Source organism: Pan paniscus, chromosome 23 (genome assembly GCF_029289425.2).
Source record: "Pan paniscus chromosome 23, NHGRI_mPanPan1-v2.0_pri, whole genome shotgun sequence".
Taxonomy (NCBI): Eukaryota; Metazoa; Chordata; class Mammalia; order Primates; family Hominidae; genus Pan; species Pan paniscus.
The window spans coordinates 40,297,657-40,361,847 of NC_085927.1; the positions used below are offsets into that span (position 1 = coordinate 40,297,657).

At 52.5% G+C, this 64,191-nt stretch overlaps 3 protein-coding genes across 14 annotated transcripts; 1 reads left to right on the forward strand and 2 right to left on the reverse strand.

The window, feature by feature from the left end:
• Positions 1 to 3,593: 3,593 nt before the first annotated feature.
• SF3A1 (splicing factor 3a subunit 1) lies at positions 3,594 to 26,361 on the reverse strand. Its single transcript, XM_003812016.7, has 16 exons — positions 26,165 to 26,361; positions 22,383 to 22,504; positions 15,741 to 15,948; positions 14,368 to 14,625; positions 12,238 to 12,312; positions 11,633 to 11,783; positions 11,125 to 11,318; positions 10,128 to 10,245; positions 9,628 to 9,813; positions 8,562 to 8,683; positions 8,221 to 8,466; positions 7,119 to 7,326; positions 6,455 to 6,609; positions 5,077 to 5,178; positions 4,892 to 4,963; positions 3,594 to 4,120 (listed from the first exon to the last, which is right to left on the reverse strand). Exons 1-16 carry the CDS (start codon positions 26,225 to 26,227, stop codon positions 4,019 to 4,021), a joined length of 2,382 nt encoding a protein of 793 aa, XP_003812064.2. The 5' UTR covers positions 26,228 to 26,361; the 3' UTR covers positions 3,594 to 4,018.
• A 32-nt stretch (positions 26,362 to 26,393) lies between these two features.
• Positions 26,394 to 48,077, forward strand: CCDC157 (coiled-coil domain containing 157). Of its 11 annotated transcripts, XM_034949087.2 has the most exons (13): positions 26,418 to 26,567; positions 31,416 to 31,569; positions 35,441 to 35,699; positions 38,889 to 39,060; positions 39,783 to 40,407; positions 41,104 to 41,181; positions 41,529 to 41,740; positions 43,050 to 43,217; positions 43,376 to 43,544; positions 44,931 to 45,115; positions 45,712 to 45,800; positions 45,886 to 46,066; positions 47,700 to 48,077. In XM_034949087.2, exons 3-13 carry the CDS (start codon positions 35,452 to 35,454, stop codon positions 47,712 to 47,714), a joined length of 2,142 nt encoding a protein of 713 aa, XP_034804978.2. In that variant the 5' UTR covers positions 26,418 to 26,567; positions 31,416 to 31,569; positions 35,441 to 35,451; the 3' UTR covers positions 47,715 to 48,077. The 11 variants fall into 11 exon arrangements, with proteins under 11 accessions (XP_003812065.3, XP_034804978.2, XP_054961919.1 ...); XM_003812017.5 differs by lacking the exon at positions 47,700 to 48,077 and having other exon boundaries at positions 26,394 to 26,567; positions 45,886 to 46,234; XM_055105944.1 differs by lacking the exon at positions 47,700 to 48,077 and having other exon boundaries at positions 44,910 to 45,115; positions 45,886 to 46,234.
• A 148-nt stretch (positions 48,078 to 48,225) lies between these two features.
• Positions 48,226 to 56,821, reverse strand: RNF215 (ring finger protein 215). Of its 2 annotated transcripts, XM_003812020.5 has the most exons (9): positions 56,430 to 56,820; positions 56,017 to 56,160; positions 55,470 to 55,541; positions 55,304 to 55,389; positions 53,738 to 53,894; positions 49,683 to 49,802; positions 49,463 to 49,606; positions 49,112 to 49,214; positions 48,226 to 49,023 (listed from the first exon to the last, which is right to left on the reverse strand). In XM_003812020.5, the coding sequence occupies exons 1-9, from the start codon at positions 56,712 to 56,714 to the stop codon at positions 49,001 to 49,003; spliced, it is 1,134 nt and encodes a 377-aa protein (XP_003812068.2). In that variant the 5' UTR covers positions 56,715 to 56,820; the 3' UTR covers positions 48,226 to 49,000. The 2 variants fall into 2 exon arrangements, with proteins under 2 accessions (XP_003812068.2, XP_034804466.1); XM_034948575.3 differs by lacking the exon at positions 49,112 to 49,214 and having other exon boundaries at positions 56,430 to 56,821.
• Positions 56,822 to 64,191: the final 7,370 nt, after the last annotated feature.

A 64,191-nucleotide genomic window follows, 5' to 3' on the forward strand; every position in this document is an offset into this window, starting at 1 on the left:
GAGATGAATTCCTGGCCCAGTAGAGTTTATAGTCCAGTGGAGGAGGGACAACATGAACAAGCACAGAACATCTATCAGGTAGTGAGAATAAGAAAATAAAGCCAGGTAAGGTATGGAGAATGCTGGAGTAGGTGTTGGGGAGGTGGTATGGGCTGAAAATGAGGGACCCCTTCTGCAGGACTGAGAATAGTGTACAAGCATGGCAGCAGATGCTGTTTCCCCTTGAAGGAGAAGGAGGCTGTGTTGTTAGATTGGAGTGAGAAAGCAAGGGGAACAGTGAACCAATGAATAAATGATCAGAAAGGAGCCCGGCAGAATCACGTGGTTCACTGGAATAAAGAATTTAAGAGGCCTTAGGCAATGCTGTGGAACATCCTGGTGAACTGGCTGTTGGAGACATTCTTTTGAAGATAGAATGTGTTGATATCCCAGAGTCTCATCCTGCTGGGGTCATTCCCAACAGCTGGGCTTGAGGATCTCACATAGGCCCCTCTCCTGGATCCTGGAATGTGCAGTTGGCATGTGCTCAGGAAACCTGTGAGCACTGGCCATGAGCAAAAGTCCAGATGCCCTTTTTTTTTTTTTTTTTTTTTGAGACGGAGTCTTGCTCTGTTGCCCAGGCTGGAGTGCAGTGGTGTGATCCTGGCTCACTGCAACCTCCACCTCCCGGGTTCAAGAGATTCTCCTGCCTCAGCCTCCCAAGTAGCTGGGATTACAGGCACCTGCCACCTGTTATAACAGTATTCTCTGTAATGATCTATTTTAATTTAAATTTAAAAAAACTTTTTTAGAGATGAGTTCTCACTATGTTGTCTAAGCTGACTTTGAACTTCCTGGCTCAAGCAATCCTCTTACCTCAACCTCCCAAGCAGCTGGAACTACAGGTGTGTCACTGTGCCTGGCAGGAGTTTATCTTGTCCTGCTTCATGGACTGTAGTGTCCAGGGGTACCTAGAATTGTTCACTTACATGCTGGGAGCAGTGTCAGGGCATGGTGTCAGGGCACTCACCAGGCAGTGTTCTTTTATATAACAATGCAGCCTTTTTTTTTTTTTTTTAGACAGAGTTTCAATCTTGTTGCCCAGGCTGGAGTGCAATGGTGCTATCTCAGCTCACCACAACCTCCACCTCCTGGGTTCAAGCGATCCTCCTGCCTCAGCCTCCCAAGTAGCTGGGATTACAGGCATGTGCCACCATGCCCGGCTAATTTTGTATTTTTAGTAGAGACAGGGTTTCTCCATGTTGGTCAGGCTGGTCTTGAACTCCCGACCTCAGGTGATCCGCCCGCCTCGGCCTCCCAAAGTGCTGGGATTACAGGTGTGAGCCACTACACCTGGCAACAATGCAGAATTAAAAAAATGTAACAATACAGAATAGTTAACAGCAAATCTCCATATCTGGTAGAGTTAATGATCATAACTCTAAGATCTCACATTTTGCTTTTATTTTTAAAAAGTAAACTTCTAAAAATCTTATACACTGGTATGTGTACCCATGAGTAGAGCTATATTATGCTTTCTTGTCTAATTACAGGGATAAATGAAATATGATTGCTAATAGTACATGTATTTCCATTCAAGTATATATCCTAACATAACCCAATATAACCATTTAATATATTCTCTAATACAATATTATTAATTTTAAAGTGAAATGGTTCTGATCATTACTGGCCTCCTCTAAGAGTACATGACAAGTACTTAAGTAGTGGGTAGAACTGAAAGTGAAATTCCTTAATGTCTACAATTCCTGGAGCCCTCTGCGTGCAAGTCTTCAAAATTATGGTGACTTAAGTCCCACCCCACCTGTTTTCCCAGCAGTCCTGCAACAGGAGCATTTATTCCTATTTCATAGTGTGGTCTGGTGGAGCAGAGCAGTGTGGTCCCCAGGAAGGGATGAGCTGCTTTGGCTTTCCAGAGCACTCACTGGCTACATGACCTTGGGCATTCCACCTCGTTTTAAAAATGGGGCAGATAATCCTCAGGAGATTGCAAGAAGAATCAGAAAAGCTGTGCAGAGCAGCTTTGTATTATAAACACTAGGACGCTACCTACATGCTGCAGGTCCTAAACTAGTGCAGTGCCAAGCAGCACACTGGGCCTGTGGCCACTGATGTTCACAAGGCCTCATGGTCAATGGAGCTTCTGCATCTGAGCGAGCCAGTACAGATATTCATTCAGGAGCTCCAGGAAACTGGATTTGCTCTCTAGAGGGCAGCTCAAAGGGCCCATTCACTCACATTCCACCCAACGGCATTCCTGGCCTCCGGTCACAGCCTCAGCCACAGAAGTTCTGCAGGGTTTGCCAGTCTGTGGGGGTGAGTGCCCTGACACCATGAACTGCCCACTGCTCCCAGAAAGAAAGAAGAGCTTGGAATATGAGACTCCCCAGGTCTCCTGACCCTCTTCCTTCTTGGAATGAGACCCAGGTAGTGCTCAGGGGATTTCTGGTGTTGGCCATGGACAAGCAACCAGTAGTGGGCTCACTTTAGGGACGCAAACCACAAAGCCCACCTCAGGAAGCCAAATTTCAACTCTTGCCCCTGGGGCAAACTTCTAGCAACCAGGCCAGAGGCAAATGTCAGACAGGATAAGGGATGACATCCCATCAATCAAGTTGAAAATGGGAGGGACCCAGCAGTTTGTAATAAAGCCATAAAACTGGTACTGACTCTGGGTGAGAGGGAGAGGCAGGGTGGTGACTAGAGAGCTGGTTCTGTGACCTTGGGAAATGGTCTCACCCCTCTGAGCCCTGGAGATGACCTGATGGGGCAGCTAGGAGGTCCAAATGGAAGGACTGCAAATAAAAGGCACTGGGAACTCTCAGGGGCTACACACATGTGAGATCTTCCCAATGAAATCAGCCTTAGCTTTAAAACCAGGAAATTGTTAGCAACAGGCTCTCACCTTCCTCCAACACCCACAGCATTGCCTATCTCCCTGTGATAGCTTGATTCTAAAGATAACAGCCTGCCTTTACTCAGAAACCAGGACTGTGACGTGTTTTGCACACATTCTCTTTTCACTTTCACAGTGTGTGACTATGGGCATGCAACTTATGTTCTCTGTGCCTCAGTTTACTCAAGTGTTAAATAGGAATACTCACATGAGGATTACATGAGTTAAAATGGATAAAAGTAGAGAGTAAATTATTTAAACTTTATCAAATCCTTGGTACATGACCTTAGTACAATTAAGTATTTGTTAAATACATACATTTTAAAGAAACGTCATCATATCCACACACCTATGAGGCACCTGCCCAGGACCACAGAGCCAATCAATCAGGTGATGAGTGATTCCAGGCCAGCAGGAAACCACCGCCCACTGACACAGGGACTGCACCATCCATCCTTGGTTTGCATGGTGCCTGCCATGCTTCCTGTATTACTGTTAAATACATGGGGCAGGCCTTTGGAGGATCCCAATGTTTTAAAAGGGCAATACGAATATGATTCTAATACATAAAAAGTATGAGGGCAGCAAGAATTTAGTTACAAAACCCAAAAATCCTCAAAGAGAAGCCACATAGCACTGTGCAGTGTTACCACTGCCTCGAGTCTGGACAGGGCACAGGTGACCAAGACAAGTCTTATTTAACTGATTTCACAAGAAGGGTCCGAATTTTATTAGACAACCCATGTCAAGGTACAAAATGATTAATGACAATATCAGCCATATTCTATTAGCCAAGTGCCACTTGTCACTATGAAACTATCCTGTAGGACATCCCTGGGCTCTCAGTTGCTAATGGACTGCTGAAGAAATGAATGTCCTCAAATCGAGACCCTAACACGAAGAGATTCCAGAGAGTGGCTTAGAAAACCCAGCTACTCTTACCAATGTGGGGAAAGGGTGAGGGGAATGAACCTCTGCAGGACAATTTGAATTCCCAAACTGAGTAAGAGCGAAACAAATATGCAGGCAAGGCAAAGCCTCAGGGGGGCTCCTGGGTCTGGGGCAGGGGGTGGGAGACAGGAGAGGCAAAATGGCAGGGACTTGACAGCAGGTTCCTCTTGTCTACTTCTTCCTCCCGCCTCTCTCCTTGAGGGCCAGGTGGATGACTGCGCCATTGGCCATGTTGTAGTAAGCCAGTGAGTTGGAATCTTTGATGAAGATACCCTGGAAAACAGACAGCGTGCCTTAGCGTGGGGCAACCCAGCCTTGGGCATACCGCTGCAACCTTACAACTGTGCACTTGGTCTGTTTGCACTCTGGACTTAGCAAATACAGGAGCTTGTGAGAAGGTAGGGTGTTGGGGACTGGAGGCCTCTCATTCCTCCCACTGTTTCCTTTCTTCCCACCAATTACGCTCCTCCCCTTTGTCAACATTTGACTCAAAAGCTCAACTCCCCAAAAAGTTGGCCCCTCGCCAACTCCATGGAGCTCTGACTCTGAAATCACAAGACCTTTAGGGATCACTTAGCCCAACAGCCTCAATGGATAGAGATAACTGAGGCCCAGAGCAGGCATTTGTTCAAGTTCAGAGAAGAAGAACGTTAACGCCTCTGTGTGACCTGGCATCAGGCGGGGCTAGACTATCACCTCCAAGTCAGGCTGCCTGAGGTCATACTGGCAGGGATGGCCCAACCACTGGATCAGGAACCCACCAGAGCATGCCTAAGTCTTATCACTAAATCTCTATGCCCAGTCATTGAGACAAAGAATCTTACAGATCCCATACAAGACTCTACTGTGACCCCACCAGAGCCTTGCATTGTTGGGCACACCTGCCCCAACACTCCCAGCCAGCATCATGACTTCTAGGATGGATTCAGATGGCCACACCCAGATATCACTCCACTCCCCTTTTAGCTTCCATGAGAGATTTAGCTTCTGTGAAAGCAGGGATGTCAGGACCCAAGGGGCAGGTCTGTGGACAAACTGACTCACCTCATACTGTAGCTTCTGTTTCCCTGCAGGCATGCCTGTGGCTTCATGAATCTTCACCTTAATGACAGAGACCTGTGGGATCAAGCAGCGGTCATTCAACTCCTTGGTAAGGCCAGCTAGAGGAAGCTTTCCCCTGAATGCTTGGTTCCCATGCACCTGATGCCAGTTTCTGGCAGTACCCATACCTGGTCCGTGAGTGGGAGGGTGAAGACCAGCACCTGCCCATTCAGTTTCCATTCCGTCTTATCCTGCATGTTGGGCACCTGGACTTTGATGGACACTGGACCCTACAAAACAGGAGGTGGTCATTATGCCTAGGGAGCTCGCAGCCAATCAAGAACTATGCTCTGCTATCCCTAGGCCTGTCCAGACAATGTCACCTGTGCATCTGGGCTCCTGGATTCTGGCCTGATTCACCACTGATACCCCTTGTGAGGTTGTACAAGTCACCCCCCTTTGCAAGATTAGGTTTCTTTTCTTTAAAACAATCTCTATCTTGTCTCTTGGTGAGTCTGGAGCTAAACTGAAGAACTTTAGTGAAAATACTCTGCACACCCCAAGGGAAAAGAATATGACCTGCAGGGTCAGAAGACCTGGATTCCCAACTCAGCTTCCCAGCTAACAAGGTTTGTCTGAGCCTCAATGTCATTATCCACCAGACAGGGTTCATGACTGTTTTGAGTATTGAGGGGAAGTGTCTGTAAAGTGCTTAGCTCTATCCTGGTACTTCAGTTAAGCGTTTAAGAAATGGGAACTATTATTAAAAAACAAACAGAGCGGGTGCGGTGGCTCACACCTGTAATCCCAGCACTTTGGGAGGCCAGCGTGGTGGATCACTTACGGCCAGGAGTTCGAGACAAGCCTGGACAACGTGGCGAAACCCCATCTCTACTAAAATACTAAAAATACAAAAATTAACTGGGTGTGTGGTGCACACCTGTAATCCCAGCTACTCCAGAGGCTGAGGCATAACAATCACTTGAACCCGGGAGGCAGAGGTTGCAAAAACAAAACGAAACAATTTGGTCAAATACATTGGGGGAGCAGAGGCCGGGGCTGTTTCTGTCTCCTTACTGCAGCCTGACAGCTTCCCTAGCGATTGGCAGTGACAAGGTCCCCACCTCCCCTTATTCCAGGACCCCAACAGGATCCCACCCAACAGGCAGACCTCCTAAGGGCTAGAGCTGGGGAGGAAGGCCACAGTAAATTTTAAACCACCACACACAATTTCCTCCAGGTGTCTAGGGTCCCTCTCACACGTGAGTTGTGCTGCCCGTGCTGCTGGGTCTCCCTGTTGGCCTCTGTAAGTCTACACCAGAGGGACCACCACAGTCACCACCTCTGCCACCACTACCATCACCATCACCACCAATGCTCTCTGCTCCTCCAATTGTTGGCCCCACATTCACCGTGTGCTCAGAAGCCCTTAGATGCCTCCAACAGCTGACCTAGGCCCCAGAAGCCAAGACTGGGAGTGAAATAGGGTCAGTTTCGCAAGTGTACGACAGGGGCAGGACTGAACCCTCCAGCTAGAAACTTCAGCAGCATTCTGGGATTACATACCTTGTTTCTGCGCAGGAACTCCTCCTCTGGCATGAGGCTGTCCTCTGTCTTCAGTTTTTTGGAGGTGGGCTCATCTTCCATGGGAGGTGGGGGATGAACAGGGGGCATTGGGGCTGGAGCTGGGACAGGTGCCACAGGTGGAGCAGGCACAAAGGCTGCAAAGATAAGAATAAGCAGCCCCATGAGAGGGCAGAAGGGGCCCAGGACTCAGGGCTGATGAAAAGTTGAGAGGGAAGGTTGCAAAGGTTTCCTCTAGTCAGAGGTGTCAAGTGCTGTTCCCTGCTAAGTCTGGCAGCCAGCAGGTTCCCTGGCAGGGGGACCTGGGAGGCTGCCCAGATTGGACAGCAGAGGACTGCAGGAGGGGCAGGACTGATGGATGGAGCTAGTGCCAAGCAACAAGCATCTCTCAGGCCTCTGAGCCTGTTGGGGACCTGATCCCTGAATGCACAGACACTGGCTACACCATTTCAGCCTCTCATTTCTACCAGGAATGGTGGCTCCCAGCTCTAGGGTTGCAGATCTTTCAATGGGAAGCCAGGGCTCTCCTCTGGGCTGGATACCCTGCTGGAACAGCTGGCACTAGCATCAGCCACTGCTCTGCTGACAGTACTTGGCCCGTGGTCCCTGAACTAATGGCCTGGAAAATGATGCAAGAGATACTGACCTGTTGGCACAATCATGGGGGGTGGGCGGGGGGCCATGATAGGAGGGGCCGAGGGAGGCATGGGCACCACGTTGATTCTGGGCGCGTGGATGATGGGCGGCATGGGGGCGATCACTGAGCCTGGGGGCAGCCGGACCACAGATGCCATTGGGGGCCGGGGCATGACGGGTACTGCGGAGACAACTGTAGTACGAACTGGAGGTGGCATCTGTGCAGGAAAGAGACCCACAGGTTACAGGAAGCCAAAGTTGGACTCCAAGGTCACAGACAGTTGGCAACTGGCTGCCTACAGCTCTGAGGATGGAGGTTAGACAACTACGTACTGGCCCCCTGGGACTGAGAAACTGTGGCCTACACTGGGCGTCCAATAGGAACTGAGCTGCTGAGAGCCCGAGGATGACACTCTCTCTACTTGGGACTTGGCGGGTCAAACTCGACCTGCTACTTTGGCAAACACTGAGAGAGTCACTAAAGAGGCTGAGACCTTGGCCGGGCACAGTGGCTCATGCCTGTAATCTCAGCACTTTGGGAAGCTGAGGCAGGCAGATCACCGGAGGTCGGGAGTTCGAGACCAGCCTGACCAACACGGAGAAACCTCATCTCTACTAAAAATACAAAATTAGCCGGGCATGGTGGCGCATCCCTGTAATCCCAGCTACTTGGGAGGCTGAGGCACGAGAATCACTTGAACTCGGGAGGCGGAGGTTGCGGTGAGCCAAGATCATGCCATTGCACTCCAGCCTGGGCGACAAGAGCAAAACTTCATCTCAAAAAAAAAAAAAAAAAAAAGAGGCCGAGACCTCGACTAAGTCTCTCCTGGAGACAAGCCAGCAGTCCTCAAAGACCCAATAAGCCCTGCAGCCCTTCTCTGATGCCAACTGGTTTCTCATATTTGCCACTTACCTCCCTCCCTGTTCCAACCCTCCTCCACAAACAGATCAAGAGAGAGGTTCCCACTTGCATTTAAAGGGCTCTTTCTCTTTCAAACTGACCCACCCAACACTCAGGCCCCACTATAAGGCAGCTGCACTTCTCAGCCAACAGTGTCCGACCTCAAGAATGAAGCTCTAAAAAGTCAGTTCCAGGGTAGATGCTGGCTTACTGTGGGTGGTCGGGGCACTGAAGTGATGGGTGGGGCCGAGCTGGGGATGTTGGTGGCTGAAGATGGTGGCGGTGGCTGTTGAGGGATTTCATTGGGCTTGCTGGGGCCAATCTTCTCTTTAGTGTCATCCTCTGGCACCAGGCCTTTGGCCTTGTGAATGGCCTCAATCTGCTCCTGGAGGGTGATGTTGGCCTGGGCAGCCTGCTGGGTCCGGGCCATGCTGCCTGAGTGGCCATCCCAGGTCACCTGCAAGTGAAAGCAAAGCCACAATGCTTCTGGAACTAAGACCAAGTATGGAAGACGGGGGGCAGAGAAGGCACTAGGTTCCACTTTAGCCGCACCTTTTCCTCTGGCTTCTGGATCTCCTCCTCACCGATCTTCTTACCAATGGCTGTTTCCTCTACACCGAAGATGTCAGTACGCCGCTCAGCCAACTGCTTCAAGCTGCTCTCAATATCCAGACCTGTACAGTCACAAAACAGAGGCAGAGGATAGAAAGAGAAAATAAACCAGGTGTCCTGACAAGAGAGCAGCTTTTCTGGTGTGCAGGGAGGAGGCTGGTTCCATGGGATGAGGGTGACTCGGGGCCCCAACTCTTGTCCTCTGGGCTCGGGGAAAGCTGCCCAATCTAAGCCTATAAACCCAGTGCTTGGGCAACCCCTCTGACTTAGAAAAGAACGGTAGGCCAGGCACAGTGGCTCATGCTTGTAATCCCAGCACTTTGAGGGGCCAAGGCAGGAGGATCACATCTGAGGTCAGGAGTTCGAGACCAGCATGGCCAACATAGCGAAACCCCGTCTCTACTGAAAATACAAAAATTAGCCGGGTGTGGTGGTGCGTGCCTGTAATCCCAGCTACTTGGGAGGCTGAGGCAGGAGAACTGCTTGAACGTGAGAGGCGGAAGTTGCAGTAGCCAACATGGAGCCACTGCACTCCAGCCTGGGAGACAGAGTGAAACTCCGTCATTCATAAATAAAACACATAAATAAATAAGATGGTGAGTTAGAGAGGGCAACTGTGTGGAAAGGGCCACATGGTGTAAGTGGCAGAGTCAAAACTAGAAGCCCAGTCTCCTACCTGTGGCACAGTTCCTGCCCCATTCCAAAGAGCTCATGGTACTCCAGCCATCAGTGCTCTCCTTCTAAACAGCCACAGGAAGCCCTTCCAGCTAAAGCCAGAGCTTGCTCTGGGATGTCAACAGGCACATGGCATCTCCTTCAGTGTCTGCCTTTGGGGAATTTCTATGGGGAGTTCTTCTGGAAAGTGGGGAGTTCTCTTGCAATATCATAGAGTGCAACCCTCCTCAAAAGCTTTTGTTGACCTCAATTGTTGCTTTCTATGTTTGCTTAGAAGAAGATGGCTGTAATTCGGAGACTACCATGGGCTCTCCTGGAACCCCCACCTCACCTGGTGCGTACACCTCATCATCGCTCTGCTTCTCACGGATGGAGCGATCCCGCTGCTCCAGCCAGCGAGGGTCAAGAAGTCCAATGCGCATGTGTTCCTGCATTTTGCTGGCGGGGATCTTCTCCCCAGTAATGGGGGACACAAGATACTCATCTGGAGCAGGGGCTGGAGGCAAGGGCTTGGAGGCTAAAAGGAAACAGATGTTTCAGTAAGAACACTGGTGGGCAGCCACCTGAGTTAAGAGGGTGGTATTTCATGCGTGCATCATTCATCAAGGCATCTATTCAGTGCCACTCTTGTACCTGGCACTGTGAAAGGCACTAGGGCACCAGAGATGACTGGGCCCTGTTCCCACCATGAAACCTGTAACAGACGGGCTTGCAATGCTTTTACAATAAGCTGCACCTCAAGCCCTCCTAGAAAGACGGGTGTGAGGAACACATGAGGGCACACAGGACCTTCCTGGGCAGCCCGAGGGTTGGGAAGCAGGCCCTCCCTACCTTTGGGATCATAATCCTTGCGGACAATGACTTGGTCTGGAGTTGGGGGCAGAGGTGGAGGCATGGGTGTCTCTGGGGGTGGGGGCACTTTCTGCCCTTCTTCTTCATCATCTGAACCCTGAAAAGCAAAGCAATGGCAGGATTCAGAGAGGGGCTGAGGCCACCTCCCTGTAGCTGAGCCTGGCAGCTCTCTGGGTGGCAAGGAGCCTTGGCCTCTGCCAGCCAGCATCCATGTGCTAAGCCTCCCAGGGCAGCTGAGGCCAGCCGGCAGCAAGCCAAGCTGCTTCCTCACAGCATGAATGGGAGTGCTGAGGCCATGGTCCTAGCACTCCTCCCAGGCATTTCCAGCAGCTGGCACCAGGCAGTCCCAAGAGGCCAAGAGCACTTAACATGCCGGGGGGGGACAGTGCCAAGGGGGCGAGGGGTGGGGGCGGCGAGTCGCCAATCAATGGTAGCTGCTCACACAGCAATGCTGGGAGGGAAAGAAAAAGTCATTTCCCACAGACAGGGGCCCTTTCTTCTCAGGCTGTGCACAAATTATTTCCGAGTCGGGGAGAACAGTCTGGTGCTGGAGACTCCATGCCTGCTTAGAGGGCCTGGCTTGAAGGGGGTAGGGATGCCTGAAAGGAAGCGTGGGCTACATTTAGAAAAGCTCTGGGAGCTTGGAGCCCAGCTGAGAGCTCAAAACACAACAGGGTAATGCAGTGAGTTCCCTGAGGGCTGGCACGAGGCAGTGAGAGCAGGCTGTCCGGGCCAGGGAGGCGGCCACAGAACAGGTCAGCACAGCTTTTAGATCCCTGCCTATGAATGAATCTTTGTTGCCGGAGCTGGAAAGAGGCTCTGTGCTGCCTGGGCTTGGGCAGCTGTATGGCCTTGTTCAGGACCCACGCCTCCTTTCAAGGCTCACAGGGGAGCTGGATCTGACTGGTGGAGAGCACTTCGACCTCCTGGGGCTTCAGGGGAAAAGGTCATCCTGCAGGCCTGCCCAGCAGCTTACCTCATCCATATCTTGTACTTGGGTGTCCTGGTCCAGCTGGGAAGGAGGCTCCTCCGCCTTCTCCTGTTTGTCATCCTCCTCATCAGACTCGACCTCCATCTCAACTTCCTCACTCTCCCCAAACTTTTCATAGCGCTCCTGAATGAGGATTCGGGCCCCCAGCTCCTCTGGCGTGGTGGGGGGAGGGAAGTTCCCTAGAGGGTGAGCCAGAGGCAAAGGTATTCCTTATCAAAGACCCACCTATTTGCCCTGTCTGAGCTCCCCAAGGGCTGGGGCTATGTCTGTTTTCTCTCCAGCTATCTCCAGAGGCCCATCTAGGGTCTGGCAAGTACGTATTGAATCTAAGTTGGGCAAAGTGGTAGAACTGAAGTCTTTTGGGAGCAGGGAGGAGACAGCACTGATAAAGCCCTCTGAGAGATTCTACTGCTCTCTGGGAACACCTGCACCAGGTTTCCCGGGAAGTCTGAGTTCCTGGCTCCCCATCTGGAGTCACTCCTCACAGACCTACCTTGCTCATTGGGTTGGAAGTCCACTGTTTCCACCACCACAAAATCATGCCAGTCGATCTGAGCATAGGCCACCCGCTCCTTCTCCTTCTCCTCTTCTTCCTTCTTCCTCTCACGTTCCTGGAATTTGGCCCATTCCACTCGGTAACACACCTGCAGAGATGGGAAACAGCTTGGTGCTACGCTGAAGCAGGGTCTGCTCCTGATGAGGCTACCACCTCCAGGGCTTTCATCAAAGTCAGCGCCTCCTTCGGAACAGAATGGAAGTATGGTTCCAAACTATGGCATTTGCACCTGGTTCCACCCAGGTGCAGAGTTTGGACAGAATGAAAATTCCACCCTCTGATCTGCTTGGGAGCTGGCCTTCTGTCTTCTAGCTAGAGTGGAAAAGAGGGAGATACATTGAGGCTGAGAGCAAAGCAGAAAGTTGTGGTATGTTGGGAAGCATCCGGACTCCAGGTTTCTTTGGCCTTTGTAGCCAACAAAGCCTTTTCTCCCACCATTCCCATGACTGGAACATAACAAGGTCCTGCCTCAGAGACTGTTTTCAAACATAAAACAGAACCAACCACCAGTAACTGGTTGCAAGAAATGCTATTCAGTTTACCTGATCCAAAACTTCTCGGGGGTTTTCAGCCTCTTTCTTGAGCTTTGAAAATAAACCTTTGGGTGGAATCAAGATCTGAAATACAGAAGAGTTAAAGCAACTGTCAGTGCTTTACAACGCAGTACAAAGAGGCAGCCTTCCTGGGCCTGTGATAAAGCACAGGAGATGAGGAAGCATGGGATTCTGTGTCCCAATCCCAGCTCCACTTGGCTGTGGGACTTAGGGCAAGTTACTTAACCTCAGTAACTTGATTTCCTTCTCCAAAATAATGGCACCACCACTCAAAGTTGGCACCATGAACTTAAAAAGGTGGCTTCGAGGATTAGCAGGAAAGCATGCAAAGCACTAGCCGATTACCCAGAACACGGTCAGTATGAGACGGCTGCTTTCATGACACTGACCTGCTCTCATCCTTTCGAAAACACTACGCAGGTCCCCCCTGACTATCCTATTCAGAACCGCAGCGTACCTGCCCCACCTCCCTCTATTTCTGCTCCCTGCTTTCTCTCTATAGTATTTAGCACCATGTAACAGACACTGACAATGCACTTGACTCCTCCTCACTAGACTAGAAACTCCATGAAGACAGGGATTTCTCTTTTGTTCACGATTACATCTCCAGCCCCCTGAATAATGTCTGATAATGTATACTTACTGAGAGAACAAATGCTGCCTTTGTTCTAAACAGCCCCAACAGCTTCTACTGCCACTGGCAAAGTGGCTCGGCCCTATGCCAATCCTCCTTCCACCTCTACCCCAAGAATCTATCTGCTCAGTCTTCCATGGCTAGAAACAGACAGCAGGAACCTCCAGTTACAGTGGTAAATGCCAATACCCAAGTTCTGAAGAAAAAAACAGGAAAGTAACAGAATAAAAAGTGATCTGGGACCTTTAACCCTGGAAGCAGTCCACTGGGAGAAATTAATCCAGGGTTCATTTAAAATTGATATTGCATATTTATAGAAACCCTTGGGCCTTGGGCCTTGAATGACTGTTATTTTAGCTACCATACTAGCTTCTGGATTTGGTCATTTTCTAAACACACACATTTAAAAAATTCTAATTATGTACTTAAAAGTGAGTAGAGTTAGGAAATTCTCAAGTCCTTTCAAGTCAGATCTTTGAGGTGTTGTTTCTGGATATGAAGAAGAGATGTACAGACCATCCCACTGTAAAGGGAAGGAAAACAACCTCCATGACATGTGTAGCAAGAAAAATGTGCCACAGGCAAAGCTGTCAGTGCACTTTGCAATAAATTAATAATCTGATTATTTTAAATGCCAGAACTGACTTGTCCTGATTCTTGATTGCAGCTCTGTCAAATGATAGTTGAGTTCTTAGGGTCTGGAGTAAAAATGCCAGAGCTCAAGCCCCAGCCCTGCCACCTCCTAGCTATGTGACCCTGGCCATGCTAACTTCACTGCACCTCAATTTTCTCTTCTGTACAGTGAACATAGCAATAGTGGCTACCTTATAGGCTACTGGAGATTAAATGAGAAGATGCTGCATACATAATTTCTTAGTGATGTTAGTTATACTGACTTACATGACATCAAAGTGTCTCTCAACACCTATTTAAATGCTGTTTCCAATTTAAGGCACTTTATAAGCTAAAGAACCAAAGTTTTAGGGTCAAATGTGGTTTAAATCTCAGCATAGTACTTACTAGCTGACAGACCTTGAGTACGTGACTTCACCTTTCTGAGCCTGTTTCTGCTTCTCAAACATGGGGGGAAAACACCTCATGGCTTCTTGTGAGGACTAAGTTAGGTAAAAGGAGGCAACTGTTAAAGGTTGGCTTCTTCTCAGGGCCTTACTAGGCAACTGAAAATGGAAACACACTTAAAAGCAGCAAGCACCACGTGGCCTTGTCACATAGCAGGCAATCGCCTAATGGTAGTTAGCAAGCATGTATTTCCCTTCTCTTTAGAAACCAGCAGTCTGTGTTGCACTTAAAGAAATAACTGAATAGAAATCAAGGTTTTACATTAAACTGGGATTCAAAACATTTGCTCAGAGGCCCCATGGAGAAGCGATGTCCTTGTAGACAGTGAGTGGACACAGTGCTTCCAAGCATAAGATGTTTTCCTTTCCTGGGCCCAGGACCCCAGCCCCATCCTGCCCAGGCACCTTGGTGTACTGTTCCACTAGCTTCGTGAAGTAGTTGAAGAGGCTGTGCTGTGGGCGGAGAAAGTCAAACTGGTAGTTGCGCTGCTCTTTCTGCATCAGCTGGGTCAGAAACTGGCGCCCATTCCTGGCCACAAACTGAGCCGTCAGCTTCACCACATCCAAGTCGAAGGCTGAGATAGAGGGAGGATCAGCAATGAACTCAAACTCAGGAGGAGGCTCTTTGGGCACGATGGTCTCTTGGATTACTTGGGCTTGGACCTAAGATGCAAAGGGAGTATGAGGCGAGAGGCACAGGGGTGAACAGGCTCCAGGGGAGGGGAGGGGACATGGGCATGCACCCCTCAGCAGGATGCCGTGAACCTCTAGACTTCTGTTAATTATGCACACACCACTAGCACTTGGTGTGAGAGAATTCTAAATCACAAGAGCATTGATTTCCCAGCCAACTATGGCCTCAACTTCCTGAATGGCTGAGTGAGAACCATTCCCCTCTGTATCTTTGCTCCTGCCTTGAAATTGAGGGCCAAAACTGGGTGACAGAAGATCCCACAGGAATAGGACTTATTAAATCCCATCCAAGAGGGATGGATGTGCAGAAGGCCTACATGTGTGCAGAAAACCCCACTGTACAAAGTGTTTCCATGACCTCCGCATGAACCATGAGGTAGCACAGGTACTGTGAATCCTCTTTACAGATGAAGAAACTGAGGTAGCCTGAGGTCCTAGGCCTCATTGCAACGCAAGGTCTTAGAACCTGACTTCAACCTTTATAGCCCACTGCAAAAGGAGGGACTGCCTTTTCCACCATGGTTCAGGAGTGCAGAAGGCAGGTCTGGACAGGAGGAAAAACATGTCAGCCTCTCTCTTCATTCATAACCCTAATAGTCCCTAGTGCTGGGCCTCAGCACAGGGAAGGTGGTATCAGGGGAGGCCAGATGGAGGGGTCCTGGGAAGAAGAGATAGAAGGGAAGGGATGGCACAAGGAGGAGCCCACAGGCCACACTGCATCCTTCAGCACAGCCAAGTAGGAAGTGCTGCCCTCACATCACGGCACTGCCCTCACACCCTGAGCAAGGCCTTGAATAAATCACACGTCCCCCAACTCTCAGGTTCCTCATACAGCCTCTGTGAGGAGTCAATGAGACAAGACTCCTGAAGTACCAAGCACAGAGCTTGACAAGCAGTGCTCGGGAAATGCCAACTAACATCAGTACTTTGCTGTCTGGGCCTCGGTCTGCCTCTGAGAGATGGGGATAACGACCTCACTTCTCTCCGTGGGTGGTTGTGAGGTTTGGAGTTAATTGTGTACTCCCTCCCTATCCCTGTTTCCCTCTCAAGCCCTGCATAAGTGAAGGGGGCACTGGGCTCCAAACCTTCTGGGGCAGCTGCTGCTGGGTGGTCTGCTGCTGCTGCTGCATGACCTTGGGGATGGCGGCGGACGGCTCCTGAGCCTTCCCTTCCTTGAACTCGCTGACCTTGTGGCGGTAGTAGGCATGGTAAGGGTCATTGGGGTTCAGAAAGTTGAACTTGGGGTTGTTGATCTCGTTCTGTCGGATCCTAGCTTCAAATTCAGGCCCGTTTCTGGAGGGAGAAAAAACAACAAGAATAAACACCACTCCCTTGTGCCTGCTGAGATCTAGAACACTGCCCATTGGAACGTCCTTCTTGCCACCACCCACTGCTCAAACCAGCCCAGCCCTCAGCAGACGTCCTCCTCTAGCCTCCTGGCATCGGCGATCAGTGCCATCTGCCTCATTCAGCTTGAACCAGGCCACCTCTGCCACAGGGTTTCCCTGAACCCAGTCATTCCTTAGCTCCTTTTCCAGTTCTGCCATTTCCAAAACCATCTAGGCTATCGCTCATTTCTTTTAATAAAATTTACTTTAAAAAAAATCTATTTAAGATGGAGAATACATATTACTACTTCAAATTAAAAAAAAATCAGTATGCCTTTACCAACAAAAGGTAGTCAAAAGTGAACATAATGAAAACAAAGTAATACTGTCAAAGTTTAGCTGGAAGTTTGCTGAGACTAATTCTCTTAGTTCAAAGGGGTAGCAAGTGCTGGAGAGGTGTAAAAGGTACATGAGCACCAAACCTAGACTTTGTCCTCTGAGTAACAAGAAAGACTGAAAGACATGAAAATTTAGTTGATTTGAGCCTGGGCAACAAGAAAAGACCCTAACTCTACAAAAAAATATAAAAATAAATTAGCTGGGCATGGTGATGTGTGCCTCTAGTCCCAGCTACTCAGGAGGCTGAGGTGGGAGGATCACTTGTGCCCAGGAGTCTGAGGCTGCAGTGGGCTAGAATCGTGTCACCGTATTCCAGCCTGGAAAACAGAGCAAGACCCTGTCTTTAAGAAACAAAAACAAACAAAAAAAACAAATAGTTGGTTTAACGCCTTGTCCAAGTACTCCCTAAAACCACCCCAATTATACTGGTGAGGCCCACACAGGAAACATCCTCAGCAAGAACCCAGACTCGTACAGCTGTATAAGGCACCTTCAGATGACAGGGGTGTGGTAAGATCAGCAGGGAGGTCTCTAACCACTGTCTGTACCTGGGATGGTTCCCCAGATATGCCCCATGTCCCCAGCAAGCCTTCAAAACCTCAGGATAATGAAAAAATGTCCCTATAATGATGTTTAGGGAACCCTGATTTTTAAAATGTCCCAACAGTAATATTCAAAGTGCCACACTTATACACAACACCTGTGTCAGTCAGAAAGTACACGGACCTTAAAGACACAAGATATGAACACGTTCAAGTCTCAGGTTCACTGCTGACTCACTCTGACCCACAGCAAGTTACCAAACTACTCTTTGCTTCCATTTCCCCATGTGTAAAATGCAGCTAACACCAGTTTCCCTTTCTACCTTGAAACATTATTGAGGAGATGCCAAAGTGTTTTTGTTTTATAGACAGGGTCTCACTCTGTCACCCAGGCTGGAGTGCAGTGGTACAATCTCAGCTCACTGCAACCTCCACCTCCTGGGCTCAAGGGATCCTCCCACCTCAGCCTCCTGAGTAGCTGGGACTACAGGCATATACCACCATGCTCGGCTAATTTTTTTTTTACATTTTGTAGAGACGGGGTTTCACCATGTTGCTCAGGCTGGTCTCAAACTCCTGCGCTCAAGCGCCTTGGCCTCCCAAAGTGATAGGATTATAGGTGTGAGCCACTGAACCCAGCCCTCAAAGTCTTTTCAAATCGTACAGTGGCCTGCAAATGCAAGGGGCTAGGAGGGGTTGTTCCATAAACATTGTCTGTGGGGCCTTCCATTGCTCCTCTGGCGAGAACCTTGTACTTAGAACTGCCCCAAACACACCAAGGCATGGCCCCGGCATCTGGTGCCAGCTAGCCAGCTCCACTCTTCAGACTTTCATATCCCTGGCCTGTGAGTTTAAGAGGGGGTGGGAGCCCGGCACAGTGGCGCACACTTGTAGTCCCAGCTACTCAGGAGGCTGAGGCGAGAGGATCACTTGAGCCCAGAAGATCATACCCAAGCCTGGGCAACAAAATGAAATTTCACCTCTGAAAACAAAAATTTTTTAAATTTTTTTTAAGACAGACGGCAGGAGACAGGGTACAGGCAGTGCTGTGCCCCAGATCAACCACCACAGCAATTATGTGCCACACTAGTGATCGACACCCAGGCTGGCTCCTCAGCAAGTCGTGGTCATACCCTGCCGTGTAACTAACACCATGAGGTCTCAATTTGACAGTATATTAGTCTAACTGGAACCTCATGCTTTGGAAAAAAAATTCTCCCTACTCCTTAAATAATGCAAACCACACATAAGAATGAAGGTGAATGCACACTTAAATCCTGCTAAACTAGGCCACTATACCCAGCAAATGCCTCGGGCAGACAAAGGGCTCCTGGAAAAAGGGGCCCTGGTTGTCTCCTGTACCACTGCCTAAGCCATAACTTTACCCCATCTGGGAACAATCTGAAAAATAAAACAATGAGAAGGCTTGGCATGTTCATTCCAAGCTATTCGGTTGCTTTAAATTAGCTTAACGTTAATTTTAGAATCATACTCTCCACCAGAAGGAATAGATTTCAACAGAAAAAGACATGATTCTGACTCAACCCAGCTGGTGGGACTTTTTAAGGGTAATTTCCACTTCAGTTTCTTGACAGGAACATGCAGGAAACGAAAAGGCCTAACCTAGTGAAAAAACTTTTGGAAAACCGCTCAGTTGTGCATTTCTACTGCATGCTCCATAAATACACGTGAACCCAGGAGAAGTGAAGCACAGAGTTCTGCATGCCTGCTTTAACTCGGATATTGGTCTCTTTGTTGCAATGTAAACGATAAGTTCACAGATTTTATTTATTTGTTTATTTACTTTTGAGGCGGAGTCTCGCTCCGTCACCCAGGTGGGAGTGCAGTGGCACAATCTTGGCTCACTGCAACCTCTGCCTCCCGGGTTCAAACGATTCTTCTGCCTCAGCCTCCCAAGTAGCTGGGACTACAGGCGCCCGCCACCACACCTGGCTAATTTTTTGTATTTTTAGTAGAGACGAGGTTTCACTATGTTGGCCAGGCTGGTCTTGAACTCCTGACCTCAGGTGATCTGCCCACCTCAGTTTCCCAAAGTGCTGGGATTACAGGTGTAAGCCACCACACTGGCTCACAGATTTTAGAAATGCCTACAAAAGCAATCACCATAGCTAAAAATCAATCTAGGGATGTGCATGGTTTTGGATTTTTTTCTTTCCTTTTTTTTTTTTTTTGAGATAGGGTCTTGCTCTATCGCCCCAGGCTGGAGTACGCTGGCATGATCATACCCTTGACCTCTCAGGCTCAAGTGATCCTCCCAAGTGCCTAGAAATACAGATATGCGCCACCATGCCCAGCTAATTTTTTTATTTTTTGTAGAGACAGGGGTCTCACTATATTGCCTACACTGGTCTCCAAGTCCTGGGTTCAAGCAATCCTCCCACCCTGGCCTCCCAAAGTGCTGGGATTACAGGCGTGAGCCACCTAACCTGGTCATATATATTTAAAGGGACCTTGGATATCCTCTTATTTCTTTAGCAGCAGAGGATGGCACAAAATTATTGGAAAGCTACTTGGCAAAATGTTTAAGAAATCTTTTAAGGATGCTCTTTTAGCCAATAATGAGCCACACAGAATTTTCTTCTAAGGAAACGATCTAAAAGGGAAAGAAAATGCTCAGAGATTTCCCCACAGCTTAATTTGCCATAATGAAATGTTGGGAACAGGCCAGGTGCGGTGGTCACTGCCTGTAATCCCAGCCACTTTGTGGTGGCTGAGACATGAGGATCACTTGAGGCCAGGAGTTCAAGACCAACCTGAGCAACACAGAAAGACCCCATCTATACAAAAAAACTAAAAAAAAAAAAAAAAAAAAAAAATTAGCTGGGTGTGGTGGCAGGCACCTGTAGTCCTAGCTACTCAGGAAGCTGAGGTGGGTGGATAACTTGAGCCCAGGAGTTCGAGGCTGCAGTGAGCTGTTATCATGCCACTGCACTCCTGCCTGCGTGTCAGAACGAGACTCTGTCTCTAAAAAAGAAACGCTGGAAACCTCCTCCTCTAAGGAAAATACAGAAATGGTGGCCAAGTCAAGGAAGGCCTTTCACCTCTACATGGTGCATCCCCTTAATAAAGGACCACAGGGCATTATGAAGACCATGGAGCAAAATGGAAAAATGCTTACAACACAGAGTGGAATATCTTTACTAGTATTACAAGGATCTAAAAAAAGGATTCCAAGGACAGAAGGAAACAGAAAAATGTGAAAACAGCTGGTAGACACTACTCTGGTAATGAGAATATGGTGATTCTTCACCCAACTCCCCTTTTCTGTATATTCTGTTTTTAAAATATCAGGGGAAAAGGGGAGGCATGAACACTGCTAAGAGCCATTAAACATTTATCTTAAACACAACACTGTCTAAATCTGACATGACCCAATCAACATCATCACAGTGTTCAATCAAGCACAGAGAAGCTTTCAACCTAATACTCAAAGGTAATCAAAGCCCTTGAAATGTAATGAGATGAATCTGCAGAGCTGACATAGTGAAAGTCTAACCAAAGTAGGCTGGTGCCGTGGCTCACGCCTGTAATCCCAGCACTTTGGGAGGCCCAGGTTGGGGGATCATTAAGTCAAGAGATTGAGACCAGCCTGGCCAACACGGTGAAACCACGTCTCTACTAAAAATACAAAAATTACCTGGGCGTGGTGGCGCACACCTGTTGTCCCAGCTACTCGGGAGGCTGAGGCAGGAGAATCACTTGAACCCAGGAGGCAGAGGTTGCAGTGAGTTGAGACTGCACCACTGCACTCCAGCCTGGCAACAGAGTGAGACTCCATGTCATTTAAAAAAAAAAAAAAAAAGAAAGTCTAACCAAAGTAATCTTTATGTTTAATTTTATTAGGTTGGGAAAGGAAGGACCATCCGTTAAATGATGCATACTGACTGAGACACTGCCTCAGGGGAGTGACGTGGTCCCTGGAGAACACATGCTGATTGGGCCTGCTTCCACACATGAAGGAACTGTCCAGAAATCCAGACTGATTGTGAAATCTCATTTTTACATGTTTTGTTTTTTTTGAGACAGGGTCTCACTGTCACCCAGGCTAGAGTCCATGGCTCACTATAGCTTCAACCTTCTGGGCCCAACCGATCCTCTTGCCTCAGCCTCCTAAGTAGCTGGGATCACAGGCCCATGCCACCACAGCCAGATAACTTTTTATTTTTTGTAGACGAGGTCTCACTATGTTGCCCAGGCTAGTCTCAAATTCCTGAGTTCAAGTGATCTTCCCACCTTGGGCTCCCAAAGTGCTAGGATTACAAGTAAGAGCCACAGCACCTGACCTCCTCATTTTTAAATAGTAGCAACAAATTTGAGTTTCGAAAAAATTACTGTGAGGACAAACAAAACATCTGTAGGCTGGACATGGACTGTGGGCTGCCAAAGGAATACCTTAAATACCCTAGAGAATGTACTGACCTTTGGAGTCAAGGGGCCAGTAAAAAAATTCCATCTAAGGATGTGAGGGTAAGTACAGTGGGGAGAGACAGGGGGAACTCGGAGCAATTCCCATTCCATCTGAGGCGGCGGCTAGCACCTGCGTGGAACTGTGGGGAGAGACAGGAGGAACCCGGAGCAATTCCCATTCCATCTGAGGTGGCGGCTAGCACCGGCATGGAACTGTAGGAAGAGAGAGGATCTCTGACCAATGCCCATTCCATCTGAGAAGCCAGCTAGCACCTGCACAGGACTGTGGGGAGAGACAGGAGGAACTCGGAGCAATACCCATTCCATCTGAGGAGACGGCTAGCACCTGCATGGAACTGTGGGGAGAGAGAGGATCTCTGACCAATGCCCATTCCATCTGAGAAGCCAGCTAGCACCTGCACAGAACTGTGGGGAGAGACAGGAGGAACTCGGAACAATGCCCATTCTATCTGAGGTGGCGGCTAGCACCTGCATGGAACTGTGAGGACAGACAGGAGGAACTCGGAGCAATGCCCATGCCATCTGAGGAGGTGACTAGCACCTGCGTGGAACTGAACTGCATGCAGCCCCATGACCTCACTCCCGCCTCACAACAACTCTGAGATGGCATTTTTTCCATTTTGCAGATGGGTCATTTGAGGCTCTTGGAATGTGGTCTTTGTACAATGAGAATAATAAACTCCCCTTTTTATCTTCCTCAGGCCAGCAGCTCAGGCACAGACACACACCATCTGTGATGAAGCAGCTTTCCAGGCATTTCCTCAGGCCAGTTTTGGAAGCAGAGGCTCCTGGTGACTGTGGGGCTAAGTGTGATTCTCACTTTGGCCACTGCTGTGCTGTGTCAGGGACACCAGTCCTACCTATTGCCTACCCCAGTGCCATGTTGTGGTTTTTTATGAACTAAAAGGCCCAAGCCAACAACGTCTCTTTAAAAACCCTTGTGCTGATTCAGTGCTGAAATCTCTTCATGCTGAAACCCACCTCTGACCCACCCAAGTAGCTCTGTTACCTGGCCACAAAGCTGGCAGTCTTGTCAACAATATTTCTGACCTCTGGAGGAGGGTAAATAATCCCCACAACTGGCTTAGAAGGTGCAGAATCCTCCTTTGAAGATGCTTCTTCTTCTGTGGGCTGTGCAAACAGGAAAAGAAATAAGGTTTTAAAGTCCTTGGTTCAGAGCAGGTTCTCCACTGTAAAACTCCTCTAGGATATCATTCAGAGTAGACTTTCATTCACAGACTTCCCTCAGGTTAGAACCCTCTACTTCAGAAAAGCAGTTCTCTTAAGTTCACTGCACCTGCAGGGGCTGCTCCTGGGGACCCAGGGAGAAGAGCAGCTTCCCTGGCTCCTCTCTAGCTGGACTATCTCAGTGAGACCAGGAATCTGCATTTTTACTATGGTATGAGACCACCACTTCTCCTGTTGTCCTTCCCAGTTTCTCCCCAACCTCCCCTTTTCCCTAGTTTATAAGACAGGAGAAAAGGGAGAAAGCAAAAAGTTGGAAAGAAACAGAAGTAAGATAAATAGCTAGACGACCTTGGTGCCACCACCTGGCCCTGGTGGTTAAAATAATAATAATATTAACCCCTGACCAAAACTACCGGTGTTATCTGTAAATTCCAGACATTGTATGAGAAAGCACTGTAAAACTTTTTGTTCTGTTAGCTGATGTATGTAGCCCCCAGTCACGTTCCTCACGCTTACTTGATCTATTATGACTCTTTCACATAGACCTTTAGAGTTGTAAGCCCTTTAAAGGGCTAGGAATTTCTTTTTCGGGGAGCTCGGCTCTTAAGACACGAGTCTGCTGACGCTCCCGGACGAATAAAAAACCTCTTCCTTCTTTAATCCGGTGTCTGAGGAGTTTTGTCTGCGACTCGTCCTGCTACATTACCAAATGCCCAGGTGATTCAGATGCAGGGACTCCGACTACATTCTGAGAAACCATGTTCCAGAATCCAGGCCATGTCTGTAACCCTGCACCCAGCAATGGGCTTGGCATGGAATTTTTAATGATTGTTTGCTGAATAAAGAAATGGGAAACTATCTGCTGACAAATTCTTCTGCCCTGAATGCCCTCTCTGCCGCTACTCCACTGTCTTAACCAACATTCAATGCTCAAGTGTTTTGTGAAATTCCACTGGAAGGCTCAGCACTAACGATCCCATAAGTACCAATATTTTTTCACCAGCAGCTTCTTCCCCTTAGTAAACAAAGGGTCAAGTCTCTTATCTTAGAGAAACGAAGTTTCTCCTCTGCCTTCATGTTCCTTTCTGCCGCTGCCTTCTCCCACACCTTCCTCTGGCAGCTAAACATCCTGAGTTATCTTCAGTCTTGCTGGTCCCACTTCCCTGCCTCCCATCTGGTCCCCATTCATTTTAAGTGCTCTTGACAAAGTCAAAAACAACTGCCCACAGCCATTATCTGGGCGTGAATGGTGACCACTCCTTCACAAAACTCTCAACTCCTAGGCCCCATTCTTGCCTGTCTTCCCATCTTGCTCACCATTCCATTCAAGTTTCCTTCCTGACCCGTTTCACCTCCTGCACTGTGAAGCTGGAGATCCCCACTCCCGCCGCCCAATTCTGTTCTTGGTTCTCTTCTCAGCTTTTGGTGTCCTCCACTTCCGCCTCTAGACTAAACAATCTGGCCCAAACTGATGTCCCAGAACACTCTTGTGTACTAAACAGCTTCAGGTCCAGCTAACTACTGGGCACTTTCATCTCTAACCTCTTTCCTCAGGAATAGCTACCCAGTCACCCATGCCAGAAAGTTGGGGGCTCCTCTCTCTTCCTCAGCTTCCACACTCGATGATAATAATGTTTATCAAGTTGGGCACAATGGCTTGCACCTATAATCCCGGTGACTCAGGAGGCTGAGGTAGGAAGATTGCTTGAGCCCAAGAATTCAAGGCTGCAGTAAGCTATGACTGCACCACTGCATTCCAGCCTGGGTGACAGAACGACACCTGGTCTCTTAAAAAACACTTTTATCAAGCTATGAGTAGATCCCAGGTATTTTTCCCAAGCACTTTAAATATATTAACTCTTATAACCTTTAGAAGAAGCCTATAAGATTAAGTACTCTTTTTTTTTTTTTTTTTTGAGACAGTCTCTTGCTGTCGCCCAGGCTGGAGTGCAGTGGCATGATCTTGGCTCACTGCAACCTCTGCTTCCCAGGTTCAAGCAATTCTCTCCCGAATAGTGGGGATTACAAACATGCACCACCACACCTGGCTAATTTTTTATTTTTAGTAGAGACAGTTTTGCTATGTTGGCCAGGCTGGTCTCAAACTCCTGACCTCAAGTGATCTGTCTGCCTCGGCCTCCCAAACTGCTGGAATTACAGGCGTGAGCCACTGGACCCAGCCAAGAACTCTTAATATCTCCACATTACAGATGACAAAACTGAGAGATGGAGAGCTTAATGTCCAACTGGCAGAACCAGGATTCTAACACACCACTCTGGCTGGAGAGCCTGCCTACCCCCTCTGCCCTAATCTCGGCCAGGCCTTCAGCCTCTTTGGAATAGCGTGACTGGCCTCCCCTCATAGTGATTCTCCACACGTCTGCCTACCTGAATTTCTGAAACACAAATGTCACTATTTGGCTTAAAACACTCCCTTTTCTTCCTACTGTCTACAAGGAAAAGTTCAAATCCTAAGTAAGAATCGCATTTCCTGCCACTACGCTCCTAAGTCTATGCTTCAACACTTGTTCATTTACTCTTGATCAGAGACACCGTTTGATTCTTACCTCGGTGTCTTTGCGCATATTATCTGGCTATTACCTTATTTTCCCCCAATGCCTGGGAAAATGCCAGGGACACACGGGCACTTAAATATTTGTGGAAAAGGCATGGCTTCTTCAGTCATGTCCCCCCCCCCCGCCCCCCTTATTCTGAACCCAAAGCAATGATTAGCGTATGTGTTCAATAAATATTTGCTGGATGAATAAAGGATGCTATTTCCCTTCCCTAGTCACCTACCTGGCAAACTCCTATTCCTTCTTCTAAAAGAAATTTACCTCTCACTCTTGTGGGCTTCCCTACCTTAATATCCCTTCTAGCCCAGCAAACAATGTTCATTAGATTTGTACCTGAAACTTCTATCACAGGGCATATCACACCATACTACAATGGTTTGTGCACATTCGAGATTGGAGAGCTTTATTAAGGGCGGGCTGGCACTGTATCATCGATGGCCATTGGGACAATAAACATTTGGTGAGCATTCTCGTATGTCTGTCTTCTCGTTAGCCTGTGAGCTCCCTAGGCAGGGACTATGCCCCATTCATTCCGGTAATGTGGGAGCCTGGCACGGTGTCTGGCTTGGGGCAGACACCGAAATAGATGCTGAGAATTAACATCCAAAGATGTACCGTGCAGGCTGGGAAATTAGCCATTACTGGGGAAAGGCTGTGGCCGGCGGCCCCAACTGCCACATAAGATCAGAGGATGGGCTGGATCAGCGCCTCTCACACTTACAAATCAATCACCTTAGGATTTTGTTCAAATGTAGATTCCTATTTAAAAGATCTACGGCGGAGACTCCACATTTCTAAGAAGCTCCCGGCTCGTGCCGACGGGGCTGCTCCGCGGACCACTTAGAGAACCCCGTTCAGGGTGACTCATTTCGCTACCAGAACACCACCATAGCGCGGGAAGCGCGCAGCCTCTTGGGACTTGCAGTCCCTCCAAGCCCTTCATAGCGGCCGGCCGCTTATTCCTGTGCGAGTAAGGAGCGCCCAGGCCAACCCTCCGGCTGCAGGCTGAGGGGCGGGGGAGAGGTACCTGTTTGGGCTCCGTGGGCACGGGCGGCGGCGGGGGCACCGCCTGCACGGGTCCGGCCGGCATGACTGCGACGCTCAGGGCTGCCAGTCCGCCTCGGTGTCGGTGAGCGGTGCCGCCTCAAGACAGCCTCCCCGCTCGGACAGTACGACGAGCTCGCAAGATGGCGGCGGCCGAGCGAGGTGCGGCCGCGAAGGTACGACTGGCGCACTTCCGGGACCGTCCCCTCGCCGTGACGCGCTTCCCGCCCCTCCCCGCGGGCACCGCGGCGTCCGACGCCGTTGCCAAGGCAGCGGCCTGAGCTCCCGGCTAGGGCTTTTCGGGGATCCCGGTAGCCGCAGGCGCGCCGGGGGCAGTTCCGGGAGCCGACCAGACACGAAGGCTGAAGCCGCGACGCCGAAGACAGGTGAGATGTTGTACGTCACCCGCCGGACCCCCGCCGCACTCACCTCGCGGCTCCTTTACTCCACAGGCCAGTACCTCGCTCCCTTCGACCCCGCCTTCCAAGAGCCCAGCTCCCTCCCATTGGTCTCTCATTTAGGAGAGCCCCTGTCCCCTCAGGCTCACCGCCTCGGAGCCCCACTTCCCTACTCCCTTAGTCCCCCCTTTCATTTCAGACCCACATCCTCCAAGCCCCGCTTCCAAATCCTACGCCCTTAATTCCCTTTTCCCACGGACCTGCCTTTTCTTGCTTCCATCCTCTGCCTTCCGTAGTCCCGCCCTCAAGCCCCACTGGGGGCCTCCCTCTCAAATCAAGGCTGCTGCTTTCTTTGTCTTTCTTTTTTCTTTTTTTCTGAGACAAGGTCTTGCTCTGTCACCCAGGCTGGAGTGCAGTGGCGCTATCTTGGCTCTCTGCAACCTCCGCCTCCCGAGTTCAAGCGATTCTCCTGCCTCAGCCTCCCGAGTGGCTGGGACTACAGGCGCCCACCACACCCGGCTAATTTTTTTTTTTTTTTTTTTTTTTTTGGCATTTTTAGTAGAGACGGGGTTTCACCATGTTGGCCAGGCTGGTCTGGAACTCCTGACCTCAAATGATCCGCCCGCCTCGGCTTCCCAAAGTGTTAGGGTTTACAGGCGTGAGCCACCGCGCCCGGCCAGTTTTTAAATTTTTTTTTTTTTGTAGGGACGTGGGAGGACGTCTCCCTATGTTGCCCAGGCTGGTCTCAAACTCCTGGGGTCAAGCGATCCTCCCGCCTTGGCCTCCCAAAGTGCTGGGATTACACGCATGAGCCATCACGCAGGGCTGCTGCTTTAGGCTTCACCCCTCACTCTCACAGGTGCGGCCCTGCAAGCTATGCGGCTCGCTCCCCAGAGGCCTACCTCGAATCCCGCCGGCTTCTCTCCCTCTCCTGCGATTCCCCCCCTCTCCTTCCTCCTCTCCTCAACTCTGGAAAGCGGGGAGCTGGCTCCGAACCTGTTCCTGGACTTCAGTTTCCTCACCTGTGAAATGAGGGAGTGATAGGAAAGGTTGCTCTCTCAAGTCTTCCCCCTCCCCCACACACATCGTAGCTGTGTGTCATGGTTGTTATTAATGTAGAATAATGATAGCTGGGATGTATTGGTCATTTACTATGAGCCGGATACTGTGCCCAACACTTCATGTGTTACGTCATTTATTCCTTATAGCAACCTATTTACAAATGAGGACAGTGAAGTTTGGAGTTGGTAGAGTGGGAATGCAAGTTCAAGCCAGTCTTATTCCTCTACTAGTGCAGTTAGTTATTTTGCCCTCAGTCCCTTCAGTATCCCCAGGGATCCAGGCAATTAACAATCTCATGTTTGAGACTGACATCTGCCACATAGCTGGTTTTAGAGTTTCCCGTGTTTTCATGGTGGTGGCTTTGAATCTCACCAGGCACCCTGGCTGGGAAGTAGGCATCATCTTTACCGAGTAGGGTTAGGGTACTAGTTCTGAGAGAGAGAAGGCGCTTGAATGTTGAACGGAAATGCAGGAAAGGCTCCTGCTCTTCTCTGGGAGTCAAAAGTCCACCTTGAGCCCCAGGAAATTGAGGAGAGGCAGAGATAGCTGCTGCTCCTCCCTAAGGGCTCAATTAGTGCTGTCACCTATGTGGTCATGGGTACAGTGCCAGGCTGGCAGCTTCAGACTGAGGGTTCCACTCAAGACCCAGGAATTGCAGAAAGAGCTCACGTCAAGTGCTTCTTCACTTGACACACACGTAAAGTACTTCTTAAACCATGCTTGTATCTGCATGACTTCAATTTTCAGAAGAAACAACATAAGGTCATCTTGGATTTTCCTGACACTTGGGCATTTGCTGCTGCTTATCTGAACCAGGATATACTGGGAGTTGATATCCAGGATGGCCCCATGTGGCAGCTATAGTTATTTGAAGGTGAACAGATCAGTGTTTCCTGGTGCCTTCACAAGCAAGCTTATGAATTCCAGATGCTTTGCCACCTGAATACACTTTCTCCCAGGTTGGGGGCTTCTTGATTTCTTTATTTCTTTCATGCCCATTCCAGGAAGGAAACCCAGAATACTTCCGTGTGTTATTTTGCCTTTGTTTCTGCCTCCCTCCTTGGAGACATAAAATCTCTTGGGCAGCAATAGTTCATTGGCAGTTGCCAAGACAACAGGAGTGTAGGATGTGGGCATGTGTGTTGTGAGTATCATGGGGCAGACACGTATCCCTTGGGTGATATCCCATGGGTGAAACTGGCACACACAAGCTTACCCCTTGTGGAGACCCTCAGATATCACTGGTAGTTCCTGGAGGACAGGGCTCCTTGTGCCCTGCTGTGTTCCTGGTCTTGACGTAGTGCCTGGTATGGAACAGATACTCAGTCCTCATTTGCTGAATGCACACACAGCATCCAACCCTCTGCACTGTCCAATACAGTAGCTACCAGCCAACACAGATTTTGAACATTTGAAATGGTTTCTGGTCCAAATGGCCATGTGTTGTCAAACAGGCATTAGATTTTGAGACTTAATACCATAAAAATGTTAAAAATCTCCTTAATAATTTTATATTGATATGTTGAAATAATAATGTTTTGGGTATATTGGGTTAAATAAAATATGCTGTTAAAATTAAAGTTAATTGACCTTTATTTTTACTCTTTTTAATGTGTAGGGGAGAAAAAGTAATATATTTTCCTCACTCATTGCAAGTTTAATAAAAGATTAAGGTGTCTCACGCCTATAATCCCAGCACTTTGAGAGGACAAGACGAAAAGATTGCTTGAGGCCAAGAGGCCAGGACCAGCCTGGGCAACATAGCAAGTCTCTGTCTTTACAAAAAACAAAAAAATGAGCCAGGTGCGGTGGCACCCACCTGTAGTCCTACCTACTCAGGAGGCTGAGAGGGAGGATCACTTGAGCCCAGGAGTTAAAGGTTACAATGAGCTATGACAGCACCACTGCACTGCAGCCTGAGCAACAGAGTGAGACCCTGTCTCTAAAAAATAAATAAATGAAATAAAATTTTAAAAACAGATTAACAAGAGAAAAGCATACAAATTTAATACAAGTTTACCTGCCGGGCGCGGTGGCTCACGCCTGTAATCCCAGCACTTTGGGAGGCCGAGGCGGGGCAGATCACAAGGTCAGGAGATTGAGACCATCCTGGCTAACATGGTGAAACCCCATCTCTACTAAAAAATACAAAAAAATTAGCTGGGTGTTGTGGCGGGCACCTGTAGTCCCAGCTACTCTGGAGGCTGAGGCAGGAGAATGGCGTGAACCCAGGAGGCAGAGCTTGCAGTGAGCCGAGATCACGCCACTGCCCTCCAGCCTGAGCGACAGAGCGAGACTCCATCTCAAAAAAAAAAAAAAGTTTTCCCTGACATGGAAACCTTCAGAAATGAAAACCCAAAGAAACAAGGAGATCTGTGTTTTTATGGTCAGTGTGCAGAATTATGATTGGTGGACCCAAAGGTATGATCTGGCGGGGCGCGATAGTTCACGCCTGTAATCCCAGCACTTTGGAAGACCAAGGAGGGTGGATCACCTGAGGTCAGGAGTTGGAGACCAGCCTGACCAATATGGTGAAACCCTGCCTCTACTACTAAATACAAAAATTGGCCGGGCGCGGTGGCTCACACCTATAATTCCAGCACTTTGGGAGGCTGAGGTAGGCGGATCATGAGGTCAGGAGTTTGAGACTAGCCTGACCAACATAGTGAAACCCCATCTCTAATAAAAAATACAAAAATTCACTGGGCATGGTGGCACGTGCCTGTAGTCCCACCTACTCAGGAGGCTGAGGCAGGAGAATCACTTGAACCCAGGAAGTAGAGGTTGTAGTGAGCCAAGATCGCACCACTGCACTCCAGGCTGTGCAACAGAGCGAGACTCTGTTTCAAAAAAATAATAAATACAATTAAAAATTTTAAAAATAATAAAAATACAAAAATTAGCTGGGCGTGGTGGCATGCACCTGTAGTCCCAGCTACTCAGGAGGCTGAGACAGGAGAATTGCTTGAACCCAGGAGGCGGAGGTTGTGGTGAGCTGAGATTGTGCCACTGTACTCCAGCCTGGGTGACAGAGCAAGACTCTGTCTCAAAAAAAAAAAAAAAAAAAAAAAAGGTATGATCTAGTAGTAATACATGAGGGAGGGCGTGGATTTAATAAGGCCTGTTTGCTCAGATTCTTCTTGGTGTCCCTATGTGACATTGCTTCCCATCTGGGTATAGGGCAGGACACCTGTCACATGAGGGTCTTCAGGGGAGGAGGGGAGAGGTCACAGACTGACCTTCCTGGCGGCCTGCTTCAGAGAAGAAGGATGAGGGGAAGATGAGGGTGGCCTTCCTGCTTCTGCAGTTTTTTGCATTTCTAAGGTGCCATATTTTGGGGTAGCATTTCCTGTACCCCATCTGTGGCTAGTAGAAAAACCTAAAATCGTGTGTGTGGCTTATAGTATATTTCTTTTGGACACTGCTGCTCTAGAAGTAGCATGGCCTGAGGACAGAGCAGAGATGGTGGACTCAGAATCTCAACTTCCTGAGTGACGTCGGGCAAGCTCCCTAACTTTTCAGAGCCTCAGTTTCCTCCTCTGTAGAAATGAGGCAGATTCAGGGAAGTGGCACACAGTAGGTTCTTCAGTCGAAGCCAGCACTATTGAAGAGTACCCTCTGCTCAGGCTGAAGGCAGGCAGCCCACCTGCCCCTTCTCTCCCCTCCTTCCTCCAGTCTGGAACCCCTTCTCCTTCCTGGACAGCCTTCTACCCTGCTCCCAGGAAGCCCTGCCTGACTGTGCTTTCACTCACTGTCACTGTCATCCCCTCCCAGGGTCTGAAGAGCTACTCAGAGCCAACCCTGCACTGGAGACAGGAAGCCGGGCACCTGGATGAGCCTCTGACCCAGAGCCCTGGAGCCCACAGGCTCGTCTGAGAACTAGACACACTCAGTCACTCCAGCTCCACGGGCAGGCACCTGCACAGAGGTAAGGGGAAAGCCCCATCTTCTGGGAGGGTGAAGAGTCCACCCCTCCCCTGGGTGCCTCTGAGCTTCCCAGCACCTGTGGGCACAGGCTGGCCCTTAGTCCTCTCAGCCCAGGTGACCAGGTCATACCACACGCTCACAGGGAGACAGGCTGCCAACCACAAATAACTTCTCAAATAATGATTCCATTCTGGCGGTGGTGTATGCTGGGAAGAAAAAGAACAGGATGCTCTGAGAATGTGTGACAGGGAACCTCGCCCGGCCTGGGGCCCTGGGGAGCTTTCCTGAAGAGGGGATGTTTGGCGGGGGGCCTGAGGGAGGTGTCTTATCTAGAAGAAGTGTGGGGAAGGGCGCATTCTGGGTGGGGAGACACTGAAGCTGGGGCAGGCCACACAGGGCAGGAGCCCCAGGAAGCGGTCCAGTCTTGGTGCTGTAGAAAGAGAGGAAAAGGCTCCAAGCAGGGGTGGGTTGCCTTATTAAACAATCACTCTGGTTGCCATGTACAACCAGGATGGACCAGGTGGTACAGGGCAGAAGGGAAGTGGCTCACCCCTCAGGGAGGCTCTGGCAGTGTCTGGGGAGATGATGGGGTAGGAGCAGTGTTGATGGAGAGAAATTCTGGGTTCCCAGTGTGGTCTCGATGTAGGATTGGCAGCATTGGGTCCTGGGACATGGGGGTAGAGGAAAGAGGGAACTCAGGAAATGCCTAGTCGAGGGCTAAGCCAGGTGCACTCAGTGGGGTGCCGTTTTCTGAGATGAGGGAGGTTGGTGGGAAGGATAGGTTTGGGAGAACAATTTTTCAGCCAGCCCTGGACTTGCTGGAGGCAGAAGGGGCCATGGCCTAAATGCTGCCCAAGCAGCCCCTGCTTCAGGGAGGGGCTGGTGCAAGGAGGTACTTCCTGCTACTGAGAAATTCACCAAGGACAAGGGGCCCCTGCTGGCAGGTGGGGAGGAGCTGGAGCTCAGCATCCGCATAGCTGCCTGACTCCCAGCAGAATGCTGGCTCTGAAACCAGCTGCCAACTCACACCCTAGCCCTGCTGGAGGGTGATAAGTCACAAGAGGGACCAGGGCAGTGTCTTGCTTCTCCACCTTCTGAGTCAGGGTCATAGACTGTTCATCCAGATCACCACCTTCAGATGTCCACAGGCGGCAGAAGATGGACCAGAAGCATTCTGTGTGGGCCGCAGGGGAACTGGGGAAGAACGGGAGCCAGGCCCCAGCACAAGACAAGGATGGGCTTTGCTGTGGTTACTGCTAATAATATTATTAATAATAATAATAGTTAATATTGCTTAAGAACATTTACTGGTGCCTTGTATTGGACCAAGCACCTTACTCATGACTCCTTTAATGCCTTCACAACAACCTGGCCTGCTTGGAGACAATGTCCCCATCTTACAGCTGGGCCTCAGTGACTTGCCTGAGGCCAGGAAGGGGCAGGGCTGGGATTCTCTGTATAAAAACGTAATGGCAGTCCTAGTGTTCAATAGATCAGTAGGGTGACTAGTTTATAGTGATCTATTGTACATTTCAAAATAGCTAGAAGAAAATAAATGGAATGTTTCTCTTTTTTTTTTTTTTTTTTAAAGACAGAGTCTCACTCTGTCACCCAGGCTGGAGTGCAATGGCGCGATCTTGGCTCACTGCAACCTCCACCTCCGGGATCAAGCAGTTCTCCTGTCTCAGCCTCCCAAGTATCTGGGATTATAGGCATCCGCCATCATGTCCGGCTAATTTTTGTATTTTTGTAGAGATGGGGTTTCACCATGTTGGCCAGGCTTGAACTCCTGACCTCAGGTGATCCGCCCGCCTCGGCCTCCCAAAGTGTTGGGATTACAGGCGTGAGCCATTGCGCCTGGCCTCAAAGGTTTCTTAGCATAAAAAAAAAGGCCAGGTGTGGTGGTTCTCACCTGTAATCCCAGCACTTTGAGAGGCCAAGCCTTTCAGAGAGGACTGCTTGAACCCAGAAGTTTGAGACCAGCCTGGGCAACACAGTGAGATCCCGTCTTTACAAAAAATTTTTTAAATTGCCAGCTCAAGATGTTACCCCCCCAAAATAATAAATAATTAGCTAGGTGTAGTGGCACATGCTTGTAGTCCTAGCTACTTGGGAGGCTGAGGCAGGAGGATCACTTTAAGTCCAGGAGGTTGAAGCTACAGTGAGCTGTGAGGGTGCCACTGCACTCCAGCCTGGGTGACAGAGACCATGTCTCAAAAAACAAGACAAAAAAAGTAAAAAAGAAAAGACAAATTTAAGGTGATGGATATTCTAAGTACACTGATTTGATCTTTACAAATTATATGAATGTATTAAATAATCCTGAAACTATGTACCCTGAAACTATGGACATCTATTATGCATCAGTAAAAACAAAAATTGTTTTAAAAATATATATAATGGGGCTGGGTGCGGTGGCTCACGCCTGTAATCCCAGCACTTTTGGAGGCCAAGGCGGATGGATCACTTGAGGTCAGAAGACCATCCTGGCCAACATGGAGAAACTCTGTCTCTACTAAAACTGCAAAAATTAGCCAGGCGTGGTGGCGGGCACCTGTAATCCCAGCTACTCGGGAGGCTGAGGCAGGAGAATTGCTTGAACCCAGGAAGCGGAGGCTGAGGTGGAGGCTGCAGTGAGCTGAGATCACGCCACTGTACTCCAGCCTGAGCAACAGAGCTAGACACCATCTCAAAAAAAAAAAAAAAAACCCAAAAAAACATATATATAATGGCTTCTCTGTCACCAGCGTGGTGACAATAGGTCTCAATGCAAGTTTTCATGTTTTCCTCTCTTGCACTTTAGAAGTCAAGTGCATTTTAAATTTTCTTTGCGATTCTTTTTCTTTTCTCCATTCAATCACTGAGTCATTATTTGCCAGTGAGCATCTACAATGGGCCAGGTCCCTGGCTGGCCGCACTGGGGATACCACAGGGACTAAGGTGGCTCAGAGAGAAGGCCGTTCCAGCAGAGAGCAATCACAGCTGAGATGGTGGAAGCCCAGAGGGATTATCTAAGCCAGCATGGAGGGTACTCAGGGAAGCCTTCTTGGAGGAGGTAATATCCAGGAACCCTGGAGGATGAGAGGAGTTAGCCAGGTGATGGGAATTGGACAGGGGAGCATGATTCAGACAGAGGGGACAGATGGGCGAGGATTTAGAAACAAGTGCCTGGTGTGCATGAGCTGCAACTCGTAGCTGATGGTGGTAGGAGGGGAGACTGTGGGGTGGAGGGGAGACTATGGGGTAGAGGGGAGGGGACTGGAGAGAGGTGGGGTGAGGGATGTGTCTGGAGGTGGCTTTTCTTCCACAGGCCACAGGGAGTACCGAGGCACTGTGGCCAGCATGACATGGTCCAATAGAGTTTCGTCCAAATCTCTGGAGCCGAAGTTGTTCAGATTGGAGAGGGCAGGCCTGTGACCCAGCTAGAACCTGCTGCAGTGGTCTAGGCAGGATATGACAGTGGCCTGGTGTGGCCCAACTCTCCCCATCACGCTGTAGCTATAACTCTCAGTTGTGTGTGCCCTGTTCAAGGGTTCACTTTGGGAGGAAAGGATGGTAGGCATGTTCTTGTTCATAGCTGTATCCACCCAGCCTTGAGCAGGGGACCCAACATACACAAGCCCTCAGGAAGGACTTATGGAGTGATGGACTCTGCAGTATGTGCTTGGGGTAGGGGAACTGAGAGGCTGGTGAGGCCACCCAGAACCGGGTCCGAAAGGCCTTGTCACCTGGGGCTGGGAAACAGACTTCTCCCCAGGGTCTGGGGTGAACTTCCGGCCTAGCAGCTCCTGGGCAGATGAGGGTTTCAGGGAGTTTCCTCCTGCAGCAGCCACGTGGCTCTGGCTGGCAGGGCTCTTCTCTGCTCACCCCAGGATCTGTGAGGATGGCGCACCTGCTGGGCAGCCAGGCCTGCATGGAGAGCCTGCGCACAGACCTCACCGACCTGCAGGGTGCCATCGTAGACGTCTTCTCCCGCGCCGGGCCTGTGCGCTTCCCCTCCTGGAAGTTCCCTGACCGCATGGCCTGTGACCTCGACATGGTGGCCCTGCTGGAGCACTATGACCATGTTCCGGGTGACCCCGAGTTCACGCAGCTGTCCCATGCCGTGCTGCTGGAGCTGGTCATCGACAGGTGAGGGCCTTGACCAAGCCTGGTCATCTCAGGATGCCGGCACCTGCCCCTGAAACCAGTGGCAGCTACGGAAGCCCCTCCAGAGGCAGGGGTGATGTTGGAACAACAGTCACCATTGAGTACCTGTCGGGGCCACATCAGCTCAGGACTTTCAGAGTGGTCTTACCTTTTATCATGTGTCTTGTGTTGTGTGCTGTGCTATCCTGTGTTAGGCTCTCCTAGCCTGTCCACCTCAGGCAGTTGATTTCCATTCCATCGGTCTCTGTGGCACCACAGCTGTGACCACGGTCTCTCAGCCTCTCCCAGCTGCCTCCTCAGGGTTTCTGTGTTGGGGACCCCATAGTTGCTTCTCAGAGTTTCCATTCTGGGCTCTCTTTCCTGTTGTCCTGTGGGTTGTGCTGTTCCCTCTGCATATCACAAGGCCGGACACGGGATGTGTTTTTCCAAATCCTGACCCGCTGGGAAGAGCCTTGCTGATTCTCCTGCAGCCTCATCACTTCTAAGCTATCATTAAAGTTAACATGGTTGGCCGGGCATGGTGGCTCACGCCTGTAATCGCATCACTTTGGGAGGCCAAGGCGGGTGCATCACTTGAGGTCAGGAGTTCAAGACCAGCCTGGCCAACATAGTGAAACCCTGTCTCTACTAAAAATACAAAAATTAGCTTGGTGTGGTGGTGCATGCCTGTAATTCCAGCTACTCAGGAGGCTGAGGCATGAGAATCACTTGAATCTGGGAGGCAGAGGTTGCAGTGACCAAGATCACACCAATGCACTCCAGCTTCGGTAATGGAGTAAGACTTTCTCAAAAAAAAAAAAAAAAAGTGAAAATAAAAATAAAGTTAACATGGTGTGCTTGGCACGGTGGCTGACACTTGTAATCCCAGCATTTTGGGAGGTTAATGGGAGGATCATCTGAGAGTTCAAGACCAGCCTGGGCAACATAAGGAAACCCCATCTGTACAAAAATATTTTAAAAATTAGCTGGGTGTGTTGGTGCGTGCCTTTTTTTTTTTTTTCCTTCGGAGTTTTGCTCTTCTTGGAGTGCAGTGGTGTGATCTCAGCTCACTGCAACCTCCACCTCCTGGGTTCAAGAGATTCTCCTGCTTCAGCCTCCAAAGTAGCTGGGATTACAGGTGCCTGCTGTCACGCCTGGCTAGTTTTTTTGGATTTTTAGTGGAGACGGGGTTTCACCATGTTGACCAGGGCTGGTCTCAAACTCGTAACCTCAGGTGATCCATCTGCCTCGGCCTCCCAAAGTGCTGGGATTACAGGCGTGAGCTACTGCACCCGGCTGGTGCGTGCCTATTGTCCCATCTACTTAGGAGGCCGTGGTGGGAGGATTGTTTGAGCCCTGGAGGTCGAGGCTACAGTGAGCCATGATCATGCCACTGCACTCCAGCCTGGGCAACAGAGCAAGCCCCTGTCTCAAAGAAAGAAAAAGCAAAGCTAACATGGTCACCAGCCTTTCACATTCTGGGGACTGTATCTCAGGGTTCTAGCGCTCAAATACCTTAAAAATGGTCAGGTGCATTGGCTCACGTCTGTAATCCCAGCACTTTGGGAGGCCGAGGTGGGCGGATCACCTGAGGTCAGTAGTTCGAGACTAGCCTGGCCAACGAACAGGGTGAAACCCCGTCTCTACTAAAAATACAAAAATTAGCCGGGCGTGGTGGTGCCTGCCTGTAGTCCCAGCTACTCTGGAGGCTGAGGCAGGAGAATTGCTTGAACCTAAGAAGCAGAGGTTGCAATGAGCTGAGATCGTGCCATTGCACTCCAGCCTGGCGACAGAGTGAGACTCTGTCTTAAAACAAACAAACAAACAAAAAACAACCTTAAAGCCGTGACGGCCAGACAGGTAGCAAAGAATGTGAGAGGGACTCCAGTGGTTTCAGGATGACCTGCCTAGGGACAGAGAAGCCAGGGTTACCACTCTGAGGGCTGGAGGAGCCCTTGGTACAAAAGCACCATCTGTAACCTCTGAGCAGCTGAACGTGTATGAGCACAGAACACACCTTCCTTTCTCCGTGACTTTATGCATTACACTGTCCCTCTGCTAGGAGTGTCCTGCCCATCCATCATGGCCTGGTTTACCCAGCCGCTTCTCTGTGAAGCTGTCTCTGACATGCCCTCTGCCCTACCTGACCCTCTGCCTACCTCTGGCTGAGTTAGAGTGGTGTAGCATTGAGCTGCTCAGTTCGTGGCAAGGGTGGGATCACGGCTAAGGCTGCAGACAGCACCACAGTCTCCCGCTGCGAGGGTCGGTTGGTCTGAGCAGACGGATTGCTCTGCCAAAGCCATGCTCTGTCCTCTTTTCAGATGCTTTCCCATTCCCCGATGTTGCTTGGCACCATGGCAAGTGCTGTTGTCCCTGTTTGCAGAGGAGGACACCTTGGCCAGAGAGGGGCGGGGCCTGGAGGCAGTTGGCACCTCCGCCCCCAGGCCCTCTCTGCCCAAGGCCCTACAGGTTTTGGAATGACCCTCCTGCATCTGCAAAAAGCTAAGTTCACTCATCTTCCTGGTATGTGTTGTAAACACAATACTTCTTTAAAACAGCTTGGTTCCCATGCAAATGCAAACTTAGCTTTTTATTATAATACTCCTTTTTCTTACAATTCATGCCTGACTGTAGTTTTAAACTTGGAGGTTAGGACAGAGACCTAGCTGTCTTGACACAGGTCTCCACTGTCACAGAAGCAGCTCACCCTGCAGAAGCCCCTGACTAGCCTCAGGAGACTGTGCACACTCCCTGCTCTGCCCTATCAATGTGTGTCTGTGGGCAAGCTCTTCCCCTCTCTGGGTCTCAGCTCTGTCATCTACCAGGTGGAGGCTCTGGGCCACTGGATATAAGGCAGCTGTTCACCCAGAACTTTTCAAGGACTCAGGATACAACTGAGGCAAGGCCAGGCCTGGCTTCACAGAGCTCCCTGGTCCAGTGGAGAAGAGCCAGGCAGAAGTGCCACCCAGGAGACACAGAAGAGGCTCCCAAGCTGAGGCTGTGGCCAGGGAGGGCTTCCCGGAGGAAGTAGCCCCTGGGTTAGGTTTGAAGCTGGCCCAGCAGAGCATATTCTGAGACTCTCCAAGCTCTTGATGCCTGGGCCAGTTCCCCAGAGCCAGAGCTGCGGTTGTATGGTCTGAGGGTATGTTAGCACCAGCCTGGGCCCCAGCAACCTAGCATCTCTGCCCGCAGGCTCCTGCTGCTGCTTCAAAGCTGTATGAGCTACTTGGAGAACCTTGGCTCAGAGCAGATGATGCCCCCTGCACAGGCTGCGGGGCCCTGCATGTCCGTGGGGCTCACGGTGCGGCGCTTCTGGGACAGCCTGCTGAGGCTGGGCACGCTCCACCAGCAGCCACTCCCCCAGGTGGGTCCCAGCCTCTGTCTCAGGTGGGTCAGCCTCAGCCTCTATCTCCCCACTGTGGTGGCCTTCACACCTCACCCCAGCTCTGGCTTCCTAGCCTACCACTATGTGCACCACAGCCTTTACTGGCTCCCACCGCCCTCCCAATCAAGCCCCACACAGTGTGGCGGTTAAGAACGCAGGCCTTGGGGATCATGCCTTGCTCCCTGGCTCTGACATCCCTGTGGGACTTTGGAAAAATCTTGCCTACTTTGAACCTCAGTTTCTTCATCTGTACAACGGAGGTCATGTGACCCCTGTTTGTTATGGGCTATCCCGTAATCCACACAACCACCCACTGGGGAAGAACCACTGTTCCCATGATGGGAAGGAAACTAAAACTGAGAGTGGTTATGGTGACACAACAGCAGGCAGGTCCAGTAAGCAAGAGCCCAGTAACCAGCAGCTGTGACCGTCACCATCACCTTCCCAACACCATGCATACAATCAGATCAAGCCTGGAGCTTGGGGTGCGGGCCGCAGAGAGGAGACCTGGCTGTAGTAAGCTGAGTCAGAGTAACAGAGGGAGAAAGTTCTCTCTTATTCACATCGGTGTCAGAGAACATTTGAGGGTCTGAGTGTCAGGCAAGGCTGTCACACTGTCACAGAACATCCCCCAGGGAACCAGTCACCTCCCTCTCTACTCTCTCCCTCACCTGCTTTCCCTTGTCTTTTTCTGAACACAGAAAGGGGCAAACCAAAGGGAGACTCCCACCTCCAAGCCCACCACCAAGGGCGAGCCAGCCAGGAGCCCTGAATATCTGACTGCCAAGTTCATCAAGCCCTCCTCCCCAGTGCTAGGCTTGCCCCAGACCTGCCAAGAGCCAGAGAGCATCCCTGTCAGAGCCTCCCTGCAGTTCCCAGCCACGACCTCCAAGAACACCAGGAGTGTCCACTCCCAGACCATTGAGACGGCCCTGGTGCCCTGTGACGCATGCGCCAGCGTCCAGGGAAGCCTGCGGAAGGTGGGCAAGGTGGTCATCAGCCTGTGTCAGAGCCAGAACCTGCCCTCGTCCTTAGGCCAGTTCCAGCAACTGGTGCAGGACAGCATGGGGCTCAGGCCACTGCCGGCTGCCACCGTGGGCCGCTGGGCAGCAGAGCAGAGGAAAGACCTGACGCGCCTCAGTAAGCATGTGGAGGCCCTCAGGGCCCAGCTGGAGGAGGCCGAAGGGCAGAAGGATGGCCTGAGGAAGCAGGCGGGCAAGCTGGAGCAGGCGCTGAAACAGGAGCAGGGGGCACGGCAGCAACAGGCGGAGGAGGATGAGCAGTGCCTGTCTGAGTGGGAGCACGACAAACAGCAGCTGCTCACAGGTCTGTGCCCCAGAGGCCAGACGCCTGGTGCCCAGGGGCTCTGCCACAGCCTTTGCATGGATGTTTGTGAGACAGGGCTTCCAGGGCAAGTGGTTTGTGTGGAAGAACCCAGGCTGGGACACAGGCAAGAGGCAGGGAAGGGAGGGCAGCAAGGAAGGGGGTGTTCATCCGGTGGTGACACTGTGATCTCAGTCCCACTGGGGCCACCAGGAGCTGGGCTAGGACGCTTGCCCAGACTCGTCCATCGGTCAGTGAGGGAACCGAGGTATGTATCCACTTGCACTGTCAGTCATTGAGGGCTACTTCCAGAGAGTTATTCCCCTGGCACTTCCAGCCAAGCAGAGCAGCCTCTCTGGTTTTGGCAAAAGCCATTAGAGACAAAGTTCCTGGCACCAGAAGTTGGCCAGTGCCCACTGATGGGAGGCCTGAGGGATTTGCCCTTTCTGAGCCTCACAGTTGCCTCCATGGACGACACCAAGGCCCAGAGAGGTGTAGACACATGGCAGCCAGCCCATGAGAAGCAGGGTGGGTAAGGGCCCAGCCGCTTCCACCAGCCTCCCTAGAGCTGCTCCCATGTCCGCAGGCGGCCCCTCTGCAGGCGATGGGCTGCCTCCACTCCACGGGGCACACTGGGCATGAAGGCCGCCGGCCAGGTCCATGGGACCCTCTGAAGGGCCTCTCTCTTGGCTGCCATAGAAACAAGTGACCTAAAGACAAAGATGGCCACCCTGGAGAGAGAACTGAAACAGCAGCGGGAGTCCACGCAGGCTGTGGGTAAGGAGCCCCGTCATAGGCCCCCATGCCACATCTCAAGCCAGGGGTGTGGCTGGATGAGCATCGTCCATCTCTGTACCCTGAGCATCCAGGGCAAAGTTGAAGGGAACCAGCCACAGGAGAGTGGGCCTGACCAACCACACTATTGGCGATGACCAAACTGGGTTGCCACCTCCTACCGAGAAAGCGCCTTCTATTTTCCAAACCCACCTCAGGTGGGGTCTAGAGCCCCATTTTGTGGCTGAGGACTCTGAGGCCCAGAGATGGGATGTGAGCTCCCGTCCTAGGTCTGAGGTAGTACAGCGCTCCCCTGCCCTACCCCATCCCATGTCCACTTAATGCTGCAGAGGCAAAGGCCCAGCAGCTGCAGGAGGAAGGTGAGCGCAGGGCGGCAGCGGAGAGGCAGGTGCAGCAGCTGGAGGAGCAGGTGCAGCAGTTGGAGGCGCAGGTGCAGCTGTTGGTGGGTCGGCTGGAGGGTGCTGGCCAGCAGATCTGCTGGGCCAGCACGGAGCTGGATAAGGAGAAGGCCCGTGTCGACAGCATGGTCCGCCATCAGGAGGTGAGGCCAGGGCCCTCGCTAGCCTGGGCATCTGCAATGTAGGCTGCAAGGAAAGAGGGCTCCACTGTCAGGGAATGGGGGATCATCTGTATTGGGCATCTGCTCCCTGAGATGCCTCCAGGTGTGGGGGTTGACTCACCTTTACAGAGAGTCTACCCTGAACCAGGCACTGGGGGAACAGTGACCCAGGGACTGATACTGCCCAGTGAGGCCTCACTCTGGAAGAGCGCCCCACAGGCAAAGATGAGCAGGTGTGCCACACTCTCCTGCCAGATGGCTAAGGGGTGCAGGGAGGGATGGCCACATCTGCCATGGGAATCCAGAATGGCTTTTAGGAGGAGGTGGCCTTTGAGCTGGACGCCCATGACAGGCAATTAGTCCATCAGCCAGGGGAAGGACAGGGCAGGCAGAGGGTGAGCCAGGGCCCAGGGCATAGCTGTGCTCTGGGCAATGGGGCCTCACAGGAGTCCTCAGAAGTGTGGTTGAGGGAGTAGGTGACCTGTTGCCTAGTGAAAGGGGCAGGTCTGGGGGCTGTCCTGGCTGGGTCTACCCTCAAAAGCTCAGCAAGGAGCCAGGAGTTCAGTTGAGAGTCCCCAGGGTCAGACATGGGCCCAGGGTAGGGGAAGCCTTTCTACCCCAAGTGGGTGCTGTTCTCTGTGCCTTGCAAACTGTCACAGCCGCCATGTATCAGGTGTCTGCTGTGACCCAGGCTTCAGGCGCCGCAGCCTCTGATGCTTACTCCTCGCTACAGCAACAGGAGGTAGATACTCTTGTCACCCCCATTTTACGAATGAGGAAACAGCCTTATTGAGTGAGGTTAAGGAAGTTGCCCAAGGCCACACAGCTAGTGAGAGGTGGAGCCAGGACTCCGAGCAGTCCAGCGTTAGTTCTTCCTGCTTTCCATTCAGTGGGTGTTAGGAAATGTGGGCTTCAGCAACATGGGATGATGTGACACTGGAGACCCGAGGAGAAGAAAAACTTAGTTCCCAGAATTCCTCTCCAAGTGGGGTCTGTGTATGACTGGAAGGAAGTGGGGGTGAGACCCCCAGAGCCAGCCATCTGCGTTCCAAGGGCCGGGGTCTTCGAGCTGGGATCCTGGCCTTGACCAGGTCCGGTGTGCATCTGCCTGCTGCCAGCTTCCCCCGACCCCTACCCTTCCATGCGTGTGACCAGCATTCCCTAGACACAGACACACACCCCAGGGGGGTAGCAGCCGAGGGGTAGTAGATGCTGTAGCCTCCTTAGTTCCACATGGCTGGGCCTAGCCCTGTGGGTCTCACAGCCTCCCTGCTTGTCCGTTCCTGCTTAGTCTCTGCAGGCCAAGCAGCGAGCCCTGCTAAAGCAGCTGGACAGCCTGGACCAGGAACGTGAGGAGCTGCGGGGCAGCCTGGACGAGGCTGAGGCCCAGCGGGCCCGCGTGGAGGAGCAGCTGCAGAGCGAGCGGGAGCAGGGGCAATGCCAGCTCAGGGCCCAGCAGGTGAGGGTGGGGGTCTTCCTTTTTGCCAGAGAAGTCTCTGGCCAACTGAGTGCCTGCAGGCCTGTCCCATGTCTTTTCTTGGGTAGGGACGGTGCCCCGGGGTGCTGAGTACCATGTAGCTCACTCAGGAGCCAGGCCTGAGCCTCCCTCTGCCCCAGGAGCTGCTGCAGAGCCTGCAGAGGGAGAAGCAAGGCCTGGAGCAGGCGACTATGGACCTGCGGCTAACCATCCTGGAGCTAGAACGGGAGCTGGAGGAGCTGAAGGAGCGGGAGCGGCTGCTGGTGGCCTTCCCAGACCTGCACAGGCCCACCGAGACCCAGATCCATGGTAGGGGACTGGGGATGGTGCCAAGGGCACGCTGGGGCTCAGGGCCAGCAGCTGAGGGCTCGTGTGGGCAGGACACTGGGGACTGCAGCTCCCTAGCCTGCAGCAAGGGTGTTAAAGCCAGGCGGCCAGCAGCGCAGCCCCTGTGGACCCACCACAGCACGCAAGTGCTTCATGCGTCATCCACTCTGTATAGACAGGGACGTGAAAGCCCAACAGTGATGTGACTACCTCTAGTCACAACAGCCAAACGCAGACACAGGTCTGGTTGTCCCCACAGCCTGTGCTCTTCACTACGTCACATGCTAATTCTTGCTCGACTTCTGTGTGTCCCCCTTCTTGGTTCTTGGAATGGGTCCCCAAACCACACCATGGGACTAGTCCCAAGGACACAGCCTCCAGCTGCCCACTGTCCTGGACCCCATGGCATAGGAGTGCTAGGTACCCATCTTGGCACAGGATTGGATATCAGGTGACCTGGGTTCTCCCAGCCCCTCCAGACCCCTAAAGCGCTAGGGCAAATCCATTTGCAGAGCTGGCAGGAAGATCTGCAGTTAGCTGCTCATGAGACATCATCCAGGCCCTTCTGTCCCCTTCTCAACCACCTTGTGAGGCAGGTCATAGCCCCATAGCTATTTCCCATAGCAGGAAACTGAACCAGAAGGGGCAGCAATTCTCCCGGGCTCCTGGAGCCAGAAGGAAGCATCCATCACAAAAGCAGGGGAAGAGCAGCCTGGCGGAATTCCTGCCGTTCCCATGCTTGAGCTGGCCGTGTGACCTTGGACAGCTCACTTTGGCTGTAGCCTGTCCAAAACGGGGGGCCTTGTCAGAGATTCACTCTCCTCTCATGCTTATTTGCTAAGTCTTTTTTTTTTTTTTTTTTTTTTTTGTTGAGACAGAGTCTCACTCTGTTGCCAGGCTGGAGTGCAGTGGCACAATCTCTGCTCACTGCAACCTCCACCTCCTGGGTTCAAGTGATTCTCCTGCCTCAGCCTCCCGAGTAGCTGGGACTACGGGGGCCCGCCACCACACCCAGCTCATTTTTCTATTTTTAGTAGAGACGGGGTTTCACCATGTTGGCCAGGATAGTCTTGATCTCTTGACTTAATGATCCCCTGACCTGGGCCTCCCAAAGTGCTGGGATTACAGGCATGAGCCACCGCGCCCGGCCTTGCTAAGTCTTTTGAGAGCTCTAGGTCCCACCCAGCTCTCAGATTTTATAATACTATGGTCATCTTCCCCGCAGGTTGGGGGACAGGGAAGGGGGAATAAGGCCTCGGGAGAAGATGAGCTAGGAGGCCTGGTGCACTACACAGCTCCTTTGTGCCTCCAGGCCACCCGCCCAAGCTGGTGTGCCTCCCTTCTAAGGTCCTGTCCCATTGGGCACAGGAGGCAGATCCAGCAGCGTGGAATCCCAGATAACATGTCCCACAGACTCTGGCAACGTCACAGATCACATGGAGAGGCAAGTGCAGGCCAACGACATCCGCATCCGGGTCCTACAGGAGGAGAACGGGCGGCTCCAATCAATGCTGTCCAAAATCCGGGAAGTGGCCCAGCAGGGTGGCCTCAAGGTGGGCCTGAGAGAGTGGGCCCTTGGGGACCAGGAGGAAGCCCCTACCCAGCAGCAGGTCTTCAGACTCTGCCCCAGGAACTTGTGGAGAGCCCACCTCATCACATGAGGCCTTAGGCTGTGCTTTTGTGAAACATTTTTCACATTTCCAGAAGGCGTAAGGATGTTATGGATCCGATGCCTTCCAGTCCCATATGCCCTCTATAGCTGTCATTCCTTTAAGTGCAGCAAGAAGCCTCGTCAGGCCGGGTGCGGCGGCTCATGCCTGTAATCCCAACAATTTGAGAGGCTGAGGCGGGCAGATCACTCGAGCCCAGGAGTTTGAGACCAGCCTGGACAATATAATGGGACCCCGTTTCTACAAAAAAAAAAAAAGAAGCCATGTCAGAAAGAAACCTCCCCATACTTGCTGCCTGCCCAAGGCTCTGCAGCTGAGAATAGGCCCTGGAAGGCTTCCTAGGCCCTGCCCCTAGGTGAAAGGGCCCATGGATATGCGCCCGGCCCTTCCCTCCCCATCCCTGGCTACGACACCCTCTCTGTACAGTGGGGAGGGGACTCCTGGGCCCTTATAAGACTGGCTTTTTTTTTTTTTTGTAGCTGATCCCGCAGGACCGGCTCTGGTCCCCTTCCAGCAAGGGAACCCAGGGAGCAACACCACCAGTCCAGGCCCAGAGCACATCCCCAGGGTGAGTGAGGCTTTACTGGAGGTGGGGCAGGTGAGTGGAGTGTTCCCTGCATTCACAGGGGATCTTGGATCTGGTTTTCCTTCAGGCCTCTGGGCAGACAGCACCTTCCTAGCAGCAGGACGGGTAGGACCCTGCTGGGCCAGCCCTGCACATCCCCATCTCGGCAGCCCTGCGCATCCCCATCTCGGCAGCCCTGCAGCCAGCCCAGCAAGTCCTTGCTGGAGGGTGTGACCCACTTGGACACCTGCACCCAGAACCCCATCAAGGTCTTGGTCAGGCTGAGAAAGAGACTGTCACCTGGCCGGGGACAGGCCAGCTCTGCACACCAGCCCCAGGAGCGGCCCATGTAGCCTGTGGCCCAGGGCTGAGGCTGGATGGGAGGTGGCTGGCAGCCCACCCACTGTAATAAAGCCCCAGCCATTGGCCCACAGCAATCTTTGCCTCACAGTATGACTGAGCCAAGGAAAGAACCCTTCCTTCCCTGTCCTGGGCAGGGGCCACTGAGTCCCCAGCCATGTAGTTCAGTCAGTCAGCAGAGTCCTGGCACTATGGGCCCTCAGTAAAAGGGGCCTTCCTGCTTCCCTCCCGACAGAGGCTGTGGGATAGGAGAGTACACCCAGGGCAGAGGAAGCTCCTAGGACCTGGGCCAGGTGAAGGGCCGTTTTTCTATCCCCAGAGCAAGGGTCGAGGGGTGAAGCTGGGCTCAGTGGCCCGCACTGACTCAGGAAGGGGTCAGGTGGGAGTGGACAGAGGAAGGGCCGGTGAGGATGTCTGAAGCAGGCAGAGGGCAGCAACGCCTTCAGCCTCCCACCCTGGCTCTGGACCTGCGCTGGGCACATTAAGGACCCAAGAGGTCAGGCCTCCTTTCACTGAGGAACTCCTTGCCTTTAGGAAATGGTGACGGTCATGAAGGTTTCTCTAAATCCTGGAGGTCATAGCCCCAGGAGGCCACTGAAGGCAGGGCAAGGCCTCCACCAAGCAGAGGACACCCTGCCAGCCCCAGCTTTCCCATCCCTGTCCCTTGGGGGTTTCTTCAGCCCAGGGTGCCATGCAGCCAAGCATCTGGGGCTCTGGTTTTCCTCATGAAGCCACCAGCCTACCCTGAGCCACCTCACCTGTGAATGACAATCTCCAAAAACTTGCTGAGGCCTTCTCAGGGTGCACGCTCCCAAATGCCTGAAGCATTTTCCCTTGGTGAAGAGGCCGTCAGGTAGAGCACCTCAGTTCACAGAGAAGGGTCAAGAGGGGCCATGTATATAGCTGAGCTACCACAGCTTTGGTCAGCCCAACTTCCTGCTTCTGAGGGGCCTGGGAGTTCCTGAGGGAGGCTGGGGTGCCCCGGGCACCCCCCTCACAGGGGAGCACCATCCCTCAGCACCCTGAGTCAGAAGGCCTGTGCTCAAGTCCAGGGGAAGGACCTCACAGCTGAGTAGCTCTCTCAGGCGCCCACCAACTCTGTGCCATGTATTCATTAGCTCCCAGTTCTGGCAGTCAGAAGTCCAGGTTCTGTGTGGCTGGGTTTTTTTGCTCCGGGTCCCAGAGGGCTGAAATTGAGGCATCTACCAGGTTGCGTTCCTTTCTGCCGGTTCTGGGGAAGAATTGGCTTCCAAGCTCCACTTGTTGGCAGAATTCCAATCCTTGCGGCTGTGGGACTGAGGTCCCCATGTCCTCGCTGGCTGGCTGTAAGCCAGGTCCTCTCACGGCTCCTAGAGGCCGTCCACCTTCCTTGCCATGGGGCTCCCTCCATCTTCAAGTCAACAACAGAGGATTTCTCATGTGCTGAATCCCCCACATGCTTCAAATCCCTGACTTCCTCCTCTTCTACCAGCAGAAAACTACTTTGAATAGGCTCATGTGGTTAGGGCAAGGCTCACACTCAAATACTTTCCCTATCTTCAGGTCAGCTTGCTATAAGACAGAACCCAACCATGGGCGTAAAATCCCTTTGAGAAGCCGGGCGCAGTGGCTCACGTCTGTAATCCCAGCACTTTGGGAGGCCGAGGCAGGCGGATCACCTGAGATCGGGAGTTCAAGACCAGCCTGACCAACATGGAGAAACCCCGTCTCTACTAAAAATACAAAATTAGCCGGGCGTGGTGGCGCATGTCTGTAATCCCAGCTACTCGGGAGGCTGAGACAGGAGAATTGCTTGAACCCGGGAGGCGGAGGTTGCAGTGAGGCGAGATCACGCCATTGCACTCCAGCCTGGGCAACAAGAGTGAAACTCCATCTCAAGAAATAAAAATAAAATAAATAAATAAAATCCCTTTGAGTCCCAGTTCCAGAAATTATATTAATGCAAGGCATGTTCACGGCGGGTGGTAGTGGGAGACCTTGGGGGCCATCTTAGAATTCCATCTACCACAGGCAGTAGAACCTAAGGTAACTTTTTAAAATCTTAAAACACCTATACACATTTTACATCTTATGTTAAAATATAGCCACGTTTATTTTACTATTAAACCTTCCCTACTCCAACTCTTAAAAAAAAAAAAAAAAAAAAAGGATGCCCCTGGATGAGGCACCACATTGATCCTGTGGCTTCGAGTATCCCGGTCAGCAACACAAAGCCGCAGCCAAGGAGTCCAGAACAGGACGGTTTCTAAGACCTCTGGCCCTACCCAGGCCCAGGAAGGAGGCCAGGCTGGACAGGCAGTGGGACCCATGGCTCCCAGTGCTTGAGGACCAAAGGCAACAGGCAGACAGCCTTGACAAGAAGTATCCTGAAAGACAGTCAGGCCAGGGTACCCCAAGGCCAGATAGCTCTTCCCTCAACCCACCCCCCAATAAATAAGCACAAAACCTGGCCACTGTAGTCTCAGCCCCCAGGGATTCCCAGACAGGCCACAGGGAGCTCCCAGAACCCTGGCGACAGCTACACTGGCCCCATATTCTCTTTCCTTATTGACCTGGGAGCTGCCTGTAAGGAGGGCAGACTCACGTCACAGGATTGCAGAGAAGGTCCCAAAGTGACCTCTCTTCCTTGACTGACAGGTCCCAGCCCTAGATCCTCAGTCTGAAGCTGTGGGGCCCTCCTTCCCAGTGTGGACATGGTGGGGCCCTCATCCTTCCTCCCACCCACTGGGCTTGCTGTCCTGTCTATCCTGCTGTCCCATCCTGTCCTGTCCTGGGAGCCCAGGCTGAGGACCGGGGTGCAGGCAGGAAGGGTCCATCCCCATGTGCAGAGTCCAGCTGGGTGGCTAATCATCGGAGTAGCGGTTCCCTGCAGGGGAGGGGAAGAAGAACAGGGAGAGAGGCATCAGGTGAGGAGCAGGCAGAGTAGGCCGAGGGACCCCGCCCCTAGTGCTCACCCAGGACATTGAATTTGCACAGTGGGCAGGTCTGCTGGAGCATCAGCCAGGGGTCCACACAGTCTCGGTGAAACTCGTGCTTACAGGGCAGCACCCGGAGCCACTACAGGGGTGGGGGAGGAAGGGCTCAGGTCACCGAAGCAGGACTCCACGTGGGGGTGCCTGGTCCCATGCCCCTCGCCTCAGCTGGGGAACTGAAACCTCACGGCTTCCCCCACCCCCCTGAAATTCTGCTCTGTAGCCCTGGGGGCTGAAGGAGAAGGGCCTGGTGGGGGTGGTTCCAAGGTCCCAGGAGTAAGGTGGGAGGCATCACAGGTGAGCTGATGGCTGGTCTCTACCCAGGGCACTAGCCTGTTTGTTGCAGAAGTAGTCCAGGCACACCGCACAGGTCTCAGCACCCGGATCTGGGAGGCCCTGCGCTGCCCTGCTCAGCCGGCAGCGCCGTGTCTTGAGGGATGCCAGTCTCCGCACCACGCGGCGCTTAAACAGGTCCACCTGTGGGGAGAGGACGGGCACAGTCTTGCAGGTCCAAGGGCTGAGGGTGCTGGGGCTCCCTGGGGCTGGCTCCCACCTGGCCTCCGAGCTCCCGCTGGCTCTGCCGCGACGCCTGCCGCTGGGCCTGGACCACGAGGCCTGTGCACAGGAGCATGGCCACCAGCAGGATGGCGTTCCACAGCTGCTGCAGGGGTTTCTGGGGAGGGAAGCAGTCATCAGGGACATGGGGCCACCCCCACACACCTCCCTTAGGAACATCTACCCCCAGGAATGCCAGGGAGCAGGCAGGTGAGGTGTGCTGATGGCCTCTGTGTCCCTGCAGTCCCCAGCTTCCTCTTCCGAAGGCTCCGTCTCTTCCATTGTGTGCTTCTCAGGATCACTCACTCTGCCCTACACGTCTTCCCATCCAGCTCCAAGGAGAGCCACATCCATTCCCAGCCCAGGGCTCTCTGGGCAACAAACCTGATGTTTTGCATACACAGAAGCTTCTATCTGGTAGCCTCAGAGACTCCCCAACCCAGCACCCAGCAACCCAGCACCCAGCCTGGGACCTGCTCACTCTCCCACCCCCATCCTCCTGCACTTCCTCCTGGTCGGCTTTCTCAGGCCCTGCCATCAGCCACTCACCCATCCAGCCTGAACGTTCGCACCCCCCGGTACGGGAGGGAGCCAGCCCCCAAGGCCTGTTGCTTCGTTCTCCTGGGCGGGGGTGGGTCTCATGCCCTCCTTGCCACCCACTTCCCACCTACGGTCAGAGGGTTCTCCCCTGCACACCAGGCCCTGCAGCTCCCCTGCCTGAGCTCCTTCCCTGCAGTGCCACTTGCCTCCTCTCAGTGTCTGTGCCTTTCCACACTGTTCCCTGTCTTGGATACCCTCTTCCACCTTATCCCTTTCCTCGGCTACTGCCTCCACCACATCTTGCTCTAGAAGCTCCCTGACCTCTTATGGCTGGGTGAATGCGCCCCTCTAACCTCCCGCTGCCCCGCCCTCCTCACACCCGCTCTACCCAGCGTTCCCTTGCAGCTGCCCTTGGGGGTCTGTGCGCTCCCATCGGTGGGAGGTAACCATAGCTGATGTGGTCACCACTCTAACCCAGCACCTCCCACCATCTTTGTGGAATGAGTGAATTTGGAAAGGAAACATGACTGAGAGAACACTTTAAAGCCTGGGGGCCCCGGGCCCCTGGGCAGCCTCAGAGTGACTGAGGGAACCACAGTGATCTTGACTCAACTTGCCCCAGATGCGGTGTGGCTGCTGCGCTCTGACTACTCAACAGCTGGCTCAGGAGATGGCGCAGCGGAGTAAGCAAAACACAGCATGCTCCCTCCAGGTGCGCCTCTGCACAGGGTCTGTGGATGTGTTAGGACTAACACATGCATTCACTTCAAAGCTCTCTGCAGCTGAGTACTGCTCTGCCATCGTGTTCTTCCCCGACCGATGCTGAAGCTCATCTACCGTCATGTGGGGAAGAGGGGCTGAGAAATGATCTGATATGAAGAGGCCACCGCTCTAGACAAGCCTGGTGCTGCTAGTGCCACAAACCATTGCTCTGCTCACAGTGGAGGTGCTCTGGGGGCCCTCACTGGGAAGTGTCTGTGAGCCCCAGCTCCCCTCTCCATCCTGCCCTCTTCTCTCCTCCAGCTGCAGCTGGGCAGTGCCACCTGTTCTAGGAAGCTGTCCCCAAGCCCCAGGCTGAGTGCCTTTATCATGCCCTAGAGGGTGCCGGGGCCACCACCAGCTCTGTGCTTACCCCAGCAGAGTGACAGCATGTCTCTGGCCTATCTGCTCTCCAGACTGGGCCCCCATGAGCCCAGGGCTGGAGCAGCCCACGTTGGCCAACACGTGCTGGGGGCTGTACACCAGGAGACCGGGGCATCACTGCCTGGCAGAGAAGTAACTCAAGAAATGCTTGGGGCCAGCCGCGGTGGTTCATGCCTATAATCCCAGCACTTTGGGAGACCGAGGTGGGCGGATCACCTGAGGTTGGGAGTTCGAGACTAGCCTGACCAACATGGAGAAACCCCGTCTCAACTAAAAATACAAAAAATTAGCCTGTGTGTGGTGGTGCATGCCTGTAGTCCCGCTTACTAGGGAGGCTGAGGTAGGAGAATCGCTTGAACCTGGGAGGCGGAGGCTGTGGTGAGCCGAGATTGCGCCATTGCACTCCAGCCTGGGCAACAAGAGCGAAACTCTGTCTCAAAAAAAAAAAAAAAAAAGCTTGTGGACAGAATACCCTTGAATGCCCTTGATGCCAAGTGTTGGGTGTTGGAAATCCAGAGATGATAAAACACAGCCCTGGCTGTCAGGAGACAAAGTGACACTCCCCTGAGCCCCATGCCAGGACTAAGTGGCCATTATGGCATAAGCTCTCCAGGGCAGAGCCTGCTGTAGAGCTCCATGCCTCAGAGCAGCCAGCTGGGTGGGCTGAAAGTGTGGCCGGCCTGAAGCTCCGCTGCAGGCCAAAGACCCAGCCTCCCCAGGCTCATTGCATCCTGGGGAGCCCTATGTGCCCCAGGTTCAGTGCATCTTGGGGAACACGCCTTGCAGAGCCCCAGGTGAGGATGGAGGGCAGGATGGGAGCTTGCCATCAGAGCAGTAAGGACTGTTCGTTAGCTGGGCATGGTGGTTCACGCCTGTAATCCCAGCACTTTGGGAGGCTGAGGTGGGCCGAATGCCTAAGCTCAGGAGTTCGAGACCAGCCTGGGCAACATAGTGAAACCCCATCTCTACAAAAAATACAAAAATTAGCTAGACATGGTGGCACATGCCTGTAGTCCCAGCTACTTGGGGGGCTGAGGTGGGAGGGTCACTTGAGCCCAGGAGGTCGAGGCTGCAGTGAGCCAAGATCGTGCCACTGCTGTTCATCAGACCTTCCTGATACATGGGTGTTGCTGCTCTGGACTCCCAGAGGCTGGAGGCACAGTGACTGGGCCCTGGGGTCAGGACTGAGAGCCTGATGCCCATCAGGCCAGCCACTGAGATGCCTACTCCAGCCACCCTTCAGACACTTTAGCGGCCATGGCCACCCAATACTTGGGTTGGGACCACCTTGACCCCTGCCTGCAGCCTGGCCAAGGCTGCTCAGGTCTGCCCTCTTGAGCAGCCAGACCCACCTGCAGACTGCGCACAGCCCCACCCCAAGCCTCTCACCAATGCCTGCCCTGTCCAGAGGCCTGTGTGGGCCACCCATGACAGCGATACACAGAGTACCGTCCCTGTTTGCAAATGAGGAACATGAGGCCAGAGAGGTGAAACTCCCAGCTGAGACCAGCCAGCTAAGGTTTCCAAGCCAGGATTTGATCCCAAGATTGCCCCACTTGAAGCTGCCCTGCACAGCCCACAGTGGCCAACACCTGCTGGAGGGTGTACACCAGGAGACCGGGACGTGACTGCCCAGCAGAGTAGGGACTCAAGAAATGCTTGTGGACAGAATACCCTTGAATGCCCTGATGCCAAGCGCTGGAAATCCAGAGATGGTAAAACACAGTCCTGGCTGTCAGGAGACAAAGTGACGTGCCTCATCACATGCAGGATGGGCTGTCCCAAGAAGCCCATGGACGGCCTGACCGCCTTGTTGTGATACAAAAGAGAGAGAGAGGGAGGGGACTTCAAGCTGGGGTGGGAGGGAGGCTTTCCAAAGAAACGTGGCAGGATGAGTTGTGAAGGTTCTAACTAGACTAGGACGTGTGGACACAGAGAGAAAAGGTGTCCACGTCTACAGCCAGGCGTAGACAAGGCCCAGTGGCAGAAGGCCTGAGCATGTGCAGTCATTGGTACAGGGTGGCCAGAGCATAGGAAAAAGGACTAGAAAAATAGAGTGAGTGAGTGATGCAGAGAGCTGGGAAAGCCACGCAGAGGGGTCTGAACTTTACAGGCAGTGGAATAAGGCTTCCCAATGCCTGCAGAACATGAGGACGGCAGCTAACACTGACTACATGTGACCTGGCCCAGGCGCCCCACTGAGCGCCCACCTACACCATGTCTCTGAACACTCACAGCACTCCTGTGGGGTGGGAAAGGCCGTCCTTGTCACTAAGGTGGGGAGAAGCCACAGGATTTGCAATACAAAGCCATGTATATGGCCCCACGAGCCTCCTTTCCCTAGGCCCCGTGTAATCTGCTAGCACCCACCTGCTCCTGGGCACGACTGCCTCCAAGGCAGACCAAGTCCTGCCATCCTCCATAGGCATCCTTGGAGAGGCCACAGGTGGTCCACAACGTCAACTTCCACTCGATATTGGCAGACAGGGACTCTCCGCTGGTGATCTCAGCCATGGCCTGGGTCCTCCTGGGAGGGAAAGTCACCGGGGCCAGATGGAAGGACTCTTGGGAAGGGAGGCCCAGACCCACCCACCCCAGCTCTGCAGGAAAAGGATACCTACGACTGTCGCCCCTGTTGGCCTTACACTTTGCCCCAGGCCTTTTCTCTCTATTGGTTTTTCCAGTTTTCACACCAGCCAGGCCAGGGAAGCCTGCAAGTCCATCTTCCTCCTTGCTGGGGCCAGTCCTCTCTGCCCACAGAGCCACCTCCTTGCTCCAAGCTCCAGGCTCTGGCACCTCCTTCCCATCCCCTCACCCATTTTTCAGCCTGGGACAGGACAGTCTTTCTTTTTTTTTTTTTTTGAGATAGGGTCTCCCTTTGTCACCCAGACTGGAGTGCAGTGGCACAGTCACAGCTCACTGCAGCCTCTACCCCCGGGGCTCAAGTGATCTTCCCACTTCAGCCTCCTGATTAGCTGGGACTACAGGCATGTGCCACCATGCCCAGCTAATTTTTGTATTTTTTGTAGAGACTTGAGTCTTGCCATGTTGCCCAGGCTGGTCTCAAACTCCTGGACTCAAGTGATACTCCTTCTTTGGCTTACCAAAGTGCTGGGATTACAGGCATGAGCCACCATTCCCAGCCGAGAGGGCAGTCTTAAAGCTAACAGTTGGCTGGGTGCGGTGGCTCACAACTGTAATCCCAGCACTTTGGGAGGCCGAGACGAGTAGATCACAAGGTCAGCAGATCGAGACCATCCTGGCTAACATGGTGAAACCCCGTCTCTACTAAAAATACAAAAAAATTAGCCGGGCATGGTGGTGGGCACCTGTAGTCCCAGCTACTTGGAAGGCTGAGGTGGGAGAATGGCATGAACCCGGGAGGCAGAGCTTGCAGGGAGCCAAGATCGCGCCACTGCACTCCAGCCTGGGTGACAGAGCGAAACTCCATCTCAAAAAAAAAAAAAAAAAAAGTTAACAGTTAGGCCGGGCCCTGCCAGGCCCAGCCACAGTGGCAGCAGGGGCAGCAGCAGCAGCAGTGGCAACGGGGGCTCATGCCTGTAATCCCAGCACTTTGGGAGGCCGAGGCAGGTGGAACTGAGGTCAGGTGTTCAAGACCAGCCTGGCCAACATGGTGAAACCCTGTCTCTACTAAAAATACAAAAAATTAGCTGGGTGTGGTGGCACATGACTGTGATCCTAGCTACTTGGGAGACTGAGGCAGGAGAATCACTTGAACCTGGAAGGCAGAGGTTCCAGTGAGCCGAGATTGCGCCACTGCACTCCAGCCTGGGCAACACGAGTGATACTCCATCTCAAAAAAAAAAAAAAAAGGCTAACAGGTAAGGCCCTGGTCCCAAGCCCCCTCAGTCCATGGGAGAACCAGGGGCTCTCTGTACCCAGGGTCAGTCCTTTGAAGTCTAAATACCAACTCACTGCAGCAATGCATCCAACAGCTTGGTGACATTGGAGGAATAATGGAGGACGATCACTGGCCTGAGCAGAAGCTGGGATATGTCCAGCTGCAGGGAGACAAGGAGGTCAGCAGGCCTGGGTCCCCTTTTCCCCAGCTTGCTTACCCTCACGGCCTGGTCCGATTTACCTCTCGGACCACGTTGTGGTTCAGGATGAGGAGAAGCAGGGCAGAGGCACCCAGGAAGAGGGCCCGCCGCATCTGCAGAGGGATAGAAGGCGAGAGGCTAGCATATACCCTGCCTGCACACCTGTCTCACCACCTGCAGCCCTAGCTGCTCTTAGCTCCTGGCCCTGCAGTGAGCAAAACTCTGGACAGACTAGCCATAAGCTCCTTGAGGTCAAAGGTGGAAACTGCTTTCTTCCTCCTGCCTCCCTTCCAGATGCGCTGTGCCTTCCCCGGTCCTATTAGGGCAGTCCCAGCAGTGGTCGTCAGCAGCAGCTCCCCCATCCCATACTCTCAGAGCCTGGTCAAGCTTCTCAACCTCTCTCTGGCCTCCTCTCACCTCCCTGCTTCGAAGCCATACTGACTCCATTCTTCAAACTGGGGTGCCCTGACCCACCAGGCCTAGGGCTTCTCTGCAAGCTCTTAAGGGCCCATCTAAGGAGGGCCTGGCTCTAGCAGATGCCTTGGAATCCTTTCCTCCAGCCCCCTCCCCCATAGACATCCCCTGCACCTGCTGGACCAGGGCCTTGGGATAGGCCTGCGGGCCACTGCCCTTATTCTCCTGGTGGAACTGGGCCGCCTGCTCCTTGCCCACGTATGCCACTGCAATCCAGCCTTCCACTGGTGCCTCCTGCTCGGCATCCACGATGTCCATCTGTGTGGCAAGGGGCCATGAGCAGAGGGAGGTAGGGTGTGGGGGAGGAGGGAGCCGGGGTCATCACAGTGGATGCCAAGGCCAGAGTTCCCAGAGCATCTGGCTCTCCGGTTTGGGAAGCCGGAATGCTGGGGGCCTGGGGAGCCTGGGGAGGGGCGCTGGACTGTCAAGGCTTGGTGGAGGATGAACGTCGGTTCAGGGTGCGGGGTCTCTAGGGAGGGTTCAGAGAGGGGTTTAGTGATGCGGCCAGATGGCTCAGCAGCGCTCACCAGCAGCAGACGACCGCCCAGCAGGGGCGCCGGGTCGGTTTCGGAGCCGATCCTGACGCCCTCCAGGACCAGAGCGTCCTGGCGCGGCAGTCTCACGTCCACCCGCACGGCGCGGGCTCCGCCCCGCCCCGCCCCGGCCGCCGGCTCGCTGCCGTCCGCCGCGGCCCCGGGCCCCGCCAGGCCCAGCCACAGCGGCAGCAGGGGCAGCAGCAGCAGCAGCGGAGACGGAGGCGGCGGCGGAGGCGGCGGCGGCGATCTCAGCGCGGGGCGAGCGGCGGGGCCCATGGCCGGACCCGGCGAGCTGGCCCAACAGTGGGGCCAGGGGTCCCGGGCGCGGGGGGGATCGGAGGGAGCGAGGCCGCTGCCGGACGGGGCGGGGCACCGGGAGGGGCGGGGCCGCGGCCGGACGGGGCGGGGCACCAGGAGGAACGGAGTGGGCGCTTGGCGGCTCTCGCGCCCAGACTGGGCCGCGGGCGCCCCCTGGTGGCCGCGGAGAGCTCAGGCGCCGGCGACCGAGAGAGCTGGAGAGGGGCGAAACCGGGGTCGCAGCGGGAAGGAGGAAAGTCAGAGAGAGGAGGTGCTCCGGCAGCGGACGCGTCAGCGGGGCAGACAGGAAAATAGTTGGAAAGGGCGACCTGGGGGAGCAGAGACACGATCAGAGCCCGAGAAGGGCAGGAGCAAGGGATGTCTAAGGGGCCTGATGGCAGGCCCTTGTTCTGCGGCAGCGCCGTGGACCCACGGGGTGGCCAGGGCCAAGTCACATCCCTCTCTTCCTCGGTCCTCCCTGTCTCGACCCCACTAAACAGCAGGAGGCAGAGAACCAGAGACTGGCGTGGGAAGCCGACAGGGGAGATAGAGGGGCAGGGGAAAGGGGCTGGGGGGCAAGGCAAAACGAAGCCGGCAGGGACTCAGTGCCTCAGTGGGACCGAGAGGCTGGGTCACTTCCCTCATCTGTGAAATGGGCACCATAGGCCGGGCGCGGTGGCTCACGCCTGTAATCCCAGCACTTTGGGAGGCCGAGGCGGGCGGATCACCTGAGGTCGGGAGTTCGAGACCCGCCTGACCAACATGGAGAAACCCCGTCTCTACTAAAAATACAAAATTAGCCGAGCGTGGTGGCGCATGCCTCTAATTCCAGCTATTCGGAAGGCTGAAGCAGGAGAATTGCTTGAACCCGGGAGGCGGAGGTTGCGGCGAGCCGAGATCGCGCCATTGGAATCCAGCCTGGGCGACAAGAGTGAAACTCCGTCTCTAAATAAATAAATAAATAAATAAGCACCATGTAAAATCAACACTGCCTCACCCCCAGCAAATAACTCAAATGTCTACTGGAATGTGGAAGTACCACTACTGTTCTAAAACTTGTCCGTTTCTCCAAGGGTTGGGGCTGCTGGGAGCTGGCTCAGTCTGAAACCTGAGCCTTTAAAAATTGTATGGTGGGCCGGGCGCGGTGGGTCACGCCTGTAATCCCAGCACTTTGGGAGGCTGAGGCAGGCGGATCATGAGGTCAGCAGATCGAGACCATCGTGGCTAACAAGGTGAAACCCCGTCTCTACTAAAAATGCAAAAAAATAGCCGGGCATGTTGGGAGGCGCCTGTAGTCCCAGCTACTCAGGAGGCTGAGGCAGCAGAATGGCGTGAACCCGGGAGGCGGAGCTTGCAGTGAGCTGAGATGGTGCCACTGCACTCCAACCTGGGCCAGATGAGCCACAACACTCTTTTTTCTCCAGAAAAATTGAAAGAATTTTACAGTGAACACCTGTATGAACACTGATATGGGATGACCAAGTTGCTCCTGAAGAAGCGTGAGATGGGTATATAAGACAGCCCCCGATATCAGCCTAAAGACAGACAAATGGAACATGAAATAGGCCAGAAACTGACCCACACATCTAAAGATGGTGTACATCAGAGGAAACATTGTGTTTGTGGAGATACAAGGAGGCAGTAGCATGGACTGTTTGGTAAATTGTGCTAAGAAATTGAATTAACCATTAGGAGAAGAAATTAGACCCCTATTACATACACATCATATACAAAATATGAATTCCATACAGATTAAAGACCTAAATAAGAAAAGTAGAAGTTTAAGCATTAAAAAATTATTTACGCATTTATTTTTGAGACAGGGTCTCTCTCTGTTGCCCAGGCTGGAGTGCAATGGTGCCTTCTCAGCTCATTGCAACCTCCAGGGTCAATCGATTCTCCCACCTCAGCCTCCAAAGTAGCTGAGACCACAGGGGTGTGTCACCATGCCCAGCTAATTTTTTTTTTTTTTTTTTTTTTTTTTTTTGTAGAGACAGGGTTTCACCATGTTGCCCATGCTGGTCTTGAACTCCTGGGCTCAAGGGAACTGCCTGCCTCAGCCTCCCAAAGTGCTGGGTTTACAGGCAATAGCCACTGCACGTAGCTAGATTCTCTGTTCTGTTCCATTGGTCTATAGTAGTCTCCCCTTACCTGAGGTTTCAGTTACCTTCAGCCAACCGAGGTCCAAAAAAATATTAAATGGAAAATTCCAGAAATAAACAATTCATAAGTTTTAAATTGCATGCTGTTCTGAGTAGCATGATGAAATCTCTTGCCTTTCCTCTCCATCCCTCCCTGGATATGAATCCTCCCCACGCTGTAAATGTTACCACCTGTTAGTCACTTAGTAGGCCTCAGAGTTATCAGATTGAAGAAACACAGTATGTTTTCAGCACTACCTGAGGTTTCCGGCATCCACTGAGGATCTTGGAATGTATTGTCCAAGGATAAGGGATCACTAATTGGATATGTTACTAACGTTTTTTCATATGTGGGAAAGCACTCTTCATAAGCTACAAAATGCACTGTGGAAGCCCCGTGGTGCCTGTGAAGAGGCTTGCTTCTCCATATCTGTGACTGTCCCAGCCCATCTGTCAGCCCCAACAACAGGGTTGCAAGGATGCACCCTGTAATCAGCCAGGTCTTTGGCTCCATGTTCTGCCTGCCCTGTCCCCACTTTCTCCCTACCCCTCACCCCACTGACCTAGTCACCCCTCAACATACACACTCCAACCAGATGCAGGTCCTTGTTCACGCTTGTCCCCCACCTAGAACACAGTTCTGCTTCCCTACAAATATCCACATCCTAGCCTTCCATCAGTGGGAGCCGGAGCCCCCTTGCAAACTTGGTGGGTAACCAGTTCCCTGTGATGTGTTCTTCCATGGGGTAACCCCTGGTTATCGCAGAAGGAACAAGAGCTGGAGGATGTTACCTCAATGTGGGTGGGTGTAGCTCAGCCCAGCCAGGGGCCTTCTGCTGCTTTGGGGTGAGGAGGGTTAGGGGGTGGGTAAAGAAACAGTAAAGATTGGAGCCAATGCTGGCGGGGGGCAGAGTGCAGTGTAAGCCCAGGAAGTGAGGCAGCCAAGGGTGGGAGATTGACTGCAAGGAGACGAGTGACCTTGAGGCCCTGCCTGGGAGTGGAGTATCTGAGGAGAAGGGGACTGGAGGACCCCAGAAGTGGGGGAAGGGATGCCAGCTAAGAGACATGCAGGTACCCTGCTCCCAGGGATGGACAACAGGACCCTCAGCCCTGTGGGCTCTCTCTGGAGTAGCCCAACCCACAGATCCAAACTCCCAAGAGAGGGTGGGGAGCTAGAGCGGACAGGGCTGTCACTCTCTCACCATGGGCCTCTGGGCAAGCCACTTCCGTTTTCTTGGCCTGCGTCCTCAGTTGTAAAATGGGAGCTTGGACTAAATGACTTGGGAGGGCCTTTCATCAGACATGCTGTGATTCCAAGTAGCTTGTTTCTTGGGATACAAGGTTTCCTGGCCCTGGGCTGGGCAGAGACCTGCATGGAGAAGGACCCAATTCCTCTGTCTCTCCTTATTCTGTAAAGTTGCAGGGGGACCTAGGAAGAAACAAAGCTACTAATGAAAGTGTGAGGCATGGAATATGTTACCTCAGCGGTGGAAGGGGGTGGTGATGAGGATGAAATGTTTTAGAATTGGTACCAGGAATGGGGTGTATGACAAGGCCCTTGAATTCCGTGAACCTGAGCCCTCTGCTTCTCTTCCTTTGCTGTGAAATGAGTTATTTGGTCACATACCAGGCTGTGCAAATGCCATAAAAATGGATGAGGCATTCCGTGAGTACGCAGGTGGTGGTGCTGGCAGAAGGATGAAGGGCAGGGAAGGCAAATCCACATCTAGAATATGTGTCTATTCCAGTGAGCATGAACCTGGGCCCCACCTATGAGGAAGAGGCCAATGTAATCAAGCTGCCACCAGGTGGCAGGCTGGTCCCTGGGGAATGTGGCCACATGGGGCCCAGTGACTTTGTTTTGTACAAAAAGGGCCTTGAAGAAGACAATGCCTAACTCACGGAACTGTGTCACCATCAGTGGGGGCTTCAGGCCCAGTGGCCACAGGGACGGCTAGGCCTGAGGTGGTGGTATTTTTAGAACATGGAGGTCCCTAAGATTCCTTTACCTTATGGACATGAGGCCCAGCACATAAAACAAGTTGTCTTAGGAGATCTTAAAGTGTCCCTTGATTGCCTAGTTCCATCTGCCACCTCCCTCCACTCACCCAGATGCTCAGAGGGTCAATGACTCACTCAAGATCACACAGGGCAGATGCAAAGTAGCCGCAGCTTAACTGTGGCATGGGCTGTAAAGTAGAGGGGGTCCTGCTCCTTCCTTGGGTCCAGCTCTCAGGGACAGGGTGAGTGTCATGCCCACAAATGGATATCAAAGGACTTCTCGGTGCTAGGCACTGGGCATGGAGCAGTGACCATGACCAGCAATGGCTTCTGCCCTTGAGAACAGATAGAAAACCATAACCACATACACAAGCAAGATCATTTCAGGCCACGGTAGGTGCCACAGGAATGAGATAAAATAGCATCAGAGAGGGGCTGGGGGCCAGAGGCCACTTCAACCTCATTACCAGGGAAGGGAGACCTCTCTAAGAGGTGGTGTGTGGGCTGGCACCTGAATGGCAAGAATATTCAAGAGAAGAAACAGAGAAGGCAAGTGAAAACAGCTGATACCAGCTGGGTACAGTGGGTCATGCCTGCAATCCCAGCAGTTTGGGAGGCCACGGTGGGAGGATCAGTTGAGGCCAAGAGTTCAAGACCAGCCTGGGCAACATAGTGAGACCCCCATCTCTACAAAAAGAAACCCACAAAAAATTTAAAGAAACAGCCAATAGCTTTACAGTGTTCCAGGTACTCTTCAACGTTTTTTTCATGAATTTGCTCATTTAATCTCATTCCAATCACATGAGGTAGTAAGATTATCATTCCCATTTTACAGATAAGAAATTGAGGCAGAGGTCAAGTAACTTTGCTAGGTTATAGAACCCAGACCCAAACCTAGGTAGTCTGGTTCCAGAGTTGGTGGGCCCACTCCTATGCCATTCTGCTCTGAGAGGTCACTGGTGTGGGAACAAGCTTGCCTACCGAATCTGGACTCTATTTTAGCTCTATTTGGGGTGGAAATGGCAACCCATCCTTCCCAAGCGAAGTCCCCAGGCTCCTGCCAGCTAGTGCCAGAGCCATAGCAGGGGCCCCAGCACCCCTCCGGCCCTCCCCTCCCCTCTGGGGGACTCCTGAGGTCCCAGCTCCCTGCCCCCAGCCTCTGTGCTCACAGCTATCTGGGCCACCTCATTCTAAAGGGATTTGGCTCTTGGAGACAACTGGAGACTGGTGAGAAAGGGCTTAGGGATTAGACAGTGATACCCAGGAAGGTAAGGGACTTAATCAGGGGTTCGAGTGTGGGAAGTGGGGTGGGGAGAGGATTTTGTTTCTTTGCAAAGCCAGGCTGGACTGCGGAAGTGAGGAGGAAGTGGGGCTCGGGGGAGGAGCCAGACAGGCTTAGTTTCTCACTCTCTGTTGTGCCTTCAGAAGCAACATGATAGAATAATAATCCCTCACCTGTGTGCGCCCACCACTTCCCCAGCCATTATTTTACTTGGAATTCTCACAGTGGCGGGATTAATTCTCTCCCCAGATCACAGACACCCAGAGGAGGCAGGTGACTTGAGGCAGCCGCAAGCCCCACAGGGCTGGGCTGGGAGGAGGGGAGGAGGCTGGGGCCAGGGCTTTTCTGCATGGCTGCCCGCAGGCACAAGGGTTTTCCAGAGAGTTCGCGCTGCCCTGGCCCCGTGGAAGTAGAGTGTTCCACAAATATTTGTTGAAGAGTTTAAAAGACTGTTCTTTCCAACTCTCAAATCACAGTGTCAATCTCTGTGCCACCCCCTTCCCCCTGGCACCACAGATTCTGAGGCCAGGGCACGCAGGAGGCCTCTGATCTCAAGGCCAGTGCCCTCATTTTAGTGAGGAAACAACCAAGGTCTAGAGGGCACGGGCCAACAGCCCTGAGGAGACCCCCAAACGTGCGTCTTGTGGAATAGTCACGGCAGCACATTAAGCAAGAACATGGTCTCCAGCCCACACACCGGACTCCCAATCCAGTGCTCCTTCCTGTGCCCACAGCTGCCCCCCAGAAGAATCTGAAGCACAGGGCTCTGTCAACGCTAGGACTGCCATCCCAACGCTTCTAGATCTCTGCGTGCCACCAGCCTTCTTTAAGTTGTTCACACTCTATGTTCCCCTAAGCAAAGTCCCCAGCAAGATATACCCAGAGCAACACACCCATCACAGAAGGTTCTCCCCTCCAGCCTGCCTGACCCGGGAGGCCTGGTTCTTCCTGTTGGGCCATGCTATTCCCTGAGAGTTGCCACTACAATGCAAAATAGTCCACATCAAGGCCAGGAAAGGGGACTTCTGGTTGGCAGAGGTCGTGTTGCATTGGGTAGCTCAGGGAGAAGCTCCTGGAAACAGTATTTGATCAGAGTCTTGAGGGCTGGGGAAGACCTGGCAGGAGGATACAGGACACAGCAGCAGCTCTCACAGAGGCAGGAGGGCAGAGGTGTGTCTAAGGGACAGTGGGAAGCTTCTCAGATTGAAATGAAGTGTGTGGAGAGGGCAGGTGGCCGTTGGTGCCACAAGGAATGCTGGGCTGGGGTGGGGGTAGGCCTCAAATGCAGATCAGTGGGATTGAGTCAACTCAGGAAGGAACCGGGGAGCCATTGAAGATTCTTGAGCAGGGGTGCAACATACCTAGCAGGGAGGAAGAACTGTAGGGCAGAGATTAGGGGATGGAGAAAAAGTGGGGATGGGAAGGAGGGACTCTCTCTCGGTAGCCGGCTCCAGGACTTCACCAGATTATTTATTTATGTGTTTTTGTTTGTTTGCTTGTTTTTTTTTTTTTTAGACCGAGTTTCTCTCCTGTTGCCCAGGCTGGACTGCAGTGACGCGATCTCGGCTCACTGCAACCTCTGCCTCCTGCGTTCAAGCGATTCTCCTGCCTCACCCTCCCAAGTAGCTGGGATTACAGGCGCCCGCCACCATGCCCGGCTAATATTTTTAGTTTCACCATGTTGGCCAGGCTGGTCTCAAACTCCTGAACTCAGGTAATCCACCCGCCTCGGCCTCCCAAAGTGCTGGGATTACAGGCGTGAGCCACTGTGCCTGGCTAGGTTTTTTTGTTTTTGTTTTTGTTTTTTTGAGACAGAGCCTTGCTTTGTCGCCCAGGCTGGAATGCAATGGTGCCATCTTGGGTCACTGCAGCCTCCACCTCCTGGGTTCAAGCGATTCTCCTGCCTCAGGCTCCCAAGTAGCTGGGACTACAGGTGTGTGCCACCATGCCTGGCTAATTTTTTTTTTTTTTTTTTTTTTTGGTATGTTTAGTAGATACGAGGTTCACCATGTTGGCCAGGCTGGTCTTGAAC

Excerpts from the sequence above, each read along its gene's own strand:
- SF3A1 (XM_003812016.7), bottom strand. The coding sequence starts at position 26,227 with ATGCCGGCCGGACCCGTGCAGGCGGTGCCCCCGCCGCCGCCCGTGCCC. Across the intron at positions 22,505-26,164 it reads TGCCCACGGAGCCCAAACAG|CCCACAGAAGAAGAAGCATC; the intron begins GTACCTCTCCCC and ends CTGTTTGCACAG. Across the intron at positions 7,327-8,220 it reads CAGTGCCCCGACCACCCACA|ATGCCACCTCCAGTTCGTAC; the intron begins GTAAGCCAGCAT and ends TTTCCTGCACAG.
- CCDC157 (XM_055105944.1), top strand. The coding sequence starts at position 35,452 with ATGGCGCACCTGCTGGGCAGCCAGGCCTGCATGGAGAGCCTGCGCACA. Across the intron at positions 39,061-39,782 it reads ACCAGCAGCCACTCCCCCAG|AAAGGGGCAAACCAAAGGGA; the intron begins GTGGGTCCCAGC and ends TTCTGAACACAG. Across the intron at positions 43,545-44,909 it reads CACCGAGACCCAGATCCATG|GTCCTGTCCCATTGGGCACA; the intron begins GTAGGGGACTGG and ends CTCCCTTCTAAG.
- RNF215 (XM_034948575.3), bottom strand. The coding sequence starts at position 56,714 with ATGGGCCCCGCCGCTCGCCCCGCGCTGAGATCGCCGCCGCCGCCTCCG. Across the intron at positions 55,390-55,469 it reads ACCACAACGTGGTCCGAGAG|CTGGACATATCCCAGCTTCT; the intron begins GTAAATCGGACC and ends GTCTCCCTGCAG. Across the intron at positions 49,607-49,682 it reads AGCGGGAGCTCGGAGGCCAG|GTGGACCTGTTTAAGCGCCG; the intron begins GTGGGAGCCAGC and ends CTCTCCCCACAG.